The following is a 72,089-nucleotide window of genomic DNA, read 5'->3' as shown; positions in this document are numbered from 1 at the left end:
GATCACGGGACTTGTTTAGGCTCATTCAATTGCATAAAATCCAATTATATATTATTTTATTAATTAAATAATTCTTTTTAAAATATATGATAGTCATGGTCTATGAATATGTATCCTCGTCTAGTGCATTTATTAATGAAGTAGTTCGTAGTTTATGCTAGACTATGCTTAGTTATTTACTCGGCCTGATATAATCTAAAATAGACTGAGAACTACTTCCACAATTAAATAACTAGACAAGGATATTATTTATAGACCATGACTAGCACATATTTTGGAAATGATTATTTAATTAATAAAATAATAAAAAATTGGATTTTATGCAATTAAATGAGCCTAAACAAGTCATGTGATCGAATGAGAGTCCACGTAAATTTAAGGTGGTTATCAAAGATGTGTGAGGTGATGACTTGTGGTTGAACTAATGGTGAGTTGTGGTTGAACAAATGAATTCACCACAACATACTTGTGCTTTGGGTAAACGTTACCGTGAGGATGTTGGTTGTACAACCACTGCCCATCCTTACACATCTTTGATCACCTTCTACAATTTACGTGGACACTCATACGATCACTTGTTTAAGCTCATTTGATTGCATAAAATTCAATTATTTATTATTTTATCAATTAATTATTTATTTTTTTCCTAATATGCTACTAAGGGCAATAAACTATACGGTATATTATTCACAAGACTTTGCATCTATGATTTACACTAGACACAATGGATGGACCTCTATAAATCATGATAGTTACTGAATTGGTGACACAATGCAACATATAACAGTAAACTTGTTTGTCGTTATTGTAAATATATGATTTATTCAATCGATCGTGCGTTCAGTCTAAAAATTATAGAAAACAACTTCTATAATATTTGTCATCTACCACTATAAATTAGGACAATAGCTGAACTGGTAACATAATGCAATCAACTATTTAATCAAACAAGACAATGAAATAGCTGAACATAATTTCATCAGTAAATGTCATCATTGACATACCAAATATATGTAATTCAATTATCCATAAAAAATCATTAAAAACAACAAATCATTAAGAAAGTTGTTTGTTCCAAACCATCGAACTACATGTTATCATCATTGAGTTCCTTAACAATGCCCATCACATCCACTTTTTTTCTTCATTTTTTTTCCTCTTCTTCTACTTCTTTCTTCTCATTTTCTTACTTTTCTTCTTCTTCTTCTTCTTCTTCTTCTTCTTCTTCTAATTTCTTCTCTTCTTAAATATTTTCGTCCTCCTATTCAGCCACACCTTCTTTATCAACTGCCTTCTCATTTTTCTCTTCTTCTTCTTCTTCTTCTTCTTCTTCTTCTTCTTCTTCTTCTTCCTCCTCCTCCTCCTCCTCCTCCTCTTCTTCTTCTTCTTCTTCTTCTTCTTCTTCTTCTTCTTCTTCTTCTTCTTTCGCATCTTGTTCATCTACTGCCTTCTCCTCTTTTGTTTCTTTTTCTTTCTTCTCTTCTTCAGCTTTTTCTCTTGCTGCAGCATTGTCAGTCACTACGACTGCAAGTTCTTCAAGGTTTACTTGATGCCAGCTACGAGGGGGACTGTCGAGGTGCACTGCATTGTTTTGAAAGAATTACAAAAATTATGCAAGAAAATTAAATTGGAAGAACAATAAATAAATTAGTTTACCTTCATCTTGTTGCTTCTTCTTATTCTTCTCGATTCTCCTCAACCTTTTATCTCTAACAAAAGAACCAATATCCAGAATATTTTTCTTGAGCACAACAACATGCTCACGCAGGTCATCATCATTAGAAGTGTCGGATGTAGTTTTGAGTCCACTTGAACGAGCATAATCATAAGCACGTGCTGGACTTGGAACATAATTGTGACCACCCAAATCTTCATCTTCGTCCGCGACCTTCGCTGATGAAGTCAGGACAGTCACGTCTTTTAGTTGCGCCTTCAAGGCATCGATGAATATATCCTTAACTTCGTTCGTGTATGGCTTAAATATTTTATGTATCTCTGCTCCATCTTACGGATAGTAGGGGTAAGGTACGGGTGCACAATCTATCAAAAATAAATATAAATTATATGACATTCACTAATATAATAATATTATTATCATATTATAATAAATATAATTTTACCTTTGTGTTGTTTCCTTTGTACTTAAACGGGTATCCTTCCATTATGTTATCACAATTCGATATGTGCCATCTAAGAAGACGGGAATGGGCAAAGGAGAATCCAACGACTTACCGGCGTACCTTTCTAGATGAGGAAAGGCCTCATATATCCAAACCTGCAATCAATGAAAGCATAAGTAAATCTATAGGGTCTATGTATTAATACATAAATAGGTAAGAGTCAATAATAAATCAATAAGATGGTAGATTATAAATACCAGATATACCCAGGGAAAGACATATAATGCGTACGATGCATTATTCCTCTTCACAAACGTTTCTTTCAGCTTGGTCAAATCAATCTTTTTTTCAAATAGCTCAATGTCAGCCTAAACGACTCTTTTCCCCATGGATACCCCCCGAAGAAACTAAATTAGATGTCATCTTGATATGTTCTGAATCCACATTCTTTGACGGATCCTTTGCCAGCAGCATCAAGTGCACGAACCAAAATTAAGAGCACTTTAACTTTTGTTTATTATTCAACCTATTACCTTTGATCAAGCTAACCAACATTAAGGCAGTAATGCTCTTGTTCTTCATCACCTTAAAATGAAATTTTTTGCCATTTTGGAGGACGTTGTTCATTTTTATTCACTTTCTCGTACACTGTTCAATGCAGCTTGTTCAACCAACCTTCAAAGGATAGACTAAAGAATAGCCTATCAAATCCTTTGAAGGTTGGTTGAATAAGTTGCATTGAACAGTCTCGAGAAAGTTAGACGTTCAATAATTGGGACCATTGCTTGAGAGTGCATCAAGACATTGACCTAAAACAAACATAGCAACCCTCCATGTATCATTTAACCCTTCAGAAGAAAGTGTTGTGGAAGCCTTATGAAGGTCTTTTACAATGCCATAGCTTCAAAGAAAGTATTTCTCTCTCATTGACGAGCTCACAAAAGACCAAGAACTCTATCCTAACCTCAAAGACGACAACGAAAAACTTGAATCCTGAATCAGTAAGTTGGAGGCAAGCTTGAAAATTATCGGGATTCACATACTATAACAAGCTTCTGATCTTCTCCAAGATATGTTGAAAGAATGCTAAGGCAATAAAACACAATCAATTATATCCATATTGCTATGGAAGTAATGATACTCAATGTGTCTTTCAATCTTGTTTGTAGTCCCTATAAAGTCAATAGCAGTGGACCTCATCGGAACCACAATCAAGAAGGCATGGGACACAATTTAAAATTCAAAAACTGTTGCATTTGCTTAGATTGCTTATTTTAAATGCAATTGTTCTTGGGATAAATATGTTGCTAATTCGTGGGTGCCTATTCTTCGATCCAAACTGGTGATTCATCGCATTCCCTTCTCTAGTCAGGAATGGAGTCAAGGATTCCCAACTCAAGATAAGTCCTAAGGTTCTGTTTTTTCTTTACTTACGGTACATCATTTCAACCCACTGTGCTCGCAAAGCTACTTTCTTGGTGTTCTGCTATTTTCTATGTAGGTGATCATTCCGACCACGCTACCTAGTCGCAGCTCCCCAGTAAAGTACCCAGCTGCACTAATTTTCTTTGAGAGAGACAACAGATGAATTTTCAGTATTGGATACACTTTCATATTTGCATTTGATTTAGATTTCTTGTGTTTTAATTCTTTTTCATCTACCAGATCGCTAGAAGTTCCTTGCTACCCTATGTTTTCCTCTTCAATTAGCTCTTAGATGATATACTCTTTCATCAACTCCCCTTTTTCCTCGCAACTATTCTCCTATGGCTCCTTCTGGCGTTTAATCATCTTCTCGAACAAACCTTTCATATAACTTTGGGAAAGGGGAATTTCTATTAGTATTCCATTCTTGTTTGATACAGTGCGATGCTTCGAAGGCTTGTCAGAGTCCAATGTACACTTAAAGTTAAGTCCAATCGCTATTGGATCTCTACAATGACACCAAATATTAATCCCTTTTCAAAACTTGACATGCATAAACATGAGCAACAATCGTCATTAATTTGTAACAGGGTATCAACACCATCTTTATGGGCCTCTTGGCCTCATCAATTAGAACCTATCAAACTAAACTGTACAATGCAGGATCTTGTTTGAATGATCAATGCCTAATCGGTTAAAAGTTGCATTCACAAAATCATTGTACTTTACGTGTGTTATCCCGATGACCTTATCAGTAATAATTACTCCCACACATGAAAGTGGATTCATCTATCTGCATGCACCTTATTCTTCCTAGCCCATCTATGGCTTAATTTGAATAAACAGATGACTAACCTGTTGCAACAGATAACACATCTATTAAAATTATCAAACAATTATAGATATCTGTTATGACAGATGATCAATATGTTGCAACATATGACTTATCTGTTGAAAAAATCAAAAAGATATATCCTTCTGTTGCAACAGATTGTCAATATGTTGTAAATTATCAAATAGATATAATATATTTTGCAACAGATTATCCATCTGTTAGATTTATTTTAAAGCAATTTTCTTTTCGAAATACAATAAAAGATAAAATGTTGTATTTAGATAAGTTTTTTTAATATACATATTCGAAAAGTCACCAATTTTATTTAATTAAGGGATGTATTTATACATAACTCTACTTATAGATATGACTGATCCGAATTTGGACTAGATGATTTTGCGCGACTCCTTGCGGAAACTTGAAAGGCAGATTCATGAACTCCGGTGGGAGTTGGGCGACATGAGAGCAAAGCTGAGGAGGGCCCTGTTGCTGCCGGTTGACAATAATGATAATAATAATAATAATAATAATAATAATAATAATAATAATAATAGTAATAATAATAATTAGGTTATGTTTTTTCTTTTAGCGTATGTATTTTCTTTTATTATATCGGATCTACCCAAGGTTATTTTTTTATTGTATATATTTGTATATAATGGATTCAAAAATCTATGTTTGGTCGAATTTAGATTTATAATTCTTATTTAATATTTAATTTTCATTCTGTTTATTTTTTATTCTCAACACGACGATGGTTGGAGGTAGAGATTGAGCATTTGTGGCAACAGATGAACTATATGTTGCAACAGATAGTTAATCTGTTGCGACAGATGGATCATATGTTGCAATAGGCGGTTATTAATAAAAAAAAGTTATTGTTATTGAGGGTGAAAAGTCATGACTTTTTGATTATTTAATATGAAAAACCATTCGTAAATAAATAATAAGGAAATAAATGATAAACACAATTTATAACTGTAAAAGAACGGCTATTTAATTTTAATAACTGATCGTGACTTTTCATCATTTTTTTAAATATATTTTTTTAAATTATTTATCATATAATTAAAAATTTACAACATTGGATTAACTAAGGTATATGATGATTGTTAAAAAAAAGGTGAACAATTGTGACTTTTTGTAAAAACTCACTAACTTGATTTAATTAAGTTATGTCTTTTTTCACAGAAAACAATAAGGAAATAAATAATAAACACAATTTAAAATCGTAAAAAAATTATTATTTAATTTAAATAATTGATGTTAATATAAAATAGGCGACAAGTAGTGACTTCTTTTCGCCTTTTTTGTTTTTAAATCTATTTTAAAAAATATATATAATAAAAAAGTCACCAAATTTGGATTAATGATATGATGATTATTAAGAAAGATAAATTATATGTTGCAATAGATAGATTATCTGATGCAACAGGTTGCCGATTTGTTGCAATAGATGGTATATCTATTATCGCAGATAGGTTATCTAATGCAACAAATGGTATATCTGTTGTCACAGATGGGTTATCGATGCAATAGATATAGAATTTGTTGCCACAACTCAATAAAACGGTAACTGAAAAGAACTAATTAATAATAATAAGTTGAAAAGTCATGACTTATCACAATAATCAAAAAGTCAATCAACAACTTCATTTAATTAAGTCATATTTTTTCAAAGTAATCAAAAAGTCACCAATTTGTATGTAATTAATAAATGGAGATGAGCAGTCGTGTATTTTTGCCTAGCTCATTCAAATTCAATCCTCTATAAATAGGTCTCTCCTTACTCGTTCATTCTACTAAATTTATTTCTTGCATCTTGTCTTTCATATTACACCTTTAACCACTTTCTCTTCCCTGACTAAATTAAGTTTTTTTCTTGCTTTTTATGTAAATATACCTAATTAGTAGTATACGTTGTATTACATTCCGATTCTTTTCTTTACTTTTATTTTAACTTTTTTTATCAATTCATTTACGTTCTAGATATGGCTGATCCAATGTGGGACGTTGCTATTTTACAAGACACCATGCGGGAACTTCAGACGCAGGTTCATGACCTGTAATGAGAGTTGTCTGCAATGAGAGTAAGGATGCTCCGGAAGATCCGGAGGCTGAGGAGGGCACTGCTGTTGCCGTTCGAAGATTGGCCGGCTGGCAATAATGATGATAATAATAATTATTTTTTTTCTTTTACCCTATGCATTTTTATTTGTTTTTGTTTAATAAAAAATTTATGTTTGATTGACTTTGACGTTTTAATTCTTATTTAATTTTCATTTTGTCTATTTCTTCTTCTCAATAAACATGTCGACGATTAAGGAATAATTTAAATCCAGTAGCAATAGCAAGAGTTTAAACTTAAAACTTGACCCAATGCATACATTAATACTCAAGTAGAGACCACTATTAGATCATATTAATGAAGCACTTAGTAAATTATTAAAGTTGATCAAATAAAAATATGAAAATAAAAACTACAACATACCCAGTATAATCCCACAAGTGAGATTTGAGGAGGGTGTGTATCCCTAGACCTTAACCCTCCACCTCGTGAAGGCAAATTATTTTTTTCTTTTAGTCTATGTATTTTTTTTTTTGTTTACTAAAAAAATTATGTTTGATCGACTTTGACGTTTTAATTCTTATTTAATTTTCATTCTGTCTATTTTTCCTTCTCAACAAACATGTCGACGGTTAAGAAATATTTGAATCCAATATCAATAGCAAAAGTTGAAACATATGGTTTATCTGTTGGGTTTGTGGCAGGAGTTGTATTGTGTTGTTCCAAACAAATTACTCATTTGTTGCAACAGATAAATAGTCTATTGCAACAGATAAATATTCTATTGCAATAGATTTCTCATCTATTGCAACAGATTAACCATCTATTTGATTCATGTTACGGGCACTATAGAACCATAACCATGAATCCAACATATGAGTCTTCTGTTGCAACAGAATATGTATCTGTTACAACAAACTGAGTAATTTGTTTAAATTACGGGTTCTTATGTTGTATTCATGATCGAATTCTATCCATTGTTGAAAAAACAACAGTAACAGTGTACCCAGATGACAAATTCAACTAAAAATCTTAATTTTACTTACCAAAATCACCTATGAAGTAATGCCAAAGTGGAAAATGATGTACGAAATAAAATTTCACCTAAAAAACTAATCAAGTAAAGCAGCAGCAATAGCAGTAAAAACAACAGCAATGGTCGACAAAAAGAAGATGAAGATGATAATGAAGTAGAAGATGGTGAATAAAGCAGCAGCAATAATGAACAACAAAAATTGCGAAGAGAGAGAAAACAATAATGGATGAGAGAAACACGCCTTTTTTCCCTCTGTTGTCCTATATTAACTAACATTTAGATCAAAGTGTAAATTTAAAAACTTGTGGGTTATTTTCAAATTTTCTCAACTTTCTTAATCCATACTAAAGTAATTGTCACCTCCACTCAATTATTAAGACTTGAGTCACCTACATCTCATTTTCAAACTTTTTTGTCACTTTTAGCTCGAAGCCCCTGTTTGTTTGCTATGTTGCTCTCTCAATAATACCTTAAAATGCAGAGAACATTATTTTAAGTTACTAAGGAAATGATTATGGCCTAAATTTGATGGGTTACTTATAAAATTTTGCCACTTTAAACAACAAAAAGTAAAAGATAAGTACAAAATTAAATTTAAGCAGGATATATCTTAATTATAATATGTTTAATTTAAAGATATCTTAATAGCAGTTTAGTATTCACTTTATATCACGAAAAGAAAATGTTTTTTTAAAAAAACAAAAGATTAATGTAAAAATATAGATAGATAAATTCAATTTTGAACTTGAGACGAGAAGATATAGCAAAACTCGACATGCTAATATTTTAAAGGAGAGTATTATATATAGACCTTTGTATACAACTAATTTCGATAATAAATAGTATATACATTGATTAATAATGTATTAAACATGTTTCTATTTTATGACAATTTATTTGATTTTTGTCAATGGTAACTTAATAAAAAATAAATATTTGCCTACAATTAATTTTTTTAAAAATAGAAAAGCGCTTAATGTTATAACGGGTGTGTTTGGTACGAAGGAAAATGCTTTTCACGGAAAATATTTTCCTGGAAAATAAGTTGATTTCTTACTTGTTTTCTTATGTTTGGTTGGTGGATGGAAAACATTTTCTAGTATTTGGTTGATGAATGAAAAAATATTTTTCAAAAAATACATTTTAGTGTTTAACTAAAGCGTAAAAATACATTTTAGAATCCTTTTTAAAAAATAAATTAAAAAGTTTTTATCCTTTTTTGGGAAGGGGGTTGGTTGGCGGGTGGGTGGGGGTGTCAAAATAGGTAGTAGGGTGGGTAAGAAAAAATTTTGAATTTCTTTTGTTAAGAAAGAAAACTAAAAAATTGGCGGGGGGGGGGGGGGGGGGGGGGGGGGGGGGGAAGGGTGAGTGGGGGCTGGGAGTCAAGGTAGGGGAGTGAGGGGGAAGTGGGAAGAAAAAAATTGAAATTTTTTTAAAAATATTTATTTTAGGTTTGGGGCCCTAGACCCCACTTTGTGGGAATACACTAGGTTTGTTGTTCTTGTTGTAAGGTTGGGGTGGGGTGGGAGGGGAAAGCGATGGGAGAGGAAGCTGGTAAGAGGGAAGAGGTGTAAGAGAAAAGTTTGAATTTTTCAATAAAATGTAAATGTTATTTTTTGAGGGGGACAGGGGGGGGGGGGGGGGGGGGGGGGGGGTAGGGGATGGGCTAAGAAAAAAATTTGAAATACTTTTTAAAACAATTGAATTTTGGGGGTGGGAGTGGGGATAGGGGTATGGGGTAGGGTAAGGGTAGGGATAGGGGTGGGGTGGGGTGAGATGGGGTAGGGGTGGTGTCGGGTGATAGGGTATTGGGGGCGGGGGGCGAGGTAGATGATTTTGAGAATTGTATGAACATATCAACTTTAAAGTGAGGTTGAAAGAGAGTTTTGGAAAATGTTTTCCTTACTTTTTGAAGGGAAGTCATTTTCCTTAGATTTAAGAAAAATAAGTTGGTTTGGAAAACATTTTCCAAAACATATAAGCCAACCAAACATAAGAAAACTGAAAAATATTTTCCTTCATACCAAACACACCCAACGTGATTATCTTTTTAATATTGCCCACGCAACGTGCGGGAAACGCATACTAGTATATTCTAATTTTTATTCTAACTAATTTAGGTGTACGCGCCTCGCACGTGTACTTCATTTTAATGAGTTCAAACATTACATTAAATGATGTATTTGTTTAAATAATAGAAATGAATACAATAATTAAATTCAAAATCTTTTAAACATATAAAGATAGAGAACTTATTTTATTTGTTATGTAGTATTTGTAAATATCTAAGATGCAAATAAAATAATTGAAATATATTGACAGTCCCTTAAATTATATTGGTGTCTTCAGTAAAGTAAGCAAATGATTAGTGCTTGATAATCTATAAAATTGAACAATTTTACTTGATTTATCTTGGAAGTGTGAAATTTGACCTGGAGAATACATGTCACTTTAATCCCTATTCTCCATCAAATAGTCGATATATCTTTTTTGCCGCTTTAAATATAGTCATTCTCTTTCTTCCATAATTTCAAATTGAAGTTTGTATCACGGATTAAGAGAAACAATAAAAATAGTGTCTCAAAGAAAAAATTATATTATTATTCAACTACACATATACAATAATAACATCATTATCAATAATATTAACACAACCAAGAATGAAAAGTAAAAACAAGAACAGAAATATGTCTTTGAATTCGCTATTAATCGACACGAAATTTTAAGCCCACACCGACAACAAACATATTCATAGTAATAACTCAAAGTAGAAAGAGAATTCATAACCATTCCAACAGCTAATTTTTTTACTACTTTCTCCATGTCTCAATATAATAGTCTGAAATCTAACAAAAGCGTCTTGAACATAAGAATATACGCTCTATTTATAGTAATGTTGACATACATTAATAGCAAGATTAATCTACAAAAGTGTTTTAAATATAAAAAAAATGCTTTATTTGCTGCAATAACACATGCTAATTGCTGGAATATTTCCATCAGTAATATAATAAGCAAAACAAAGATGAAATAGTATGACACTAAACAAAGATGATAACAAAATTTGTGTTGTTTTCTCTTTTTGGAGGACAAATATATTTTGCTTTGTCTGAATTTTTTTTTAATTGTTCACAAGTTAAATTCAAATGCTTATCCACTAAATTCAAATGCTTATCCACCTGTGAGCAATAAAAAAATAATACAATTGACTATTTTACCTTCAAGAAAATAATCCGAATAAAAATACTAAATAAAAAAACAAAGAAATAAAGAAGAAAGAAACTCAATTTATGTGTATCTTTACAGATTATATGTGTATATAACTTTCTCCATTGTCAGCGTTCCTATGATTTTCATATAGTTAAAATAGGTATTTAACTCCAAGAAGTTATGGACTCTTTACCAATATATATTTTAAAAAACTATATTGCCGGTTAAGAACTCCCACATCCAAAAGGTGAATGTGGAGGAGATGCGAATATTGCGATGGATGTGTGGACATACCAGAAAAGATAGGGTGAGGAATGAGATTATTCGGGAGAAGGTGGGAGTTGCCTCGATGGAGGATAAGTTGCGAGAAGTGAGGCTACATTGGTTCGGACATGTGATGAGGAGGGGCCTGATGCTCCAGTACGGAGGTGTGAGACTCTGGCTATGGATGGTTTTAGGTGGGCTAGAGGTATACCGAAGAAATATTGGAGGAAGGTGATTAGGCATGATATGGAGTAATTACAGCTTACAGAGGACATGACCCTTGATAGGAAGGTGTGGAGGACGCGAATTAGGGTAGAGGGTTAGGGAGTGGGAGCGCGGTGGTAGTAATAGGGGAGTGCTCCTTTGGGTCTGGAGTTTCTGGTTCGTAGTATTGGGGCTGTAGTTTTTGGGATTAGTGGTGTTGGCTTTTTTGCATCCCGTGTTAGTTTATTATGCACTTATCTTTTGTGTTTGTTATACTGTTAGCTTATTTTGTGTACCATACTAGTTTGTATCCGCTTACTTTTTGTATTTGTTATACTGTTACTGGTCCTAAGCTGGTGGTCTATCGGAAACAACCTCTCTACTTATCTTGAGGTAGTGGTATGGTCTTCGTACACTCTACCCTCCCCTGATCCCACTAGGTATGTTGTTGTTTTTGTTGATCATATCTTTTAGGACTCCTTAATTATTAGTTCTCCTAATAATTTTTATCATATTTTAGGATTTTTTAATTTTAAATATTATAAAAATAATTAATAAATAATTTTTAAAAAATAATAAAAAATAATTTTGTCTAAAGCAGGTACTTTTAATGAAGAACAAAAAGTTTAATTTACTTTTTTAAGCGTCTTTATAATTTTAATATATTATATAGATTATATAGATATATAAATATAGATATAGGAGAAAGAAAATCATGCACTTTTGAAAACTTGCCCAATTTTTAATTTTTAGACGACTCCATCAAAGGAGTCGGTTACTTTTAATAAATCAAACTGGGCCAATTGGCGGTCATTTTCCAACTTATTTTGACCCCCATTTTATATTTTCTTTTTTAATAATCGTTATGCCTGTCATAGTTTTTTCATACTTTAATTAAATTCACACGATATTTATAATTTTATCAATAATAAATATTAAGTAATTTTGTCATCAATGCTATAATAACTAAAAAACCCACATAATATTCTTTTATTTCAAATTTGAATTCGAGATGTTAGGTTCTTAATTAAATTCATTGACTCCATTTTAATGTTGAATTGTTTTTTAAATTGAAAATGTAATTAAAATTAATCGAAGTCAAGTATAAGTGCGGATACAAAATGAAAATATATATTAAAAATATAAAAAGGGCGGCCCCATCATATACAACAAATGAAGCTCAGCACACAGGATCATTCCTCCAATATGAATCGTGTTGCGCAATTTTCCCACCCATTTCGACCTCCATTTCGATGTTGAATATTTCCCTCTCAAATCTCCCCCCTCTGTGTGCGTGTGAAGGGAAAAATTAAAATGCCGATTGAGATGCTAAAAGGATTGCCATTTTCAGTAGATACATGGAATCCAAAATCAAACACAAAGAGACATCATTTCTTAACACATGCTCATAAGGATCATACACAAGGAATTTGTACTTATGCCTCCTATCCTATTTATTGTTCTCATCTCACCAAAACTCTTGTTCTACAGCATTTCCCTCAGGTAACCGTCTTTTTTGTTTCTGATTTTGATTTTCGATCAATTTCTGCAATCAAATGTCTGAAAAGTACTGCCTCCTCCGTTCCAATTTTTGTGAACTCGTTTGATTTGACACAAAATTTAAGAAAAAAAAGAAGAAAAGCTTTTGGATTTTGTGATGTAGAATAAATGTTATACGTTTGTGTGATTATAAATCATTTCATCGAAGATTAAAAGGGGAAAGAAAGAAAAATTGTAGAAATATGGCTTTTTTTTTTTGCGACGGACTAAAAAGAAGTGAAATTGCGACGTAAAGAGTACTATTTGTTACTCTCTTTGTTGAAATTTGTGTGTTACTTTAGCTTTTCGAGATTGAAACTATGTAAATTTTTGGTAGGATTTTAATATTTAATTTTTTATTATATTTGATGAGAAGTGATAAAATCTCTGGACTCTTTACTTGGTTTTGGGCAATCTTATTCTTTGAGCTAGCTTTTGGGGTTGACTTAGGTTCATTACAAGGGATAAAATACTTGTATTATATGATTTTGACAATCTTTCCCCCTTGAGTTAGCTTTTGAGATTGATTTAGCCTCAAGTTCCATTTAACCTGTTATCATAATCGGGCCTCCAATGTGCTTCCCAGATATATTGTCCATGCCCTGCAGGGACCGAACAGTGTGGGGGCGTACGCGCCCTGGGACCGGACTATGTCTCGGCGTGTGGGGCTGATGATAAGAGATAAAATCCCTAGCTTTTGGAGTTGAGTTGGGCTCAAGGTCCATTTGGCAACATTGACATGCGAAGAACTACAAATTAGTGAGCTCGAAAATTGCTTAGATTGTTTTGCTTGAGATTCCCTAAGTAACTAAACCAATCCCTGTCATTACACACTGAAAATGGTCTGTTCTTTGAGCTTTTGCAGTGGACGAACAATCACTTGCATTACCTTTCGTATAATTTTGTATATCTAAATTTTAATTTTAAAATATTTTCTCAATCCAATTTAGTTTTAGAGATTAATTAACTTGACTCTCGAGAAGTTAAAAGTGCCACGTAAATTTATGTGACGGAGGAAGTAGTAGTAATTGCACTATTTAGTGGTGTGACTTGGAATCAAGCCAAATTGGAGGAATAATGTGGAAGCCTTTACGAGCCACATGTGTTTTTCTATAAGATGTGCAACTTATAAAGCTAGTAGTTCAAAAACATATACTCGATTTTTGAAATACAAATGTTCCTTACCCGTTACATGCTTTTTGTGATTACTCAGTAGCTTGTAATCATGTATTAGAGGGAGTACAAGATTGTTAGAGTGGGTAAAAAGTCTTCACATTGGTTGGGGAATGGACTGGTGGTTTGCTTACATGGACTTAGGCAATCCTCCCCTCATGAGCTAGCTTTTGAGGTTGAGTTAGCCCCAAGGTCCATTCTTGACATGGTATCAGAGCCAGATCCATCCTCGTTTTGGGCTTCCGATCCACGCGCCAGTGCCAGTTGGGCCTTGAGTTAGGCCCAAGGTCCATTTTTGACATGGTATCAGAGCCAGGTCCATTCTTATTTTGGGCTCCGTCCACGCGCCATTGCCAGTTGGGCCTGGTTGTGAGAGGGGGTGTTAGAGTGGGTAAAAAGTCCCACATTGGTTGGGGAATGGACTGGTGGTTTGCTTATATGGACTTGAACAATCCCCCTCATGAGCTAGCTTTTGAGGTTGAGTTGCCCAAGGTCCATTCTTGACAAAGATAACCTTTATGTTGTTGTTGATGGGATTTGAGTTTGGATTGTCTTTGAATTGTTATTTTTTGTTTTTTCAATGTTGAAATGTTCTGTATTTTGGACAGCTTGATGGATCATTTTTTGTGGGTATTGAGGTTGGGCAGTGTATAGTGATCAAGGACCCTGATGGTGATTTCACGGTGACTGCCCTTGATGCCAATCATTGCCCAGGTTTGCATATGAATTTGCAGCGAGTTTTTTTCTTTCGTTTTTATTCTTTTTTTGTTTTCTCGTTTCTGTTTTCCTGTAGCTTTCTGTGCTCAGACAATTCTTCCTGATTATATTTTTTCCTTGAAAGTTTTGTTCATTAAAATAAATTGTGTTTGTTGCTCATTACTAGGAGTTTCTTATTAGGTGTGAATGCGTAATGTACTCCAGCTTAAAAAACATCTGTTGGTGTAGTGAACAAATTTCACCAATGTTAGTCCCCTGCCTTTTCAGAACGACTATGTTATTGCATGATAGAGTGTTTTGTTTGAAATGTTGTGACTCTTCATTCAAGGATACACTATTGAAAGGCAACTCTTTGGAAAGATAAGACCAGTCATGAGTGGGTGTCTCTGTTGGTCTACTAATTGATTTTTAAATAAGGCAATTGAGAATGAGAGTTTGCAGTAATTTTCAGATCTACAACAACAACATACGCGTATTCCCACAAAGTGGGGTCTGGAGAGGGTAAAGTGTATGTAGTCCAAACCACTACCTCAGATGAAGTAGAGAGGTTGTTTCCGATTGACCCCCCGGCTCAAGACAAAAAAAGGTGTAAAAAGACATAATAAAAACAAAAAAACAAGATGAAATAATACTACACCAATAGAATAACGAAAACTAGACACCCACATGGTAGTACTATAAACTATCTAATGAAAATCACAAATATTACCAAAACATCATGAACAAGAAACTATAAGACACGCATAGCACTATGACTACTGACACGGCTGCACACAAAGCACCCCTCCCTATTAGCAAGGATGCACTCCCACCTATTAACCCTCTACCCTAATCCTCGTCCTCAATATCTTCCTATCTGGGGCCATGTCCTCTGTAAGATATAAATTTTCATAAATTTTGAGATCTATGAAGTAAATTTCCCAAACTCATAGAATTATAGTATCAAGGATTCTTCAACATTGCTAGTTGCAAATTCACAAGGTTTTGCTATATCTTGGGAGAATATCTCAAGAGCAAAGAAGACTCATGAAACAAGATGTTACAACAGAAGGGGCTCTTGTCAGTAAGTACCAAGTTGACAAATCTCCGAAGAAGAAAAAGAATCAAGTGTTGAGTAAAGGAGAAACATCAACAAACAACAAAAGTAAAGGAGGAAGTGCGAAAAAAAACTTTCCCCTTTGCCATCATTGTGGAAGAAAACGCCATCCACCATTCAAGTGTTGGAGGAGACCTAATGCTAAATGCAAGAAATGCAATCAACTTGGACATGAGGCAGTGATTTGCAAAGGTAAAGCCCCGCAACAGGAAACAAATGCTCAAGTTGTTGATCAAGAAGAGGAGGATCTTCTTTTTGCTGCAACATGCTTCTCAAGTAAGATTTCAACAAATTCTTGGTTAATTGATAGTGGGTGCACTACATGACTCATGAAAAGAGCCTATTCAAGGAGTTAAAACCTACTAAAATTCCAAGTTTAGGATAGGAAATGGGGACCATTTCCTATCAAAGGAATTGGAACCATAGCTATCAAGACTGTTGGAAATGAAATTTTCAGCATGAAGATGGGAGGTAGGAGTTTTTCCTTTAATCCAACAGAGACGGAGCAACTTGCTTATTCCATGAAGGCAGATGTAACGGAAATCTGGTACAAGAGACTTGGTCACGAGATTGGGCAGGAGAGAATTTCTAGTATGGAGAAATATCTGATGCCTTCTCTTATGTTACAATTCGTCTTATATAGACAAGAGAAATAAAGATTGTACATCTGGAGTATACACTTGTAGGGCTATGATTTAGCCAGGGTTATGATTTAGTCTTTTCTTTTGAAAAGTAGATTCCCTTAGCTTTTCTTGAAAGCTGTCCTGAGTGGAATGCTTTTTCTTTTGAAAAGCAGATGAAAGCTGTCCTGAGTGGAATGCTTTTTCTTTTGAAAAGCAGATGAAAGCTGTCCTGAGTGGAATGCTTTTTCTTTTGAAAAGTAGATTCTTTTGGCTTTTTGTAAAGCTGATTGATTGTCTTTTAGAAAAGCATCTAGTCCTACGGATTCCTACTAGGAATAGTAGAATGCCTCTTCAAAAAATAATTCCGGTTCTTTGAACCTCTATCTTTTGAAGGGGTCGTTTCTTTATTCTTAATAGGGGTCCATATAGGCCTTAGCTATCCCTTTGGGATTTAACATATCCCCATTGTTGTCGCTGCTTCCTGTGGAGGAAGCTTCTTCCAAAAGCTGTAGTACTTCTTCTTCGTTGGTTTCTTGGCTTTCCATATCTTGCAAAGCCTTTTTAAATTTTTCTTTGAGTGCCTTCTTACTCTGTGAGACATTGGTTGAAAATGCTGTTGTTTTTCCTTTATCAGGAGTTCTTGGAGACGGATGCATTAATAAAACCAACACAAGTTACTGGTAAATTTGTTGGTAGTTCATAAAAATTGGTGTTGTCAAAAGAATCTTGAGATATCTCATGGGAATCAATGGCTTGAGACTATGATATCCAAAGGAAAGCAATTTCACTCTTGAGGGCTATAAAAATGTTGACTATGTGGGTTACTTAATTGACTGAAGAAGCACCAAAGGCACTAAGTAGAGAGCATTTTGAAAGAAATAGGTTAGACTTGGGGATGATTAAAATTGCATGAACTCCCCTCAATGATTGACTAGAATAATCATTTTTCTTTTTAATCTTATTAGCTAAAAAGTTATTCTATTCAGTCTTGCACATTTAGTTGTGTGTCTCAATTCCAGATTTTTGACTTTTCTAACCTAATTTGTATTAGATTGTGCAGAAAAATAGGTACAAACAAGCAATTGTGACCACAAAGTTCTTATCAGTTATGTTCTACACTGACATAAGTATAGACTGTCTAAGTTGAAACAGTTGAGCACACCTGTTCAATTCCACAGACTTCATCCTCTCATTGTCTAATAAAGCTAATGAATTGTTGATCAAACTTTCTTTGATTCTCTCCAAATGGGTGTGCACAAATGTGTTAATCCTATACCAGAAATTCCTTCTTCTTTCTCAACTAAAATATCAGTTGTGTACCATGGATTTGCCAAGCTTGATCATCAATCACATGCAATATATGTTTCTGAAGAATGAAAAGGGACATGCTTTGCCTTTTATTTTTCCCTTTTGAAACAGGTAGAGCAACATGAGGGCTAACACTCATTTGAAAAAAAAGAAAACTGAACTAGAAGCTGCACAAGACAGTCATGAAGTGGAATAAGAGGTCCTTAAGGCTAGACTCATGACTTTGAAGCTTGACCTTGATTGATAGAGGGATGAAAATGTTGAAGTCATTCATCAATTGACACAGTTGATATCACCTGTTCCACCTTCCTCATCAGCTCCTCACTATTTGTATCCTTAGCCATGTCCCACTTTATACCGTATTTTTTTAATGCTCAATTGTTTTGCTTTGTTCAGTACTAGCTTAGGTTTAATGTGGAACATGCTCTGTCAGTTAAATGGAATGGTTATCTTTGCTAAATTGACTCATATTTTTGCTCTCTTTAATACATTCCTAGGTTGGCTAAAGTCTTTGTTTGATTGTTTCGGTGATAGTCCAGTGGCCATGAATAGCATAACAAATCACTTTGGCTAGTATATTATTGCATTGAAATGGTTTTTCGATGATGCCAAAAGGGGGAAGATAAGAGGGTTGTGTAATGTTTATAACCCATTAACTAACTTGTTTCATTTTAGTGTTTTATACTTTAGTGCCTACAGGTGAAGATATTTGAATGCACAAAGACAAGAGGTTTGTCATCATAAAAAAAGGGGAATTTGTTGGAACCTTGAAGTTTTGATGAATGACAATATGAATGAAACAAGTTGATATGAGTTAATTCAGTGCAACTGGAAACTTCAACTTACTGATCACTTGGGGAATAGAACAAGTTGAATTTGATTCAAACACTTGATGATAAGGAAAAACAAGTTGAGTTAAAAAAGGAGTCCTACGTAAAGAAGGAGTTTCACTTCTGAGCATATCCTGAAGAGTCCTATATGTAGAAGGAGAAAGATTCTGCAGATTGAAGATGTCTACGCAAGATAGGAAACATATAAATTGAAGGACTCTTTGTTAGATCAATGAAATTTTGATGACTGACACATGAATGAAACATGTTACTTGGCCTGGTCCAAGCATAGGAAGGCAGGTTTCAGGTTTTACTGATAAATGCAGACAAAGATTGCTGAAAGTCAGGAACGAATGAGCAAGCCTAATTCTGATATACTCAAGTTACTGATCACGTGAGAAATTGAAGAAGTTGTGGTTGAGTAAAATACTTGACGATAAGTTGATTTAAAGAGTTGAAGTTTTACTACAACACTAAAGAGACAAGAGTAGGAGTTGAAGGAGTCTCACTTGAAGTAGAACTCTATGTAATGAGAGTTTTGATTAAAGGAGGAGTTTAAAATAAAGAATGACTCTTTGGAAAGATGTGCCTAAATAGATTATGCATCATTCAGAGTAATTCACGCACTTACAAAGCAGAAAATCACAATCGACAGATTGACTTCACGAAGTGCTATTCAATCATTGAAGAAACACATTGAAGAACCAGGTCCTAAGTATAGAATTCAGCTAAGAGTTTTAGCTTTAATTTTTAGAGTTGTTCATTGTGTTTGAGCTATTGATGTAATATTAGTTTCAGTGTGTTATAAACTGAATTAGGAGATAGTCTTCGAGTTGGGGAAAACTCAGAGACTTTGGGAACGCATACCTTGGGAGGTGTGTGTGGAGTTAAAGGAATTAGAGTTTAGAATTCCTAGTTGTTGAGATATAGGGATTAGAGTTTATGATTCCTATTTGTTGGTTACAAGAGTTTTATGATCAGTCGTTATTGAGGTTCAGAGTTATTTAGTGAAGTTGGGGTTAAATCCTGTAGAGGTGCAGGTCGTGGTTTTTTTACACCTTTTGAGCCGGGTGTTTTCCACGTAAAAATCATTGTGTTCTTTACTTTCTGTTTTATTGCTTCCTTGAAACACATCAGTGGAACACGTCAGGCAACCCGTTCCATCGGTAAGCAACAGTTAGGCGAAAATAAGATAATCAATAGGACACGAACTCTGACAAATCTGACCGGCTTTTGTTGGCTTTTGTTGGCACCTAAAGTGATGCTGTTTACTTGCAAAAATCTCGTATGTTTTTTGGATGGGCATTAAATTGATGTATGCATTTTCTGAGAAAGAGCATCAATCCTTAAAGTTTGTGAGTTTTCTTGAAAAATTGCAACCTCTTGCTAACTTTTGGCAATACCAATATACTCTCTCCGTTTAAAAAAGAATGACCTACTTTGACTTGGCACAAAGTTTAAGAAAATAAAGAAGACTTTGAATCTTGTGGCCTTAAATTAAAGTTGTGTCAAATGTACCAAAATTCCCGTTAATCTTGTGGTCCTAAACATGTCATGTGGAAAGTTGAAATTAAAGTATTGTCAAAAAAGGAAAAGGGTCATTCTTTTTGAAACGGACTAAAAAGGAAAGTAGGTCATTCTTTTTCAAACGGAGGGAGTGCAAGATTGATATATGACTCCAGGCTAATTAGAGTCTCTACCTAGTTAAGACTTAAGTACAATCTGCTGCTCTTTCCTTTACCTTTTTTTTTTGGTTCATCTTTTAAGAGGTTGTGTTGTATACCTAGGTGTTCTTATAATCAACATGCAAACTCTGGATGAATGGGGGAAAAGAATGCCTTAAAGTTGTATCTTAGACACACCTTAAAGTCACAATTTGATGGTTTAGTTTCTCATCTTGTTATTCTATTCTTCTACAGTACCTTTGTTGTTACAGGTTATGGTGATAAACATTTGTCATGGTGTTAACAACTTGCAGGAGCTCTAATGTTCTTGTATGAAGGCAAATTTGGAAATCTCCTGCATACAGGAGATTGCAGACTCACGATTGAGTGTTTGCAACAATTACCCCTAAAGTATGTGGGCACCCCTGGAAAAGCACCAAAATGCCAGATTGATTGTATTTTCCTTGATTGCACATTTGGTCAGTCTCCATTGAAGATGCCCAGCAGGCAGTCAGCAATCCAACAGGTTCTAACACTCATTCTTGTAAAATCAAGAGCCATATTTTTATCCAAAAAAGAACACTTATTCTTGTTAGATACTGAGCCAAAATCGTGGCAGGAATTTTCTTCAACTGTTAATCTCTTAAAAGATTATTGAGTTAATAAGAAGCGAAGCAACTGGGCCTATTGCAGTCTTTGTTTAGAAAAACCTCTTTAGAATTCGGTTTCATTGAATAGCAGAGAAAAGCTTGTTTTACTGGTGGAAATTAGTTGTCAGGTGCTTCTTGTTTTGAGTTTTGTGTCCTTTGATTTGATCACCCTATACAAATCAAGTATATAGATGAAGTGCTGTCACTGGATCTAGATAATGCATGTCCTTGCTAGATCTTACAATTCAGAATCCAACTTCGCTGAAGCTTATAGGGCAGATAAGTGTGCGACCCTGGGTTTATCCCAATGAAGCAGAACAAAAGCAGCTAAATACTTAAAAATTACATGAGGAAGTTCAGGATTTTTATATACAGCACTCTTTTGTTTGTATTGAAGACGTGTGCTGTGCGATACTGTGTCCTCCGAAAGGCCAACATATTTGAAATGTCTACCTGCACAAGTTGTGGAGGTTGCTGCCTTGTTGGTGAATCAGGGGTGAGTGGTGATAAAACATTACAAGTTGCTATCTTATGGTTCTCAAGAATAGTTTACGATCTCCTTACTCTCATTTTACGTATGGCTCACAATTGGCGAAGAAATTTACTGTGCTGTCGTAAGCCTTCATGATGATTCTTTTTCCTTTTAATTTAAAGGTTTATAAAATTCCTAAATCCACAACTTGGACTGCTCTCAACAATAAATTATTCCTTGGAGACATCCAACACCATTCTTGGTTACAGGGACTAGAATTTTGCTTAGAAGAAAAAAATATATCTTGGTCTACAGTCTGCTTTGCAATTAAGGTTTGTTCAAATAATGGTACTCTTGCCATCTCAACATTGAAGATCCATGTTTGCCTTGAAAGACTATTGAGATGAGAAAGAACGTCTTTGGAATGGACACTATTTTGGAAGGAATTAAAAGGAAAGATGTACATTCAAACTGGAGATACAGAACAGTCGGGTTTATTAAAGTTCCACTAGGTTTATTAGTAGATGGCTCGCCTTTGCCATCTACTAATTCATACTTTACTCAAGTTTCTTGGTTTAGTAGCATGTTTATCAAATACAACGAAGCTTTAGCCCCTAAATGAATCATTCTTCTTTAGTCTACAGTCTTTTTTAATCCTTATTCTATGTGCCATAATACCTTTCTTTTTTCTTTCACTTGTTTGATAGAAAAATATATTTGACATCACAAAATTGTTTTAACAAACAGATCATCAATTGCATATGGAAGCACCCTCAAGCTCCTACAGTATATTTGACATGTGATCTTCTTGGCCATGAGGAGATTCTTGTGCATGTTTCACAAACATTTGGTTGCAAGATATACGTCGATAAAGCTAAAACCCCAGAATGCTTTCAGGCATTGGAACTAATGGTGCCTGAAATCCTGTCTGAAGACGCATCTTCCCGTTTTCAACTGTTTGATGGGTTTCCAAAACTGTACGAAAGAGCAGAAGCTAAGATTGCAGAAGCTAGGTCTGATTCTCAGAACGAGCCTCTAATTATTCGAGCATCAGCACAATGGTATGCATGGGATGATGGTATTTCGGATATTGAAAGGCGGAAAAAAGGAAGATGTGACCAACCAGTGAGAGATATATTCGGTGTCTGGCACATTTGTTACTCCATACACTCATCAAAGGAAGAACTGGAGTGGGCTTTGCAACTTCTTGCGCCTAGGTGGGTCATCTCTACAACTCCTAGTTGTAAGGCTATGGAGCTGGATTATGTGAAGCGTCTTTTTAATCAACATCGGAATTTTGATGACCCTTTCTGGCAACTTTTGGGGTTCACTATGGCTGTGGGATCTGAAGTTGATGCAGAAACAGCTCCAGATGTGGTTGAGGTTTCAGCCTCACCTTTGGCCAAGAGCAATGCTCAAGATTATGCTGACACATTCCAGTCAACGACATCTTTTAGCATTTGTAGGCAGTCACATTTGTCTTCTCCAATCAAAACAGCCCCAGTAACATTATTTGGTAGGGCAAGGCTTGGGCCCAATGGTTCTTATTTCAAACATAAAAAGGAGCCTATAATTCCAGATAAAATTGCTGTATTGAGATGTTCCGACGAGTCAGAGGTTATTTCATTTAAGAAGGAAGAAGTTGTGGCAGCTGGTAATACCTTGGCAGTAGGTGAAGTTTTAGACATCAAGAGTAAAGAGAGCTTGATGCACACAGAAACAGAGTATTGTATTTCTGAATCAGCGGTTGGATTGTCAAAGAATTACAATCCAAGTTTGAGAAAAATTTACCGGTCTATGCATGTGCCAGTGCCTCGACCCCTTCCTTCGTTGAAAGAGCTCATGAATGCTACTAAGCGTGCTAGGAGAGGGCTGTAAGTTCTGCTTTTGCCTGGCATCCTCTCTTTATTAGTTTATTCATTTCAGTCTCGCATTGCTTTCAGATATTGATACCAAGTACAGCATTGTTTACTGAAAAATAAGATACCGATAGCTTATACTCCATATACACCTGCTTACTGTATATTGTTTGTACCTGCCTACTGTATATTGTTTGTACACCATAATTTTTTATGAAACATTTAATGTTACACTGAGATATACATTTGGATATTCATTTGTAAAACGACTGTTCTATTCGATGTCGAAGGTAGTTTGAGGGAACTGATATCTTCTTTCAGTTCTACCCTCTCCAGACCTAACATGTTGGATTACATTGGGTATTTTGCTGTTTGTTTATATTTCAGTTCATCTAGAACGTCTCTTAATTGTTGCTGGAATCTCTTTTGTGCCCTATTACCTACTGATAGTCCATTTGAATCAGTTACCTTTTGGATAGTCATATTAAGCTTGTTAAGAGTCAACTTGATGATTATTTAGTGTCAACCAAGGAGATGGTTGAGTGATCTTTAAGGATAAAACAATATATTTAGCAATCAGTAAAAGTAAATTCTGGAGATGTGTCCGTCTCATCTCTCTTCATCTTCAATGAGCATGGTCAATGTGATGCTCCACTTTGATGTACTCTTGTCTGGCATATATTGGTCTGAAACTGTGAACTCGCTTCTATATTCTCTCGTAATCCAGCTTATCAGACTGCAAAATTTGGATTTGGTTAGGAAATGTGTGGTTAAGCAACAACCACGGCTCTTTAGCAAGGTAGAAACTGTATCATCAAATTACACAGTTAATTGTTATGAAAAAAGGGCAGCCTATGCGTGGGGGGTCCAGGAAAAGGACGACCACATTTCTGCAAGAGCTTGCTTCCACGGCTTGAATCCATGACCCTCTGGTCACATGACAATAACTTTACCAACTACATCAAGTCTCCCTTTAATTGTTATGAGCCGTCCAAAATAATTTCATCAGGGACTGATATAACAGAGATTCTCAGTTAAAGTGCTGTGTCATGGTTAAAAGTAGTTACCATTGTAAGTGCAAGGAGGTTTGTTATTAGTGTACCGTAAGGTTCGACATGATTATGTATGAATGAAATGATGCAAATTGCTATAGTATTTTGAATGATTTAAAAGGCCAATTACCTTAATTAGCATCTCTGTTGGAAGCCAAGCTGGTGCAGTTGGTATTCCAATCCATCCAATCTGCAGCATAGGTAAAGTATCAGATTTTACTTGTGAGTTCTGGATCAATGGGTTTAATATAATCTCGTGTCATTTAGTCACAGCTAGATCTTGATGTCTCAAGTTCGATTTCTATAAGGCTATTAAGTGGAATTTAGCACTCACACATGTGGCTTAATGGTCAGTGACGTGGATTGAGAACCATCAAGTCTTATGTTCAAATTCCAACAAGAGACTAAAATACAAGATGATTTATTCTTATTTGTCCTAGCCTCGGTTTGATACCTATTGTTGGTGGGAGGTGGTAGGAGGTCTAGTGAAATTTGTTGAGGTGTCCAAAAGCTGGCTCAAACACTGTGATTATCAAACAAAATTGAGTTGAATTTACCAATCAATATTGCAAGCCGAGAGGTTTTTCGTTTTAACGTTGACAACAAAGTTCAACATGAAGACTAAATTGCTGCAAAACAACGTACTCATTGTAATCTCACAAATTGAGTTTGGGAAATTGTGGCAAAAGCGAGATTAAAATAGTTTACATTTGTCACTCCTCTTTATAGTTTAAATTGATAAAAGAAAATTATCTCTTGTACAATATATTTTTACCACATATTATATATGAATAAAATAAAGAAGCAGATAATCAATTGAATTTGTAAAAGATAAACTTACAAGTGCATATTCTCCTGTCTCGAATATGCGAATATCCAATACCTAACAAGAAATAAGATTAGTGCAATACATTAAATAATATTTATTTTATAATTAAATAAATAAATAAAATAAATGTTGTTCCAAATTGTATTTTTTCCCTTAAAACATTCCCCATAAAAATCACAAAATGTACCTCGCCACGGTCTTCATATATGTAGTCCAGGCCTTTGTAATAAGGTGGATGATCAACAGACAAATACTGCAAATTTTATATAAGATCTCTGTTAGACAATAATTTCCAGTGCAAGGGTGTCCATTGCTTCCAATCCAGAGAATATATTAAAGAAATTATTTATATCGAGTCTGAATTCATTATTATAATATTAAGCGTGGTGTAACGTTGATTGGTAAAGATTTATGTACTTTGTGTCATGTAATAAATTAATGAACATACGATATGTGTGTTTGGTATACACTATACACATTTTCGCATACACGTTTATCACTTGACTATGATTAAATAATATGCATTCAGGGGCTGATGCAGAGGGGTGCAATTCGAACTCCATCAGCAAAAAATTTCATTATATATATAATGTATCTCTTAAATTTTTAATGTACATATATTTATTTTGAATTCCCTCAACATAAAGTTAGGGTTGCTTGATTAGCGGTTGAGGGAATTCAAAATTCACCTTAAAATTTCAAGTATTACGTTTTTATTTTTAGAATTTTTCTTAGTGAAAATCTTGATCATGCCACCATATGCATTCTCACGCTTTGAGTAGAAATAGAAAAAAAGAACTCACATTGATGCTATTGAGATACTTCTCCTTATCCACTCTGACTATTTGACCTTTCTTCACTGCCAACCAAAATCAAAATATATACAAGACAATTCTTTGTAAATAATAATTTTCAAAGAAAAAATAACTGAATTTGACACAATTTCGTAATAGTACTACTCACTAGAATAGACAGGTTTTTTAGGCTTAGTTGCAGTAGTTGTTGTAGAGGAAGTTTCAATTGCTGTTGCCACAGCAGCAGCTTGTTGAGATTTTGGCTTCTCATTATTTTCTTTTGGTTCAGAGGAATTATTTTCTGCTTTAATAATAAAAGGGCTATAATTGATTCTTCTTTTTCTTGTTCTTGTTTGTGAAAAAGATGATGAGTATGTGAAGGAGGTGTGTAATGCTGCAGAGAAAGACATCTCAATTGAACTTCTTTTTATTTTCTTGGAGATGGAATTAGTTTTAGTTGTGGACAATATAAGTGGATAAGGGTATGTCCTCTTTAGTTGTGGCCAGTAGTCTACTAATAGATGGGATTACTCTTTTCTAATCAATCATTTCAGGTTTGAATTTTAAAAATGAAATTATAATTTTTAAGTAAAAGTGCTTTACACCTTAATGGATTTATACACGAATTTCAATTAGTTAAGCTAATTAAATTCAGCTATGTATGTTTACAAAAAGAATTGCTACACACTATATATTAATATTCTAACTTTTCTACTATCAAAAAATATTGCATGAGTAAGAGATATTTATAAGGTACGGTTCATTAACATAAAAAGAGAAAGCAGATTACTTTTAATAATACGTAAAAATGTAGTAACAGTCCTGGGGTAGACTAAAAACTCCCCATACATTCGGCCGAATTCAATAACTTTTATCGAATAATATATTTATAAAAATAAATTTATTAATATAATTATGTACACATCAAGTTTAAAACGTAGTAATTAAGAGCTCTTAAAGTCATCATTCTATTCAGAGAGCCCTTGAAGTCATTATCTGAAGGAATAAAATTGATAGGAAAAGAGACAACTGAAATTTTTCTATGTGTATTCTCTGCACAGTAAATGTTTAAATAGAAAAAACAAGGAATCAATATTCTAAACAACTGTTGCAGCCGTCCTATTCTTATTTGTTAAGTCTATAACAAACTCATTATTTACCTATTATAAAAACAGAAATAAAAATAAATATTTACATGAAAGGGAAAAAAATCGAAGCTTCTAGATTGAGGCCAGCTGTTTGGCCACGTGTCTCGATCATATTAGAGGAATAAGAAGGTTCCAACTTTAATTTCACTTTAAACTTTCAGTTTTTCAGTGTTCATGTTCGAAAAAATTCATATTCTCCACATCAAAAGCTTCTACGCTTTATCTACTTTGATGAGCCATTAGCTATGTTTTCTATAACTCCAACACCCCCCTCAAATTGGAGGGGGAGGAACGAACACCCAATTTGCTCAATAGATGATTGTGAGAGGTACCCAAAAGTGGCTTAGTGAAGAGATCGGTCACCTGTGATGAAAAAGGAAGAAAGAACAGAGAAATCAAACTATCAAGATACTGTTGTCAGACGAAGTGACAATCTAAGTCAACATGCTTCATTCGCTCATGAAAGACGAAAGTTTTAGTGATATGAATGGCTGCTTGACCGTCTGAATGGAGAGAAATAGGCAAAGAAGGTGGAAAGGTAAGGTCTGAAAGAAGACAGACAAGCAATATCAATTCGGCAACAACACGACGCATAGATTTGTATTCCGCCTCATCGGAGGAAAGAGAAAGAGATGGCTATTTTTTCAATTTCCAAGAAATGGGAATCCTGCCATGATTGATGTAGAGACCACTCATTGAGCATCGAAAATTAGGAAAAGTAGCCCAATCAGAGTCGCAAAAACCAACAAAGTAAGTCAAGGAGAGGAATTGAGAAAATTCCCAAACCTGGATGTGAGAGAAGATTATGTACGATATGGTAAGAAGCTAAAAGATGTGGTTGTTGAGGTTGTTGCGTGTATTGAGTGAGGTGTTGCACAGAGAAAGCAATATCTGGTCGTGTATGGGTACTAAAATTCAATTGTCCAATCAAGTAACGATATAATATGGGATCAACAAGAGGACAACTCATATCAACCCAAAATTTTTGAGTGGGATCCAGAGATGAAGATGCAGGTTTGAGCTGAAGACATTGATATTCATTGAGTAGTTCTAAAATGAATTTTCTTTGAGTGAGCATTAGACCATGAGGCTTCGGATAGCTTCAATACCTAAAAAATAATGTAAGTCCCCTAAGTCTTTGATTTTAAACTCCGAATTCAAAAATAGTTTGAGGGCATCTAATTCTGGTTTGTTATTTCCTGTGAGTAAGATGTCGTTGACATAGACAGATAAAATGAAAATAAAACCACCACTATACTTATAAATAAAGAGTAATTATTTAATGAATGGATAAAACCTTTGAATCTGAGAGCTACTGTTAATCATACATACCACTGTCTCGAGGTTTGTTTTAATCCATAAAGAGACTTCTTTAAATGACAAACTTAAGTAGGATCAGTGACTAAGAAAATTGCATATAGACCTCCTTTTCTAATTTGCCATGAAAAAATACGTTGTTGACGTGTAATTGAAATAAACCCCAGCCTTGTTTAATAGCAATGGCAAGCACACAACGTATGTTAGTGATCTTTGCAACATGACAAAGTCTCTGTAAAATCAACTCCTTCTTTTTTTGTATCTCCTCGAACAACCAGCCTTGCCTTGAGTATCTTTACATTTCTAAAAGAATTAAGCTTAACTTTGTAGACCCATTTGGTAGGCAAGGCCTTTTTACCAGGTGACAAAGTAACTAATCTCAATATCATTTAGTGATCAAAGCCTCAAGTTTCTTAGTCATAGCATCCTGCCAACCAGGGTATAAAATGGATTGGAAAAAAGAAGTAGGTTCTTGAATGTTGGATAGGGAAGTGATGTAATCTTTATTAGACTATGATAATACAGAAAAATCAAAAGGATAAACTGATGTAGGACAAGAGAAACAAGTATCAGGCATATTGAAAAGAACAACACTATTACAAATACAATCTTCTAAGTATGCAGGGGTTTTAACAGACCTTGTAGATCTTCTCAAAACAGTGGTACTGGGAATAGAATCAGGAGGATTGATGAATCCTCCTCATGAATTTGAGGATCAAGAATGGAAATGTGCGGAGGAAAAGGAGTAGATGTACTAAATGATAGATCATCCTCCAATGAGGTAGGGGAATCAAAATGAAAAATAGGTATAGTGGACTGAATAGTGGCAAAAAGGATACACACTTTCATAAAACTTAACATTCCTGGTAACAAAACACTTTTGCGATTGTAGACTTAACAATTTATAACCTTTCTTCTCAAAAGGATGTCCAAGAAAAACACATGGCTCAGCTCTAGGTGCTAATTCAGATCTTTCTTGGGAGAGAGTAGAAGCATAAATAAAACAACCAAAACTTCTTAAATGAGAATAGGTAGGAGGGTGATTGAATAATCTTTCATAAAATTTTTTGAAAGAGAAAAGTTTAGTAGTGCATCTATTAATCAAATAAGTTGCAGTCATGATTGCATCCCCACAAAACTTATGTGAAAGCTGAGATTGAAAAAGTAAAGCCCTGCAAACCTCAAATAAGTATTTATATTTTCTTTCAACTACGCCATTTTATTGTGGTGTGGCGACACAAGAAGTTTGATGAATGATGCCTTGGAAAGACAAAACTTAGAAATTTTAGAACTAGAATTCAATTTCCAAGCATTATCTGATTTAATAATTTTAACTTTCTTGTTGAATTACCTTTCTATCATAGAAAGAAAAGACTTACGAATAGTGAAACCATTGCTTTTGGTAGATAACATAAAAGTCCAAGTGCTCCTACTAAAATCATTCACTATGGTTAAGAAATACTTATCACTATCATAAGTAGGGGTTTGATAAGGACCCCAAGTGTCAATATGAATCAAATCAATAATTTGTTTACTATTACTCTCACTAGTAGGAAAGAAAGTTTGTGCTGTCTTGCTAAAGTACAAATAGAACATGGAATAGAAAATTTAGAATAATATGTTGAATATTTGAAAGGGGCATATGACCCAATCTTACATGCCATAATTTGCTCTAAACATCATTAATCGAAATACAAGATAGACTAAATGCAACATCTTTGAAGGAATTGAAACTAGAACTAGACTTTCTAAAAGAAGCGACTGCTGGGACTGTTGAAAATTTGTTCTTCAGAAAATAGAGATCATTTTGCTTTCACCAAGGAGCATTGGGTTCTTCATTAAAGGGCCCTGCATGAAACAATGAGAAGAAGTAAAAAAAATTATCTTAGAAAGTTGTGTGCACAACTTGTGAACAGATAAAAGATTGAAGTGAAAACTAGGTGCAAATAGGACATTGTGAATGATTAAATTGGGAAAAAGCTTGACTGACCCTGAATATGAGACCCTATCCTTTTGAGAATTAGGTAGATTGACACAAATAGACTTAGAAAGAGGTGTAACACTAAAGAAAAAATTCCTATTATAGCTCATATGATTACTTGCACCGGAATCAATTATCCAAGTGTTTTTACTATAAGCTCTGGAAATACATGAAAATTTAAGAAAAATGGACTAGGATAAAGTAATATACTAACACAATTGACAAAGGCTATGATTTTAGAATTATTGCTGCTTTGTTTACTGTTCTTCACTTGTTGAAGCATTTGCACCACCTGTGCTAATTGCTTTGTTGTAAGAAGCTTTCCATGGTATGTAGAATTTGCATCATGCATAGAAAAATCTCCAGAAAACTCATTAGATGTCATTGCATGTCCTTGAGCATTATTTTAAAAAATTTTCTGCCTGGTGAGCTTAAAATTTGGTGGAAATTCATATATTTTATAGCACTTCTCAATGGTGTGCCCTGATTTCTTACAATATTTTCACAAGATAGCAAACTTTTTATTATCATAAGAATTCTTTTGTGCCCTGAAATCAGTAGAAAAAGTTTTTTGACAAAAATTAGCTTGATTAGATACTACAAAAGAAGAAGATTCTCCAAAACACTTAAAGATGTTAACCACTTCTCTCTGTGTTTCTTCTTGACTTAAAAGTGCATAACACTTGAAATAAAGGGTAATGGAGAAATCATCAAAATATTATCTCTGTGAGCACAATAAGAGCCACTAAGTCCTATTAAAAATTGAACCTGGTGTTCATCTTGTTTGGACTTAATATTTTTCTTTTTTGCTCCACAAGAACAATCACAAGTGCAAACAGTGAAGGTATTCAAAGTGTCCAGCTTATTCCACAGGCGTTTGATGTTAGTATAGTAAGTTACAATATCCGATGAATCCTGAATAAGGTCACTAAGCCATTTTTGGATCTGGGATAGTCGTGGACCAAAACTTTGGCCAAACCTATCCTCCAACTCTAACCCAAATATCTTTACCAGTAGCATGATACAAAAAACTTTCAGAAATTTCACGAGAAAAGGAATTGAGTATCCAAGAAATTACCATATTGTTAGATCTAGACCAAGCTCTATGAAAATCCGTTCCAGATGCAGGCTCTTTGGTTGATCCATCAACAAAAACCAAATTTGTTCTTTACTGTAACACCCCGTATTCAAGTACGTGTATTGGCGTATTCAAGTACGTGTATTGGTCTTATTTATATAGAATTAATTTTTTATTTTATTTATACCGAAATTTATCCGTCGATGGTTCCATGCGAAGGTTATTGAATAAGCTTTTCAATGATACAAAGATTTTCAAAAACGGATAGGTTTTGGATATAATCGAGCACGTTTGAAACTATAAAACGGTGGCCAAGATATTTGGGAATAGTAAATGTGCAGGAAAATTTCCTGCACACAAACTACTGAGGCCAGTTGAATTTTTGGGTCAACTTCGAACGATCATAACTCCCTTAATATAATGAACTGGGAGAGCTGCGACCTATTAAAAGAAAGATCTCTGAGTCTTCTTTCCAATGCAATTGGTTTCATCCAAATCCAACGTCTGAATAAGGATTTATACTCGTTTTACTTCATCCTATCAAAACGGATTTTTAGGTTCAACTTCAAACAACCATAACTCCTTGTACAGGACGAACTGGGTGACCTACTTTATATGAAATGAAATCTCTTTGAATTATCCTTCCAACGATACCAATTTCACCCAAATTCGATATCATAGCAAAGAGTTATGGTCGATCTTCTTTATCTTATCAAAACAGTCCACCAAAGGACAGATTTGACATTATTTAAATTTTAAAGAAAGTTTGGTCATTTCCTATTATATTATGGATGGGAATATGTGTATATATACATGTACATGAGTTCAAAAACTCATTTTCATCATCAATCATTGAGAAAGAACTAACCCTAGCCAAATTTGACCTTTAAATTACTTTTGATTCAACCATAGAAATTCCAAAGTAATCCGATAATTGCGGTTGTCATCTAGATAGCTTCGAACGACACCTATTATTTGTGCAAACAGGATTGCATATCAAGAGGTGAATTCTAAGGTATGAATATTGTTTGCCTTTGTTCTTTTCCATATGTATATGTGTGATAGAGGATTATATATATTGGATATTATTGAAAGGTGATGGAAATAGGGTTATGGACTATTTTGCATGGTTTGGTTGTATCGAATTGTGGAAGGTGGATATGGTAATTGAGTTATGGAAGTTGGATATGATGATATACTATTGAATTGATGATTATTTATGTCTATGACTCAATTTGGTTTAATGGATTGGTTGGAAGGATAAATGAATCCAAACTTGATATTGGAGGATGTTGTATGAATATGCATGGCATGTGAATGTAATTGGAGTATAAGAGGGTTAAGGTGACACCCTTTATGGTGTAATTAAGGCTTAATACTTAACCACTAGTTTGGTGAATTCAAATAATTAAATTGTGACGTTTGGTTGCTAATACTAGATTACTATATATGTTCATTGTAGATAAGTAATCCGAAAAGACGGGAAGTCCATTTGGGACTAGTATTGAAGGTTGACAGTCAGGTATGTAAAGCATACTCTATACCATATCTTTGGCATGAAAGTGAACAATTGTTCTATTAAGAAAGTTTCCAAAGTTATTCAATAACATGTGATCCATAATGGTTTTGTATGATGTCTTACGTTACCAATGAACTTGTTTCCACCCTACAAGATGTCAAGACATTCCAATACTTACTTGTTTTCCAATTCTTACATGTTTGTTGCACTAATGAATGTCAAAAGGTATCCGGTTACTCAAACAAGATCCATGTGCTATTAATGACTCCAAAACGTTTCATTGATATACCAATAAGTTCCTAGTTCATTGTTATGGCATTGATGACTCCAAAACACTTCATTGATGTGCCAATGAGTTCTTACTTCATTGTTATTGCATTGATGGTCTATTTATATGTCTCTTATTGATGTATCATTATTTCAAAGTATCAAAAATGCGGTGGCAACCAAAATAACAATCTCAAAGATTAATTGAACTAAGTGATGGAAGTTCTCTCTTTTCGGGTGGTATCCTAGGGGCATAAGCCTATCATGGGTCGATCCCTATTTATGTTTTTATGGGTGGTATCCCAGGGGCATAAGCCTATCATGGGTTGATCCCAGTTGATATGTACTGGAGGCAGCCTAATGGTCACAGTACAGTACAGTACAGTAATAATTACAAAGATGATAAGAACGAAGGTAAAGTGATTGAATAAATACAATGTACAGGTTGTCACAAGTTTTAGTAAGTGTGGTCCACTCCTATTACGATTTATTCACTTGTTTCTGATTTCTATTGAGCTCCTATATCATATGTGATTATCTACAGCTTTACATACTCAGTACATATTTCGTACTGACGTCCCCCACGGGGGACCTGCATTTCATGCTGCAGGCACAGGTACCTCAGCTCAAACACCACACAAGTAGGAGCCATGATATCCAGCTTCTTTTGGTGAGCTCCAGTTTGCTTCGGGGCTTTCCGTGTCATATCCAGTCACTTTTGGTATTGTATAGAAGTTATTTATATGGCGGGGTGTGTCCCGACCTTAGTTAAACTCTGTGTATTGTCTAGAGGCTTTGTAGACCTAATGTACAGTCAAGGTGGTGTTTTGTTAATAGACGTGATGACTCCAACGGCCAAGTATTGTATATACATATATATGTGTGCTTGAGCTTATAGAGGTGATTATTTCCTTTTGTATACAACATGATGCTGTCCGAATTTCGGGTTGTCATAGAGGTATGCATGGGAAGTATAAGGTTATGAGCTGGTTCTCCCGGGCCTCCTTGGTTACGGGTGCCAGTCCGCCCCAATAGGATTTGAGGCGTGACATTTACAGTCAAGGCTATCCACACAACTCGTTTCTAACCACCAAAGTTCTTACCATCAAAGACTGAATTTACCAATAAAGTACCTGGGGAATCAGTAGGAGATAAAAAAAAAGGGTGAGCTGGATTCCTATTCATGTCCAAGAGTCTAACATAATAAGACTAAGAAAGTATCAAGGTGAACTATCCTATTCCAGTTACATTCAATATATGCCAATTCTATACCGTATATCCCAGGTCAATATACAAATAAAGAGCAAAAGAAAGATATATTGTAATATACAAGGTGAAGGAACGACAATACAATATGACAACGAAGAAAGGGATATCCGATATTACCATGGCTTCATATAGCTAGATATATATATATATATATATATATATATATATATATATATATATATATATAATACATATAAAGAGAAGGTTATCTCAAACATAACCTAGATCATCATGTTCTCATTTTAAGACCTCATTATAATACTATCATGATTTAAATACTATCATACTCGAGGATTCTAATCCACATAGCTAGACATGAAATACTCATGCATAATAATGAAATCATAAGATAGGAGAGGCCAAAGACATACCTCAAATCCCGATACCGGATCAATGACCAACCTATCATAGCTAGCCATAATAATGATCATAACGATGATAATAACAATATCAATAACAACATTAATAACCAACTATTCCGGATAAACAAATACCTAGATGAGCCTATGTGTACCCCCACCGCCTTAGGCTCGGAAGGTTGAATCAACATACAACAACACAAGACATATCCTTTACCAGTATCAATGTAATCATCACATACCCACTGATAAATATAGGTGCATACTGGTGATAAGTGATACGCATACAGGAATGAATGTAAAGTATACCATTAATAGCACAACTTATAATAACTGTCCTCATCAGGACCATCATCATTGTAATCAACCTCCGACCTTGCGGGGAATTAATATCATCTCAATAGTATCCTACGAACTCGAATCGGGTATCAATATCATCACAATATTCTCTGGCCTTATCGATTATCAATATTATCTTAATAGTATTCTCCGAACTCGAACCAAGTATCAGTATCATCATAATATCCTTCGACTTTCGGGTATCAATATGTCATCACAATATCCTCTGGCCTTGTCGGGTATTAATATGTCATCGTAACTATCAACACATAAATATAGGCATATAATAGGTGCACAGATGCAAGCCGATATACTCATAACCGTAATCATAGTATCGCAAAGATAACTATCTTATCACTATATTTTATCTGCTCATTATTAACTAGCCAAGATTCATTAATATACCGCTATTTTACTAGTCATCACATGATCTCTAGTTATCAATCTAATCGATTTTTCACATAATCATTAATCATGGAATAGCAACTAACCATTAATCAATAATTAGCCAAACCTAACGTCTAGTCAAGGTTCACCATTAAACCATAATCATCATCTATTCACTATTCATCATTTATCAACTAAACATGTTTTATTAACTAACACCAATCAATATCTAATACTGTTTACCAACTAATCCTCATTATTAACTAGTTCTCGTTATTAGGTAGCCAGCATCAGTAACTAAGCATCATTATTAACTATGTATCATTATCACTAGCATCTCTTAACACCTAACAATGTTGACCACATTATCCTCACTTAACAACTAATCAGCATTATATAACTTGTTATCAATAGCCACATATCACTACTATCGATAAACCCAACTTCATAGCCACGTATCAACCCTAGTCGTTAGCTACCATATTACTAAGCAAGGCTCATTAGCTAATGTATTTAGAATTCTAAGCATCAAATACTATAGTCACCTAATAGACACCTAGTTACCATGTAACTTATACCATAATTAGGAAGAACAGTCATAAGATCGTATTCAGCTAGAATCACATCAATAACCGATATAATAATCACGAATGTATCGAATCTATGCATGCAATCACCAGTATTCAATCAGTGAAATCATAAGCGTCATACCACACCTTCATCCGTCTCATACCAGAGAGATGTGTATACGCATATATCTATATATATATCTATATCTATATCTATATCTATATATATATATATATATATATATATATATATATATATATATATATATAAACTGTAGTCGCATCCTCAATGAGGATAAACACTTCCCGAATGTCCAATCGGTATCATCTATCGACACTCGACCCAATAATATGTCCAAAATCATCACCATATCATCATCACAGCCTTTGGACCATATACATATCCGGAACTCATCTCTATAATCATATTTATAAGTCATAGCATATCTCTAATCATCTCACATCTAGGAGATATGTCGCATATATGAGGTATAATATCAATAAGCATATAATCATCTCTCACATAGAGGCATAATATCAACACGCATAACGCGACTATAAGTCATTTCATATATAAAGGTTATTCATCATGATGGTGAGGAATATCACCTCTCTAGGCCAATTATCATATCTAAACAAAGGTAGCATCTCTATAGGCCCAACATCACATCTAAGAGGAAAATCATCTCTAAGGACCCAACATCATGTCTAAGAGGAAACAACATCTCTATGGGCCAAATATCAAGTCTAAGAGGAAATGGTATCTCTATAGGCCAAGTATCAAGTCTTAGAAGAAATAATATCTCTATGGGCCAAGATTAAGTCTAAGAGGAAATAACATCTCTATGGGCTAAGTATCAAGTCTAAGAGGAAATAATATCTCTATGGGCCCATTTTATCACATCATTTCTATAAGAAACAACATAACTATAAATCACAATCCGAGGAACATCATTACAATACACCGAGTCACAAAGTAACATTATACTAAGGCTTACTAGTCTCAACTATGTCTAACATCTGCAGTTAATTCCACAATGACTAACACAAGTCTAGGCCTAAGTGGGCCAGACAATTCCACTTCTAAACTTCAATTTCCCTAATTAGGTACACTATGCCCCAAACTAGGCTAAGATATCTATTTTAACTACTAGGTGTCAGGTAAGCCACATACAAGCCTAAGATAGGAACTTCAACTAGAAATAAAGGCACTTAAATCAATTCTACCAAAATTACGATTCCAAGAATACCATACTAGGACAATAAGATCAAATATACTAATCATGCTTCCAACACAAAAACCACATCCATAATCTAGGAATGTATCAAATCCATGCTATAATTCAATCTAAATTAGGGAGAAGGCAATAGAAGTCCACAAGGTTATAAACATACTATCTTATGGGTTCAAGACCATCATCTAATTTCTCAAAACATCAATAATCAAAACTAAGCTATCTTACTCATAATCAATCCTAACATTCATATCTACACGCAATACATATCATACATCATCTATGAAGGAAAGTGGATCGGAGCGTACCTCAAGGCTAAACTACAAAATCACATTTCAAGCACCACATGCTCGTTTTTACTTCACAATCACCAAACTGCTATCACTCTATCAAAAATATAATCTACTCATCAATACGAGTCTAACGATACCCATATTGCACTATTCTGCTTCGGGTCCAAAAACGACACCAAAAACTCCAAGTGGGCCCCACGTATGAAAATCGCATTTCTGAGGTCAACCCAATGCTCATACATCACCAAGGAATCATAACCCTCAATTAATGGGGGAAAACAAACCAAATTTAGGGCTAAATCAAGCCCTAAGCTAAATTGGGATTTTGGGTCAAGAACTAAGAAATTCATCAATAAAGTGATGATGAAATCTTACCTTAATCCGGATGATAATCATGATAAAAGATGTTTACCAAGGTCCCTAGACGCCCACAAGACTCAATTTTGAGTTATCATACCCATTTAAGATTTTAGGCTCTCAATAATGAGTCAAAAATGATGAAAAACGCGGCCTATGCTTAAATACCCCTACCAACTTTGGAGATGCCGCAGTCGCTGTGTGGGCCACCAGCAAAGTCAAATTTTTTTTTTGACTCTCGAAACTCATTCGAAATCCAAAATATATGATCCAATAGTGAAATTTGAGTGTAAACCACATTTCAAATTCATTGGGATCATCAAAACTTTCATCTGAGATCATTTTGGCAAAAAGTGGGGCCCACACCTATAGTTTCGTTTTTCATAAAATTCGCTCAATAGCCCAAAATAAGTTTGGAAGCTTTGGGACCTAAACCAAGGGTCTCCCTAAACAAAAATTGACATTTCGGACGCGATGGAGAAGTTGGATTTTCAATCCGAGATCGTTTCGACCAAATGTGGGTCCCACACCCATTCTTTCAAATTTTCAACTTTTCGACCAATAGGTCAAAATGAGCTCGGGTGCATTGGACCCAAACCAAAGGTCTACCTAGACTAAAATCGATATTTTGGATCTGTCGGTGTAGTCAGAATTTGCATCCGAGATTGTTTCGATGAAGTTTTCACTCGATGGCCATTTGGAATCAGTCAAGATTTCTAAACAGAGAATTGACTTTAAAAATCAAACGAACTGCCCGATAACCGAACCATCGGTCCCAACAAGTCATAAATAACTTGGGACAGCTATAATTAGATCCTTAAATCTCTTATACTTGTTCCAAACATCTATTGGATGCAGTGAAGAAACTTTTCCGCTTTAACCAAGAGAATTTCCCTAGTGAAAACTCCAAACAATGCAACAAGATGAGCTTCCCGGTCAGATCCTTTTGTGAGCTTACATGTTACTTGGAAATACTCCTCAGTTTTTCTCTTTTAGTTCTTACCGGAACAATGAACTAGAGAGCAAGTCTCCACAAGTTGGAAGCTATTGTTGTAAAGCTCATCAAGTAATTAGGCTAGTTATGTTTCACATTGTTTATAAGAGCCCTCCTATATAGAAACACTTGTTTTGCTTACACATCAAAGTCTTGTCTCCGACGCTTTTGTCAGTGCTCTAAACTTCTATATCTTCTCTTTACTTGAGGATTAAACCTGTTCTATTTCTACCTTTTTTCTAAGGAGTTTTACAAGGTGGTTTAAATTTTAAGGGAAAATATGATTTTTTTTCCTTACACATGATCAGAAATGCCTTTCTATCTCACATCTGAGGCATCTGAGGCAGTGGTATGAATTGCGTACGCTTACCCTCCCCAGACCCCACTTTGTGGGAATATATACTATATACTGGGTATGTTGTTGTTGTTGTTACTTTGGACCAGAAATATGTTGATATATATCGTCTTCTTCCTCCACTAATAGTTTTTTGATATTCCATTTCAGAAAACAGAAAGAGTTGTTTGATATTTGATAACATGAAGTAAAGAATATGAAGATCTAAAGGAAACTTACTGTTGGTGTGGAATTGTTCCATTCAATGACCAATGTCTCAAGATCTGATGAACTTTGTAGAAAGCTGTAAATTCCAGGGAAGTCTAACTGTTCTACGTGTGTGTTACGTTTTAAGAATTTCCAGCTTGATGGTGGAGACTGCCAACCTTCCAACGCCAGTGTGGACATGCACTTATAAACCAAATACATAAACCAGAATATGTCAAAACAAGGAAATGATCCCTACTTAATATTCAACATGCAAATTGTTGAATAATTTGTAAAAGCATTTTGGATTATATGACTATGTTTGTCACATCAAAGTGTTCAAGGTTGGTTTCGAAGTCAAAAGATGGACTTTTAAACACTTTGAACATCCTATTCACATGGCTTATAAGAGTATGATCCATGTAAATCAATCCACATTTCTCATGTTTGATCTTTCTCCACATTTCTCATGTTTGATCTTTCCATAACAATCTCTTCATCCCCACAGTTCATTTTTCAGACACCTGCCGCTGTCCAACCAAATTGATGAGCCATGACAACGTAACTCCTTAGTACTTATCGACTTAGTTATGAAATTATCTTTAGTGGCGGCACTGTTAATGTTATTAAACAGACAATTCAATAGAAAATAAAAAGTCCCAAAACCAAAATAGATTCTGAATATTAGAGAATGAAGAGTATGAATAAACCTGGATGCACCAAGGACTCAATTCAAGGTTCTTGACATGGGCAACACTGTGAAGAAGTCCCTTCAAATAGATAAATTCCTTATCCAAGTTGTGTTCCCCATGCCGGAATAAAAATTTAAACGAAGGACTGCAGTAACAAGTGAAGGCACATTTCTCTGCTGCAAGCATAACTCACCCCAGAAATTCAAAACTTCCTAACAGTGAACATAGGGGGCTAATATTTCGAACCAAAAGTCAGGATTCTGAACATAGTCATCTTGTATGATCAATTTTCGTAGCTTCACAGAGCTGATTTCCAAACGCCAACTGCTCTGCCACCTGCCCCTAATAGTATCCAGTTCCAAGCACTCCAAGTTGGGGCAACCAGATAATACCTTTTCCAGGACTTCTTCCGTCAAATTCTTCTGTCAGACAATGCTAAGAGAAACGAGACTACTCCAGTTCAAACTACCAGAAGGGTTTAGTTGGCAGCCCCATAAAACCAAATTTCTCAAGTATGTATTCATATACGCGAACTTTGGCATCTCATATATTTGGCCACTCATGATGAGTTCAAAATCTTTAACGTTAGCAACTTTAGTAGCAAAATGTACCCACAAATCAACATCTTTAGCATAACGCTCATCGTACCTATAGAGCAATACCCTGAATTTCCGGATTTTCTCGCAAGACCTCAAATAATAAAGTTCTCTGTGGATGGAAGTTACGTAATCAAGAGTTGACTCGATGCTTCCTCTATTAGGAAACTCGAAATTGAGTGATAGTGGAACGGAATTCCAAAGAAACCTCCACCGTCTGGATAATACGCTGGTTCTCACAACTTGTTTTCCATTGGGCAACATTGAGAGGATGTAAAGTAGGATCGACCTGGGCAAATCACTGAGTGGGTCTCCTCCCGCCATGATATAGTTGATTGAGCTCCGGTGTAGTGTGAAATTTGAGTTATGAATCCTAAGGTCATAAGGGCTTGGATCAGCTTATGTTAACCAAGATTAGCAAAACATAAAATAGCACCCTCTCAATTTGAGTGCCCTTGGATGCTCATTCTAATATGCGAAAATCAGATGAACAAAATATGCAGCAGAGTCAAATGAGTCCACAAGTGACCCAGAAGAAAGCCATTAGCAGGAAACAAAGGATTAACAACAAACAAAAATAAATCAAGGTGGAGAAAGCAAAAAGACAACGGAATCGAAGCACCAACAAAGGCACAATACATACATGTTCCCTTTAACGTTTGATTCAGCTGACAAGCGACTTCTATGCTATCTAGCTTTGTGTGTGCACAAGTAGACAATTAAACTTGTATAAAGTTGAACAAGTAGACACACACGTCCTACATGGCATAATATGTGTCCTAAATGACATAATACAAATTAATTTTACTAAATTAGATTGACTTCCCTCGTCTGGGTCCTAGCTTCTAAGCTGCTGATGAATCTAGCTATGAGAGATTCTTTATCTCATACATCAGGGTCAGCCTCTTACCAGAATGTCATCTTTGTTTCATGGAAGTCTTATTTTAACTCTATAACGCATCAGGAATCAGGTGCAACAAATGATTGTCATTGTTTACCACTTTAAGACCTAAAAACTCTTCACATCAAATTAACAAGAAGAATTTTGCGACCTCAGCTGGTATAAGGAAGACCGACTTCTACAATTTGGATCCTACATATAAAACTGATTTGTCTTATGTCACATAGAGTTCATGCGTCTACTTGTTCAACTTATACAAGTTTAAGTGCCATTGAACGGCATATGTCAGTTGAAACCAAGTCAAACGACACGTTGATGTATTATGTCTGTTAGAGTTGTGACCCGAATTTTGTTGATCCGACCCTGAAAGTTTTGCGGTGAGACTCATGTTTGTGATTTTCAATGAGGTAGGTGGTGGTAGCGTATTGGCCCGACCTTTATGTTTTTGAGCCTAGGAGTTATTTGCATGCACGTATTATATAAGTGCATTTAGTGGGTTGTTTTGAGTGTTCAAAAAATACGCACATTCTCCACATTGTACTCCTCTCCTTTCATAGTGAAATTTCTCCACATTGTACTCCTCTCTTTTCATAGTGAAATTTCTCTGTCTCTGCCCGTGGTTTTCCCACAAGGGTTTCTACGTAAATCTGTTGTGTTGTTCTTGTTTTTCTTTTACTTGTGGTTTGCTTTATTCTGTCCGAATCTATTAGATTTCTATAGTATTGAGCTAAGAGCTTGAAGAAGAGGAGTAGAAGATTCTAGAAGAAGAGTAGTTTTCATTGATTGATTTTCTATTAGCTTGTTATGGCACTACAAGTCACATTTATAGAGTTAGTTTGCTCCTCGTGACAGCTGTCACACTTAACCAACTAACTCACTCACACATACATCACACACACTAACTTCCTCTAGCTAATCATCAACTTGCTGATTACACTTCTCACTATCTCAACACTCCCCCTCAAGTTGATGGCTTAAAGATGTTCTTCATTCCCGGTTTACTTAGTAGATATTCATGCTGACTCTTCCCTAAGGCTTTTGTGAGAATATTTGCTAGCTGCTCCTCTGTAGGCACATGATTGGTCTTGATCATCTTCTGACTGATTCTTTCTCTCACAAAATGACAATCTATGTCAATGTGTTTTGTCCTTTCATGGAAAATAGGATTAGCAGCAATCTATATTGTTGCTTTATTGTCACACATCAAGTCTACAGTTTGTTTAATCTGGATTCCTAGCTCTTGAAGTAGTCCAAGTAACCAGGTGATCTCTGCACTACAAGTAGCCATGCTTCTAAACTCTGCTTCTGCAGAGCTCCTGGACAGAGTCTCTCGTTTCTTTGATTTCTAAGAGACTAAAGCACCTCCAAACTTTATTACATACCCAGCCACTGATCTTTTAGTTTGTAAGCAAGAACCCCAGTCAGAGTCACAGTAGGCTGTCAACTTGTTAGAAGCTTCTGCAAGCATAAACAATCCCAAGCCAGGATTACTTTTTATGTACCTCACTACTCTCAATGCAACTTCCATGTGAGATGTCTTTGGAGAGTGCATGTATTGACTTAGTACCTATACTGCAAAGGACAAGTTAGGTCTAGTCATGGTGAGATACAATAGCCTTCCTATTAGTCTTTGATATGTTGTTGGATCCTTCAGAGTTGCGTCATCATCTCCTGTTCCATTGGACACATGATTGTCATATTCCACAAATGTTAGTTTCTGATTCATTTCCAGTGGAGTACTAGCAGGTTTTGATCTACCTAGTCCAGCCTCAGATAGAAGTTCAAGAGCATACTTTTTTTTGATTCAGCACTATCCCTTCCTCTGACCTGGCTACCTCTATGCCCAAGAAGAAGTTCAGATCACCAAGATCCTTCATTTTAAACTTTTGTTACAAATCTGATCTAGCTTGATTAATCAAGGTGAGGTTGTTTCCTATTATTAATAGATCATCCATATAGACAAGAATAATCACTATTTCATTTTCTGATTTTTTGGTAAACAAGGAGTAGTCATAATAACTTTGACTGAACCCCATTTGTGAGAGAGCATTAGTCAGCTTCTTATTCCACTGTCTAGGGGCTTGCTTTAGACCTAGAGATGCTATGCTGAAAAGGAAGTTTAGTCAGCTTAGCAAGGGGACACACAATGCATATGTGATCTTCAAACTTCAAATGACTTAGTTCAGCATGCCTTTTAAGCACCTCAACAGGTGCATGACCCAGTCTTTTGTGCCACAGAACACTGGAATCAGACAGCAACGTCACGTTATTGGCACACTTGTTTACACTTGTAGGTTTAGAGGAAGCATTTGGGAGAATGTAAAGCCCTTGATCTTCTTTACCAATCCCCAGCACCATGCCAGTATAGAGATCCTGGAAGATGCAGAAGTCAGGAAAAAAGTTCACTGAACATTGCAACTCCTTGGTAAGTTTTGATATAGATAGAAGATTATATTTAAACTCAGGCAGATGTAAGACATCAGTAATGAGGGAATTGTTGAGTACACCAGAGGTGCCTTTGTGAGAGACTGGAACCTCATCACCTGTTGAAAGATAGACCTGACTTTGTGAAGACTGAGGCATTTTATGATAACTATGCAGCATATCAGGGTTCGAGACCATGTGATTAGTAGCACCAGAGTGAATAATCCACCTATCACTTACAGTAGGACTAGTTGGAGCTATCATGATACCTGTATTTGCTGGACTAGTTGGACCTATCATGATACCTGTATTTGCTGCAGGGGAAATGGAATCCTTGTCCTCCTTCCCTTTGTTGAGGAACATGACAAGTTGTTGATACTGTTCTGGTGTAAAATGAGGAGTAGGACTCGAAGTAGTCTGGGATGAACTGGCTTGAGATAGCTTATCACTAGTAGAGTATGTGTCCACAGGGAATGCAGAGTCTACCATATGTGCATACTGTCCTGATCCTTTCTTTTTGGACTTGGGCCAATCTGATGGGTAACCAATAATCTTGAAATATTGATCCTTAGTATGGCCATTATAACCACAGAACTCACAAACCACTGGTGTTTTTTTTCTGTGGAGCACCTCTATAGGTGGAAGCTAGTGGTCTTCCCTCATAGATACTTGTAGTCTTAACTGAACTTGTACCTCCTGAATCACCAGGACTTAGATATCCACCTTTGCCTTTGTAACCTGGTTTATAGGTAAAGAGAGCTGCTGCATCAAGTGTATCACTAAGACAACCCACATCCCACAGAAGAAATAGAAGCTATGGATCTCTGACTTTCATGATCCACAATCATGGAGTACACTTTGCTAATAGATGGTACAGGGGTCATTAATACGATTTGGCTTGAAACATTGATCCTTAGTATGACCATTATAACCACAGAACTCACAAACCACTGGTGTTTTTTTCTGTGGAGCACCTTTATAGGTGGAAGCTGGTGGTCTTCCCTCATAGATACTTGTAGTCTTAACTAAACTTGTACCTCCTGAATCACCAGGACCTAGATATCCACCTTTGCCTTTGTAACCTAGTTTATAGTTAAAGAGAGCTGCTGCATCAAGTGTATCACTAAGACGACCCACAGAGGAACTAGAAGCTATGGATCTCTGACTTTCATGATCCACAATCATGGAGTACACTTTGCTAATGGATGGTACAGGGGTCATTAATACGATTTGGCTTGAAACATTGATCCTTAGTATGACCATTATAACCACAGAACTCACAAACCACTGGTGTTTTTTTCTGTGGAGCACCTTTATAGGTGGAAGCTGGTGGTCTTCCCTCATAGATACTTGTAGTCTTAACTAAACTTGTACCTCCTGAATCACCAGGACCTAGATATCCACCTTTGCCTTTGTAACCTAGTTTATAGTTAAAGAGAGCTGCTGCATCAAGTGTATCACTAAGACGACCCACAGAGGAACTAGAAGCTATGGATCTCTGACTTTCATGATCCACAATCATGGAGTACACTTTGCTAATGGATGGTACAGGGGTCATTAATAGGATTTGGCTTCTACACTGGGAGTATGTTTCATTTAGACCCATTAGGAACTGTAATACTCTTTGGGCATAACTTCTAGATTCAGGGTAGCTACATCTAGGAGAAGGCATAAAAGCATCAAATTCATCCCAAAGAGTTCTCATTCGAGAAAAATAATCAGCAACTGACAGAGTTCCCTGAGAGAGGGTCACAATTTCTCTATGCAAGTAGAATACTCTAGAGCCATTCACCTTATCAAACCTTTCCTTTAAATCTATCCACACATTATGAGCATCAGAGGCATGGATAATACTACTCAACAGATCCTTTCGTATTGAATTCATAATCCATGACAAAACAACAGCATTAACTCTCTCCCACTGATCATGTACTGATTCATCAAAGTGATTTTTAGGATATCTCCCATCAACAAAGCCTATTTTGTTTTTGCCTATGAGACTCAACGCCATAGATCTACTCCATAGGGCATAATTGGATAGAAATAAGAGAGATACCTGGAGTGTCGTTTGGATGCAAATTCAGCGGATGATTGTGGTCAATTTCAATTGTACCAGCTGAAGTAGGTGTATTTCCAGGTGCTGCAGTTGTAGTTGAAGGATCTGCAGCTGAGTTTCGAGTAACCGCCATTAAAGCTCACTGTAAGCAATAGAACAGTAGCTGCTATTCTCACTGATCAGGTGAAATCGATAGTCTCTAGTACCGATTACAGCTAGCGATCAGTAGTGGCTTTGATACCATGTTAGATTTCTATAGTATTGAGCTAAGAGCTTGAAGAAGAAGAGTAGTTTTCATTGATTGATTTTCCATTGGCTTGTTATGGCACTATAAGTCACATTTATAGAGTTAGTTTGCTCCTTGTGACAGCTGTCACACTTAACCAACTAACTCACTCACACATACATCACACACACTAACTTCCTCTAGCTAATCATCAACTTGCTGATTACACTTCTCACTATCTTAACAGAAATAACAATGCCCACTATCAAACAACACAAGAATAAGGAAACAACATCAAATACATGCACAACATACCCTTCTTAATAGTCAGATATGTTACACGGATTCATAAATTCAACAACGGAAATGAACAAGAAGAATCAAAATACAGCACCAAGTCTTGGTAGATCAAGCTCCTTTCTTCACTCTCAGCTGCATGAAGCTCAATTCTCAGATGCATAGGAAAAGAAAAGAGAAGAAAGAAGATAGTTTACTGGACACTGCAAAGGTCAGAGTCAAAGTTAGCAAAGCTCAAAGGGACGATCTGGACTCTCTACATTCCTATTTACCATTTATGATCAACTACTTTCTCTTTTGCTTTGATATACACCGCGTGACTCACTTTTACTTGTCATATTTATTAATTACTGTTTAATATGAAATAAATAATTTAAAGTATAAATAACTACTTTCTCCATTTATTAATTTAATTTTTCATTTTACTTATCTTTTTTATTAATAAAAAAAAATAATTTTTTTCATATTTTATCCCTTACATTAATTATTTTTTCTTTAAATTAAAATATAAATATTATTTAATAAAGGTACTATAATAAATTAGTTATAATATTAATTATTTTTCTTAATTAATATATTATCTCAATTTAAAAAAAAATAATTTTTTTCATATTTTATCCCTTACATTAATTATCTTTTCTTTAAATTAAAATATAAATATTATTTAATAAAGGTACTATAATAAATTAGTTATAATATTAATTATTTTTCTTAATTAATATATTATCTCAATTTAAAATGAATAATTTAAGACGGAAATGGCATATTAAAAGTACAACATCAAAAAGAAAAAAAAAGTGAAGAGAGAGTATTTGATGCTTGAATATTTTATTCGGGCTAGCTTGGGAAACCCAGCAAGTCGGCGTTGGAAAAAAAAAAGTATAATAATGATATAGAATTGAAATTAATTAAATAACAGAATAGTCATAAATATTATTTCGTGGCAACTCACCGTCTTAAAAGTAATTTTGGTCCAATTTCAATGTTGATTCTTTTAATCGATCGCTCCCCAAAATTTTACAGTTACTTTCAAACATGTACATTCGTGATTAAAAGTTTGAAGGTTTTCCAGATCAATTATCCAAAATAAGTTCAAAAAAAAAAAAACAGAAAGGAAAAATAAGATGTTTTCTTTTTTTCTTTTATGTGTTCTAAGTTCACCAAATCCTCTTCTTTTATAGGAATTGAAAAAATTGTTGCAAGAATGGAGTTAATGTGAGACTTCAATTCAAGAAATTAACACATATTAAGGAGAGTTGAAACTTTCAACAAATAAATTCATCCTTTGACGGAGACGTGAATTTTAGAAATATTAATGTTTTTAACAAGCCATTATACCACTTGTAACAAAACTCATAACTTCCTTTATAACATATTTATTTATTTATTTATTTTCTTATTCTTTGCATTATAAATACTTACGGATGGTGTAGTTGTAAAAATCCCCCACCAATACAACGATAAAAAATATAAATAAATTCTGGGCAAAAGAAAGGAACATGTACTTAAGTGTCAATATCTTTCGATTTGAATTGACACATAGTGATATGAGGCAACAACAAATATTCAAAAAGTGAAGTACTCTTAAACTAGGTGGACATAAGTTGAGACCCCCACAACATATACCATATCCTTGATTTTAAGCAATCTCCGTGATACTATAAAGTGCTTTTACGATCATGCACACAAATCTTAGATCTCATAAGTTCTCTATAAAGACAATCCAAGTCTTTCATAAATGGTGACTGATACAAGTCAAATGGGCGTCAACGCTTTTGATCATACAACTCGAGGCCAACATAAGAAGGTCTAAGCCTTGATCGCCCTAAGGATCCAAGAATGTGCTTGGAGGCCCTTCTTCGATCTCCTAATCAAGCAATGTCGTATTTGGAAGATAGCTTGGAGCCGAGGAAAACCATGATGCAAGGAATAAAGAGAGCCCTTGTGGGCTATTTTCGAAATAGCCACTTTTGGATTATTTTTGTAATAGGCTACTTGTGCAAAGGCAACTACTATAAATAGATACCTTAGACATTTCATTAGTTAGTTTTTGTTGATTGATAATGCTGAATTCATGAACCTCCATTGGAAGTGTTTTGAGATCTTGGAAAAGCAAATGTTGATCTTTGATTAGAAACGTCGGTTGTAAGGGAGATTCAATCCCCCTTTGCAGTCATGTAAGAGTTAGGTGCTATTTGGTAACCTTTAAGGGAGGTTTTTGGGTTTGATACACCCTTTGATTGCCCTTTTGTTATCATATTTGTGTCTATCTTTCTATTTTTAATATCCTATCCCTCTCTCGTTTCTGTATTTAAATTCGAGTCTTCGTGGTGAGAATCGTATCATTTAGTATTAGAGTCGAGCTTAGGATCGTTTCCACGATTCTAGTCTTGGGGTAGTTATCTTGAAAATCCACAAAAAGAACGTCAAAATCAACCCCCCCCCCCAAAATTACTATTCACGTTTTTGGTTTTAGGTCAAAATTTGAGTCTTAGATTTTTTGTTTTCTTGTGTTTCGTGTGTTAATACTTTCATTCCCTAGCACTATTAGAGTCCATACATCAAATTCGAGCTAAATCAGAGTGGAATTAAGCCTTATACAATCATTGGAAGCTTGGATTTGAAAAGAAAAAATTTAAGGTGTGTTGCAAGATTTGAAATATCGGATGAGGATTTTGAGAAAAATAATGTATGGAATGAGTTTAGAATGATGAAAGGAGCATAGGTTTGAATTTTCAACTCATTCCGAGCTAAGGTATTTATGGTATTCTTGGTGTGTTCTTGAGAAGATTGTTATCTTCATATTCAAGTTCATCAAAAGTTAGTATTTGATCCCAAAAGGAGGAAGTGAAAAGGTGAAAAAGTCTTGTACCAAGGCATCTACAAGGGAGGTATTTTCATCTATTTAAGAGGCTAGTTTGGCTGACCTGTGCCTGACCTGCTAAAGCAGGTCCAAGGCATCTCAAAACAGTGACATATCAACCAGCTGCGTCCAGTCTACCCTCCATCTGTGTTTGACATGCTCCAGCACCCCCAACGCAGCTCAAAATAGTGATCCATTAACCAGCTGCGTCCAGCCTGCCCTCCATCTGCGGCTAACATACTGCAGCATCCTCAGCGCACCCCAAAACAATAAGCAACTCCACCACCTGCTGGAGCAAGTCCCAACGCAGCCCAAGTGCAAGTCAGTTTTTCTCAATGCAAATTTACCCCTCCAACACATATCAAATTCCAAAACATAAAATTCAAGTTTCTAAAGTGCATTTTAACACTTTAATTACTCCATTGATCAAGATTTGATTCTTTAGTTTCATTTTCTTGATTCCTAATCTCTTATTTTGATTCTTAAACCAGTCATCAACTAGTAATTTTTCTACTAAGTTGATCAATTAGTTATTGAGTTCGAATTCTTTCAGCATTCTATTTTTTGAGCTTTTCTAGTTTTTTTATTTCATTGTAACATTTTGATTTAAGTTCGTAAATAGTTTTTTACTTTGAGTCGCTCAAACAAGAATTCACTTTGGCCGGAAAATAGATATTGACATCTTATTGTCCACGCAGTATAAGCAACTTTTAATATTCATCGCTCCAATTATGAGGATCACAAAGGTGAGATTATTACAAGTGTTAGTGAGGAGCTTTACTACTAATCTTGTTTGTTCATTTTGTAGGTACAAGGTGATAGAAGAAAGTATGTCTTTGATAGCATCGGACAATTGTAACTACGACATTGGAGACTATGATTATGGTGAAGATAGTTATGGCTACGAAGAAGATGGAGATTATGGGGACTATGAATGTAGACATGATCAAGAGATGGATGAAAATGAGGGCTACTATTCTGAAGGGAATATGAGATGAATAATGATCCTAGTTCTGATAGTGAGTATGGAGATGATGAAGAGCTTTGTGATGATTTTTATGAGGAATATGGGGCATGTGAGGTGTATTACACTTCACACTCCGAGCCTAGAGATAATGTAAGTTATAACTCGTTCATTTACAAATCTTATGACGATCATGGTGAGAATATACGTGAGGATTGTGAAGTTTTGTATTCCTCGTCTTGTAGTACTTCTTATCAAGGTCGAATTGATGTGAATGGTTATGCTAACTATAGTAAAGATTGATCCATGGGAATAAAAGAGGATACATCTCCAAAGCCTTGGGGTACTACATCTTACTCTTCTTATCCTAGTGCCCAAAACCAAGGTAGATATGAAGGGCATAGTAGGAGTCAAGATCTTCCTACTCTCCCAATTTTTTTAAAAGAGTTGGGTCCCGAAGAATATCTTGATTGGGAATGGGAGTATAAAAGGACCTTCATGAATTATGATATGAATGAATTCGAAAAAGCTATATGTGCCACTGAATTATTTGAGGTCCGACATCGATTTGGTGGGATACCAAAAGAAAGTCCGACCAAACATGGAGTGCCTTGAAGGGAGTCATGAGGGGTACCCATGTACCATTGGGATATACAAAGATTTACAATGTTGATCCAAGAAGAAATGTTCACTCCAGAAAGGTAAGAATTTGTGGGGTTCCGGGATGCCTCCTTGTGCTAGATGATTAGTGCTATAGGAACTACATCTTTCTACCCATGGTTGACTATCTAGGGATACTTCGAGAACCTCTATTTGTTCCATACTTTTTAGATGGGTATAAGGTTTCTGAGAGAGTGAAGGTTTTCTTCACCTGATATGAGTACTATAAGGAGGTGTGGTGTGACATCTTCCTCTTAGAACAGGGTTATTTATGCTTGGGTACCGATTGGTTTGCACAACATAGAGTTCCAAACATGCAAAATTGGCCTAAGATTGTAAAGGACCAATGGGGAAATCATCTCTTTCCTTTCATTCTTCCCAAATCTCAAAGAGATGTAACAACTTACTCCAAGCCTAAAGAAATTGAGAGACAAAAGATTGAGCGGAGTAATGGGGTGCAAGGTGGCAACCTAATAGAGAAAAAAAGAGAGGAAGTGAGGGGATTACCACCAACCGAAGCTAACATCGTTTGTCCTTATTTTAATAAGGACATTTGTGTAGGTACCAACATAGAAAACAGAAGAGAACAAGTTTCAAGAGAAAATATTCCCTTTGAAGATTTGATGAGGGTAATCTTAGATACTTCTAAAGATTATGGAGGACCTTCACACCAAGGTTAAGAAGAATATACTCAAGAACTTCAAGGTAAAATAACTAACTCTTACACTTTTATGCATGAGAATGATAATTGTGTGGCTAGTAGCCCATTGAGTATGAGTAGTAGCTTACCTACATGTGAGTCTAATGATTCTTTACCTCTTGATGATGATGTACATGTTGTGAGTGTGGATACACTAGTTGATCCTATTAATGACCGAATTGACTTTTCTTGTAAGATCAATTTGTGTCCACCTAGTGTTGAAGCTATTGTGTTTAATGATAGTACATCATCTTGTGAAAATAATATTGATCAACTTGTGTGCGGAACTTTCCCACCACTTGAGGATGTGCGTGATGTGATTAATGAACCTCAAGTAAGAGATGATATTGAAAATATTAATCAAGTGAATAGGAGTAACCCTTTGAGCGTGTCTTCTAATGAAGATCTTAATGTTAGTTTGGCTCATGGGGATAATCATGTGTTTGAAACATCTTTGATGCTTGATAATTGTCTTTTAGAGAGTGAACTTGCATATTCTACATCATCTTTATGGATAAACCCTTCTCTCTTTAAGAACAATATCTTGTTTGAAGATGGCGAAATAACTCCTAATAAATTACCTAGTGGTATCTCTAACATTGATGATGTAGCTCATCTTGAGGGTTATATCTTATATAAAAACCCACTATAGTGTGACAACATTCATCCTAAAGATGGAAATATCTTCTTAAAAGATGAGAGTACTTTTAAGAAAAATGAATGTGAAGTCTTGAAAAGGAATAATCAATTGGGCGATGATAACTTTGATTTGCTTGAATATTTGAGAAACCCAATTAATGATTGTTCCTATGAAAATGCTCGTGGTTGTGATCCTTTTTACGACACTCCACCTTTGTTTGATAATTATGAGGATGAATTGCTTGCTTTTTGTGAATACTTAAGTAATAATTCCTTTAAAGTAAGTGGTGGTATATGTCTACTTGAGAATTCTTCCATTGAAGGATAAAGTATTAATTGTTTAGAAATCACTTCTTCTTCTACTTTGTGTGCTTCTATTATTGAGAATACTTATGATGATGATCTTGAATCTAATAGTGAGTACATACATGAGGACACCTTAGTTGAAGTTGACTTGAATGATACCTTTCTATACTCTCCTCTGTTTTTTATAATGCTTATGCTAATGTGGAAAGTATATCTTTTAGTTTAGGTGAAGCCTATGGGAAAAAAGTGTTGTCTAGACCCGTGTCTATGGACACTCTAGTGCCAAATTTGGATATGGTGATTTTGGCACACCCAACTTTTTGCTTGGTTTCTGTGACAAACAAAATTTGAGTGAGGATGTTGGTACCCTCTCCTATGATGGAAAGTCTTTCTTGGGGATTTATATCCACTTGATGGACCAATATTGTGTAAGGGAAAAATCTCCAACAAAGATGAGATATTTTTAAAGAAGGGGAGTAGTGAAAAGCTCCAAGAGAGTTCACCATTGTGTGTTTCCACTCTTGACCAAGGTTTGACTACTTTTAGGTCAAGAAGAGAGTCTTCTCTTGAAACTACTTTGGATGAATTCCATTCATGTGATACCTTTCTTCATTACTTGAGTGGAATTGATGACCTCCTTCTCAAAGGTGGTATCATTCGTGAGAACTCGAGGGCAAATGTGTCATTGTCACCTTTAGGTATTGCTTATAAAGTTTTATCCTTGCTTGACACACTTGTGCTTAAATTGTATAACTCCCAACTTGTGGATGCCAAGTTGATTGTTTGCTTGAAAGAAAGAAGTCCTATAGGCTTAAGTGTCTTGAATCTATCCTTTAGCGCATCATGTGCCAAGTATTTTGAGCTAAATGGCATTCTCATAGATAATAGCACCTTGGATGATGTTTCTACACTTGATTCCTTTTTATAGTACCTCTTTGTCTATTATAATATCCTTGCTTGTCTTGGATGTGTTTTATATAGAGGTAGGAAAATTGTTGGTTTGTCCATTTACTAGAGTGACAATGCTATATGGATCTTGTGTACTTTAGAACCAATTGAGGCACCACCCTTGATATGGTCTCTTCAAGAGATAATGAAGCAATTGTGTCTTATGGATCATACGGTGAAGGTAGTTATACCTTTTAGATTATTTGATGCCATTAGGACCTTTGTAGTTTCGTTATCTCTTGAAGATTTCCCTAACCAAATACTTTGTGCATTTTTCAATGAGTTTCTAATGTTTAACATGAAGGATCCTTGGTTATATCTTAAGTGCGTGCAACCTTGGTAAGATGTTATAACTGATTGTGCTAACTCTAACCATCATGCCATGAGGATATTGCATTTTTTGTCCTTCTTTTTGTTTTGCAAGGTTTGAATTCGAGGTCGAATCCTTTTTAAGAAGGGGAGGATGATATAAGTCAAATGGGAGTCAACGTTTATGATCACACGACTCGAGGCCAACATAAAGAGGCCTTGATCTCCCTAAGGATCCATGAATATGCTTGGAGGCCCTTCTTTGAGCTCCTAATCAATCAATGTCATGTTTAGAAGATAGCTTGGAGCCGAGGAAAGCCATGGCATAAGGAATAAAGTGAGCCCTTGTGGGTTATTTTCGAAATAGCCACTTTTGAACTATTTTTGTAATAGGCTAGTTGCGCAAGGGCAACTACTATAAATAGGTGCCTTAGACATCTCATTAGTTAGTTTTTGTTGATTGATAATGATGAATTCATGAACCTCCATTGGGAGTATTTTGAGATCTTGGAAAAGTGAATGTTTATCTTTGATTAGAAACGTCGGTTGTAAGTGAGATTCAATCCCCCTTTGCGGTTACTTAAGAGTTAGGTGCTATTTGGTAATCTTTAAGGGAGGTTTTTGGGTTTGATACACCCTTTGATTGCCCTTTTGTTATCATATTTGTGTCTATCTTTCTATCTTTGATATCCTATCCCTCTATCTTTACTTTTCTGCATTTAGATTTGAGTCTTTGTGGTGAGAATTGTATCAGTGACCAACCTTTTACACTCATGTAAGTGATCCATCAAGTCATCTCATAGACCACTTTAACACTATGGATCATTAAGAGAAAATATAAGCTCAATCTTATCTTACACTACCTCACGCCATATGAATAGAATATGTAGTGTACATTGAGGGCTTATATGGCTTCATTTTACCACCAATAGGTATACACCATACTACCTCAATTCATAGGATTTAGCCCTATACCCCTCAATGATTCAAAGACCATTTTTCTTGTAAAATTCTTGGTTATAGGATATGTCAAATTTCTTTTAGACCTTACATATTTCAAGGAAATAACACCATAATTCAACAATTGTTTAACTGCACTATTTTTGATGCGAATATGTCTTTTTTTGCATTATTCACACTATTTAGTAATCCCAATTGACACCTGTGAGTCACAATGTAATGTAAACGGTGAAGCTTGTCTTTCCCAGAATGACATATTTGCCAAAATGTCTCTCAGCCACTCAGCTTCTTGCCCTTCCAACTTGAGAGCAATAAATTCAGATTTCATGGTAGAACATACTATACAAGTTTGTTTTGGAGACTTTCATGAAATAGCGCTATTGGTGTAGCTAACTTCATCATTGTCAGTTATCTAGTTTGAGTCACAAAACTTCTGAAATAGCAAGAAATTTATTAAAATGCAAATACCAATTCATAGTACCTCTCAAATTCCTTAATAAGCGATAAAAAACATTTCAATATTGACTATTGAGATTATGCGTATATCTACTTAATCTGCTAACAACATAAGTTATATCAGACTGAGTATAGTTCATGAAAAACATTACACTCCCATTTATGTTAGCATATTTATTTTGAGAAATACTAAAATCTTTATTCTTTTTCAAGTGTATGCTAGGATCATAAAGATTTCTCATAATTCACTCCCAAAAGATTTTTGTGTTTCTCATAATCTTTTAGGACTACATTAAAACAGTCAAACCTTGCCAACATCTTTTCAATATAATGAGACTTACACAAAGAGAAATCATTAGCAGCTTTTTTTAATTTTAATACCTAAAATCACATCAGTTTCTCTAAGATCTTTTATTTCAAATTTAGGAAACAAAATTGCTTAGTCTCATTTACAATATTCACATTAGACCAAAAGATTACTATGTCATTCATCTACAAACATATAATCTCATAATTTGATCCTATCATTTTGGAGTAAATATAGATATCAAATGAATTAACAACAAAGTCATTATCCATTAATGTGAAATTAAACTTCTCATACCATAGCTTAGGTGTCTGCTTTAGTCCATATAAGAACTTTCTCAATTTGCATACTTTATTGTTTTGTCTTTGGACCACAAAACCCTCAGGTTAAGTCATATAGATCTTTTCCTCTAAATCACTATTTAAAAATGTTGTTTAGACATTTATTTGGTGTACCACTAAACTATGAATAACATCTAGAGCAATAAGAGTCCTAATGATCGCTATTGGGTCCTTTAATTTTGCTTGAGAATTATATGATCTGGGTAAATCTGATGTCGTTAGTTAAGTACAAGCAATTAGGGTTAGGAGCACCCAGTCCAACATCTATGAGATTATTGATGGCCGATCGTACTGTGAAGAAGTTGGTTGGTATTTTGTATGATGTGTTGGTGAAAGTGTCTTCTTTCATATTCTAGTTGACTTTGTAATTCCTTGACTACGAGGTTGATTTTGATGTCTCTATTATCTTGGGAAGGACCTTCCTACCATGGGTAGGGCATTGCTTGGCATGACAATAGGGCAAATGAAATTCAGACTGAATGATGAGTAGGTTAAATTTAATGTGTGTCAGTGTATATGGCAATAGAAAAATATATGGGTAGTGTCTGTTATAGACAATATTGATAAAGATTCATTGATAGCACCTATTGAGGAGAGACCTAGAGTTGAGGCGTTAGCGACAGTAATCATGAATTTTGATAATAACGACATCAAGGAGTATGATGAGAAAGTGAGCACTCTTATTGGCAGAGGTTCTTATTCTTATGCTCCAAAACAGTTGGATCTTGATTTGAAGAATACAGAGACCCCACCTGCTCGGCCATCTATTGAGGAGCCACCGATCTAAGAATTGAAGGGTCTCCCCTCTCATTTAGGTGATGCATTTTTGAGGGACAATAATACCTCGCTAGTTATATTACTGTAGATTTAGTGAATATATAGGTTGAGGCTTTGATCTCTATATTTCACAAGTTTAAATGGGCTATTGCTTGGATTGCAAAATTATCGAGACCCTACTCGAAATTTGTACTCATAAGATTCTACTTGCATCGAAGTGTATTCTTGGAATTGAACATCAACGTTATCTAAATCCGCCTATGCAAGAGGTGGTAAAGAAGGAGATTATTAAGTAGTTAGAAGCGGATATGGTTAACCTATTACTGATAACAAATGAGTAAGGTTGGGTCATTTTGTGCGGAAGAAGGGTGGTATCACTGTGGTCCCTAATGAAAAAGAATAAGTTAGTCCCCATGAGACCATTCATGGGATAGAGAGTTGCATAGATTATCAAAAGATGAATACTTGTAAACAGAAGGATCACTTTCATATACCAGACCATGCAAATTTTTATTGACGGTTATTTGAGGTATAATAAGATTTTTATTGCCCCCGAGGTCTAAAGAAACCCACTTTCACATGTCCATATGGCATGTTCGCATACAATAGGATGCCTTTTGGTCTTCTTACTGCTCCCCCCACCTTTCAGCATTGCATAATGTCTATATTTTTTGATATGGTGGAGGATATTATCGAGGTCTTCATGGATGATTTCTATGTTGTGGGTGACTCGTTTGATGACTGTTTGGGTCACTTGGATTATGCACTTCAGAGATATGAGGAGTGCAACCTATTTTTTGAATTATGAAAAGTGTCACTTCATGGTTAAAATGGGATTATTCTTGGACACAAAATTTCAAAGAATAGGATAGAGATCGACAAAGAAAAGATAAAGGTGATTGAAAAATTATCTCCTCTGATTTCTATGAGATGTATTAGGAGTTTCTTGAGGCATGCAGGTTTTTATAGATGATTCATCAATGTCATGACCCAACCCGTAGTCCGAAATGGCTAGTAATGGACTACCCAATCTTATATATAAAGAAATGTGGAATAGATGAGATAAGAGAATCAAATACATAATAAAATCCCAAAACCTAGTGGTATCAGTACAAGAGCTTCTACAATAATAAGATTTCAAAGTGAAGTACAAATGAATACACTGATACAACTTATCTCTGCATTTAATTTAAAGACTAGTCTAAAACAAAGAGAGAGATGAATAATACTCTGAATGTCAGGAGTTCACTCTAAGTTTCTCAACTATGGATGCTCTGCACGATGGACAATCAATAACGATAATCCGTATTATGATCTGCAGGATGCAGAAGTGTAGTATGAGTACCAAATGAATGGCACTCAGTAGGCAAGTGCCAACTGAGCTCCAAATATAAAGCAGTTATATACAACATATAAAAAGAATAGAAACTACACCTAAGAGTCCAGAGCTTATATAACAAGTCAATGAGAATAATAAGGGACAACTATCATGTTCATGTCCAAGAGTCTAACATAGTAAGACTAAGAAAGTATTAAGGAGAACTATCCTATTCCAGCCACATTTGTCAGACGTTAATTTTTTACCGTATATCCTAGGCTAATAGAAGAATGAAGAGTGAAAGAAAGATATATAGCAATATACAAGTTCAAGAAATGAATATATAATATGAATAATCGAAGGAAGGGATATATGATAGTTCTATAGCTTCATATAGCTAGATACATATATATACATACACGTAAATATGAGGTCATCTCAAAAAGTAGTCTAGATCATCATATCCTTATTCTAAGATCTAATTATGATACTATCAGGGTTCAATACTATCATACGTTTCAAATTCATATGGAACATGATATAATCGTGTACAATAATACCATCATAGGATAGAAGAGGCTAAAGACAAACCTTAGTTCTTGATACCTGATCAATGACCAATCTGTCATAAGCTAGCAATAGTAATGATCATAACAATGATAATAACAATATCAATAACAACGCGAATAACGGGCTACTTTGGATAACCAAATACTTAGTCGAGCCTATGCGTGCCCCCACCACCCCAGACTCGGAAGGTTCAATCAACACATAAAAACACAAGGCATATTCTTCACTATCTATGCAACCGTCCAATACCGGTTGATAGAAATAGGTGCATACTAGTGATAGGCGATACGCATGCAGGAATGAATGCAAGGTACATAATTAATATCACAAGTTATCATAGCTGTCATCATCAGGACCATCATCATCGTAATCAACCTCCGGCCTTGCCAGGTATCAATGTATCATCATAATATCATTCGGCCCTACCGGGTATCAATATCACCATAATAGAATCCTCTGGCCTTGCCAGGTATCAATATCATCACAATAGCATCCTCCGTCCTTGCCGGGGATCAATATCATCATAATAGTATTCTCCGGCCTTGTCGGGTATCAATATCATCATAAAATTATCCTCTGGCCTTGTCGGGTATCAATATCATCATAATGACCATTACAGAATAACATATACTAATATACTCATGAACATAATTGTATCACCATAAAGTATCTATCTAGACATTACTTCCCAGCTACTCGTTATTAGATAATCAACGCTATTTGTAATGAAACCACTAGTTCGCTCGTCATCACACGACCTCTAGTTATTTGTCTAAAATTATCCTTATTCAGGGGATAGAAACTAACCATTATTTATTAAATAGCCAACATCTAACATCTAGCCAAGGTTCATCACTAAACCATAATCGCCATTTATCCATTATTCCAAATTATGAACTAATCATCATATATCTGTTAACCATTATTAGACAACATATAATCATTTATCACCTAACCATTTTTTATTAACTGACATCATTCATTAACTAACTATCGTTAACCAACAAATCCTCATTTAACTATTCATTAATCAACCATTTAGCAACTATTCTATGTTATTAACTAGACATCTCTTTATTACCAACATCACTTATTATCTAGCCTCATTAATACCAACCCCTCATTTGACAACTAATCGATGTTTTAAACTTAGTCATCAATATCACTAATCTTCACCTATGCTAAACTTGACATCATCATTAGCCAAGCATCAACCATCGATAGCTACCATATTTCAGCTAAGCAAGATTCATTGACTAATACATTTAATTCCTAGCCACCAAGTGCAATAGTCTCCTAAAAGACAAGTAACTACCACATAGCTTAACTCCTTAATTAAGAAGAACAATCATAAGATCATATTTTATCTAGAATCACATAAGTTGCCTATATAATAATCATGAATGTATCAAATCTATGCATGCCATCACCAGTAATCAATCAATAAAGTTGTAAGCAACATATCATATCTTCCTCCATCCCATACTGAAGAGATATGTATACAAATAACTATATACATACTTATAAATTATAATTGCATCCTTTATAATGATAAACACTTATCGGATATCCAATAATCATCATAATAATGCCCTTGACCTAATAATACATCCAAAATAATCATAAGATCATAATTATAGCCTTAGGCCTAAATACATATATGGAAAAACTCATATCAATAATCATACTTATAAGTCGTAGCATATCTATAATCATCTCACTATAGGAGGCATCTCACATCTAGGAGGCATAATACCAATAAGCATATCACCTCTATTAGAAATCTTATATCTATAGGTCATACATCATGACCAAGAGAAAAATCATCTCTATAAGTCCAATAATCATAAATAAGAGGAAAAATATCTCTATTGACCAAATATCATAACTAAGATGAAAATGCATCTCTATGGACCAAATATCATAACTAAAAAGAAAATACATCTTTATGGGCCAAATATCATAACTAAGAGGAAAATGCATCTCTTTGGGCCAAATATCATAACTAAGAGGAAAATGTATCTCTTTAGGCCAAATCAGAACTAAGAGGAAAATGCATCTTTATGGGTGAAATATCATAATTAAGAGGAAAATGCATCTCTATGGGCCAAATATCATAACTAAGAGAAAAATGCATCTATATGGGTCAAATATCATAGCTAAGAGGAAACTAACATGTCTATAGTCCATTAATCATAATCTGGTGACAGTAATCATAATTCATAAATTCACCAAGTAAATCTCATAAATAAGGCTAATTAGTCTCAACTAGGCCTACTATCCTCAACTAAGCCCACAGGGCTAACACAAGTCTTGGCCTAAGTGGGCCGGATGATTCCACTTATAATCCTCAATCTCTATATTTAAGTAAATTATGCCTAAAACTAGGCTAAGGTATCTAGTTCAACTTCTAGATGTCAAGTAAGCCATAACCAATCCTAAAATAGAAAATTCATATAGAAACATGGTCAATTATGTCAATTCAACTCCAAGTACGATTTCAAGATCACTAGACTAGCTCAAATAAGGTCAGTCACACTAACCATGATTCCAACACTTGGACCACATCCCAAACCTAGCATTATAACATTTCTATACTACAAACTAATTTAATCTAGGAAGAAGGCAATAGGATTCTAAAAGGGTCATAAACATATTACCTTACAGGTCCAAAACCTTCATCCAATTCCCCAAACATAAATAATAAATACTAGGTTATTTATTCATAATCAAGCCTAAGATTCATATTCACATACCATACATAACACACATCATCTTTGAAGAAGAGTAGGTAGAAGCCTACCTCAAGGCCGAACCTCAAAACTTCACACATGAACCATATGCTTGTCTTCACTTAACAATCTCCAAAATACCATCATGCTATCAAAAATATAATTTACTCATCAATACGAGTCTAACAATACCCATATTGCACTTTTGTGCTTTGGGTCCAAAAACAACACTAAAACCCCAAGTGGGTCCCAAGTACGGAAATCAGGTTTTCAAGGTTAACCCAATGCTCATACATCACCAAGGAATCATAACCCCCAATTAATGGGTACAAACAAACCAAATTTGGGGCAAAATTAAGCCCTAAGATAAATTGGGGTTTTGGGTTAAGAACTAAAAAATTCACCAATAAAGTGATGAAATCTTATCTTAATCCGAATAATAATCATGATAAAAGATGTTTACCAAGCTCCCTAGACACCCACAAGAATTTATTTTGAGTTATCATACCCATTTAGGGTTTTAGGCTCTTAAGGATGAATGAAAAATCTCAAAATTCACGACATTGGGATCTATTTATAGACCCCCTCATTGAAGAGATGCGGTACCCCGTGATAGTAATGTCAAAATCTTATTTTTAACCCTCGAAACTCATTAGGAGCCCAAATAACATGATACAATAGTGAAATTTGAGTGTAAACCACATTTCAAGTCCATCGGAATCATGAAAATATCAATCCAAGATTGTTTCAGCAAAAAGTAGGGCCCACACCTATGATTTCATTTTTAATAAAATCTGCTAAATAACCCAAAATAAGTTCAGAAGCCTTGGGATTTGAACCAAGGGTTTCACTAGAATAAATTTGACATTCCAGACACGATGGAGAAGTCAAATTTTCAATTCGAGTTGTTTCACTAAAGTTTTTGCCCGGTGGCCATTTGGAGCCAACGAAGACTTCTAATCAGAGGATTGGTTCTAAAAACCAAATGAACTGCTTGGTGACCAAATCGTTGGTTCCAGTGAGTCATAAATGACTTGGGAAAGCTATAGGGAAGCTCAAATGATGAAGATAAGCATAAATATGAAAAATGATCTGAAGGGTCATTACAATTAAGAACTTCTCAAAACTTGCAAATCAGATTACAAGTCCATTATACAAGCTTTTAGAGAAGAAGGTGGATTTTGTTTTTGATGATGCTTGGCTTAAGGATTTAGACTATCTTAAGGAGTAGTTGATCTCAACTCCTATCATTGTGTCTCTTTATTGGACCCTTCCATTTGAGGTGATGTGTGATGCTAGTAGTGTGACCCTAGGAGCTGTCCTAGGCCAAAGATGCAAGAAAATTCTTTATACCATTTATTGTGCTAGCAAAGCACTCAACCCCGCATAGAAAAATTACATGATTACTGAACAAGAGTTGCTTACGGTGGTGTTTGCTTTTGAGAAATTTTGGTCTTATTTGACTGGGACCAAAGTCATTATGCATACTGAGCATGCAACTCTTAGGAACCTTATAGCGAAGAAAGATGCTAAGCCAAGATTGATTCGATGGGTACTACTGCTGTAAGAGTTTGACTTTAAGGCTAAAAACCAAAAGGGCACATAAAACTAGGTTGCAGACCACCTATCCCACCTAAAAAAGGAGGCGATGTGTAAACCAGGGATGAACTTGAGATTGATGATACTTTTCCAAATAAGAGTGACTTGGTAGCATCACAAGATTTAATCCCCTAGTTTGCCGACTTTTCCAATTATTTAGCAAGTGATCTTATCCCGATAGATGTGTTATTTCAGTAGCGAAAACAATTTATGCATAAGGTATGAAAGTTTTTTAGGATGATCTTTACTTATTTTGGGTGTGTGCAGATGGTGTGATTCAGAGGTGTATTCTCAAAGTTGAGATGATGAGCATTCTTGTGGCCTGTTATTTATCTCCAATTGGGGGTCACCATGGAGGTACTCGTACGATATCACAAAATGGTTATTATTGGACGATAACTTATAAAGATTCATATGATTATGCTCGGGCTTGTGACCAATGCCAGCAGTGAGAAAATATATCGCGGAAGCATGCGCTGCCCATGACACGTATTCTTGAGCTTTAGTTATTTGATGTGTGGGGTATTGACTTCATGGGTCCGTTTGTGAGTTCTCATGGCATGAAGTTCATTTTGGTGGTAGTTGACTGTGTATCTAAGTGGGTGGAAGAAGTTGTACTTTCCGATAATGAGGGTTGAAGTGTCATAAGCTTTTTAAATAAGAATATTTGCTTTCAGTTTGGTACTCCACGTGCTATCATCAGTGATGGCGGGTCATATTTCTGTAATCATCTATTCAAGGCCCTCCTTGGAAAAATTTAGTGTGAAACATAAGTTGGAAACACCTTACCATCCTCAGGCAAGTGGGGAGATTGAGGTCTTTAATCATGAGATCAAGTTTATTTTAGCGAAGTCTGTGAATGACAATCAAACTTATTGGTTAATAAAGCTAGTTGATGCATTTTAGGCCTATCGGATAACATACAAAAACCCCATAAGTGCCTCTCCTTATTAGCTTGTGTATGACAAGGCATGCCACTTGTCAGTTGAACTTGAGCATAAGGCAATATAGGCGTTAAAGAGGCTGAATTTTGAGTGGAGTAATGCTACTCACTTGAGAATAGATAAGATAAATTCCACCTCTGTGATTATGAGAGTTTTGCCTTGTATAAGGAGAAGATAAAATTGTACCGCGACAAGAAGATTGAGAAAAAAAACATTCCAGTCCAGTGATATGATTTTGTTGTATAATTTGAGAATTTTCTTATTTCATGGAAAGATGAAGTATAGGTGGTATGGACCATTCACCATGGTTAGAGTATTTCCACATGGTGTAATTGAGCTATAACGAGATGGTGATGCTTAATTCAAGGTGAACGGGTGTCATGTGAATCATTATATGAGAAGCATGGAAGAATTAAAAATATGTGAGGATGTTAGCCTGGCGAAGTCTGATTATCCAAGGTAACCGAGTCATGCCGTGACCTTAAGTCAGGCACTGCATGAAAGGCAATCCATTTTTTGTACTTAATTAAGTTATAGGGTAATCTGTGTGTTAAAAAATGCAGGGTTGGACGATATAGAGAAGACTCATAATAGTCTGGTGCCTAGGTCCTAATGGGGGACCCTACGATTTATAGGGACACCTTACAACTCGTCAGGGAGAGACAAAGCTATGACAACCAGGTAAGTGGTTTCTAGAGTCTTGACGACTCTCAAAATGAGTTGTCATCCGTGACAACAACCATCACCTTGAGTCATAGGGACTAGAGACCCAGGTAGTCGCAACCACTGACTATGAGTCGTTGCTAGGGTCGTGGTCAAAATAAAATATTGTGGACCTAGTGGGTTGACCCGATACAGTTTGTGAAAAATAAAAAAGGAAATAAAATCCAATGCGATTTCCTTTCTCTTTTTTGAACGCGTAATTCTATCCATCTCCGATAACCGTCCTCATTACCATTGAACTTCTCATCTCCTTAAAGAGACCCATTTAAAATTACACCTAATCCTAAAGAAATCAAAATTCTCACCTCTTAAAAAAAAGGCTCAGTGAAGTAACACATCTATGTTTTTTTCTCTAATTCGAAGAAAGTATCCCAAACTTATTTGCTAAATCTTGGTCATGTAATGTTACATAATTAATGTGTTGGATGTTTTTCTCAGCACTTGCCTAGGGTGTTGACTAATTTCTAGAATCATGAATGATAATAATGGTATTCATATGATATGAGAGTAGAAATCAAGTGAGGAATGATTTAGGGTGTGCATTGTGTGTAAAAATTAAGTGGGGAAGTCTTAGTACCCTTGGAAAACATAATTGAACACTGAGTATCCATAACCCTTTATGTTAATAGTCGCAACAAGACATGTTACGACTTGTAGGCTGACCTAACGGGTCGTTGGGTGACTTTTAGCAACTGTTAACATAGGTTGGTTAAGGATAAAAATCTTCTGGACACCCTACGAGTCGTTATCTCACCCAACGACATGTAGTCAGACTCGTAGTAACTGGACAAACATGGAACTTGAAAAATTATTCTTTGGTCACCCAAAGATTCAACCTATGAGTCATCAAGTGACACAACATCTCTTTGGGTGAAATCATAGGGTCACTAGTACCCCATCCTATAGGTCATCACACCCTACAGTTGTCAAAACAACTCGTAGCCTCTAGCAACAAGTTGTAGCCTAACTCGTAGGGTGCCTAGCCAGTGTTAGAATTTTAAATTTTTCATTGTTTGCTTTAATTTTTTCTAGAATTAACTAATAACGCTCTTCCCTCAGGTACAATGGCACTAAATAATGACACCACAAAGGGGGCCAAGCAAACCACAAAGAATCAAGCTCGTCCTACTCATTAACTTCAGAACGAGCCAACTGATGACAAATCTATTATTTCCATGGAAGAATATCCCATATCAAACTAATGGATCCAAGAAGTATCTTACCGTGGGGCTAGAAGTCTAAGCTTTGGATGAAGAATCCAAGCCAATCACCGCCAGACTCTCCTTCCAGTTTGAAAAGGGAGGGAGTTAGAGTCAAACCCCAAAGGGGTAAATAAGGAGAGGAAGATGCCTCCAAAATCACAAATAATGTCGTATCAAGTAGCTCATCAGACAGTGAAGGTTTTGAGTTAGAGTCTGAGGATGTTAAGGGGAGTGGGGAAGGAAAGTCGAGTGACAGTGCACCTGTAGAGATTCCTCCTTCGTCGTAGGTCTAGCCCATATTATAGCTTGAGCCAACCCCTGTGCCTATTGTGTCATGACCCTCACGGTTAGTTTCCTTGTTTTCATATATTTTTTGTGTCTAGACCTTTTCTATTTTTCTTTTATTAATTAATAAACATTCACTTGAACCCCAGGTGACCTCATTTTTTTTTTTTAAAGTGCTCTCTCAATTCTTATTCTTTATTTTAAAGTAAATTTATACCACTAGATAGAGTATAGCAATTTTTTATTAAAATAAAAATAAAATCTTCAATAAGAATAAGTATAAGTAGTAAGGAGAGGGGGCAAGTTAGACATTAACTTACCAATTCAAATGAGGTAATGAACTTCTACTAATTAACAAGTATGAAGAAATAGGAGTTAAAGAGAATTAGGTATTTTATGATCATCACAGAGTTTATTATATACTCTATGATAATACTACAAATAAGCATGGTTAAATATTGTAAGAAAATAAAAGTCAAGAACTATTTTCTGGAAAATAACAAAACCAAATTTTAAGAACTTCAACACAAGGTCAACCAACTTATGAACTATCAAAATGAAGTTTCAAGATCTTCAAACACAAGTTCAAAAAGTTAAAGAACTATCAATATGAAGTTCAACTATTTACTGAAAAAACAGTAAACAAAACAACAATACAGATTAGTAAAATTATTTTCTTAAGATTGTTGTTTTTTAATGTTTTCAGGTACACACATAGAATCTGTATTTTGGTAAAACAACTTCAACACAAGTTCAAGAATAAATCAAGAACACTTATGAAATTTTCCAACACCTTCAACACAAGATCAAAATGACCTTTCAAAGAAGTGTGTTTTCAGTACTTTAAAGAAAAATAGATGAAGTAGAAAAAGCCAAGTCCTCCGAATTCACGGAGTGTCCTTAAGAAAATAATTCCCCTCAAGTATCCGAGGTTGTGAAATTTTCCTCCCAAGATAAAATGGCTTCACAACCAGAATGTAGTGGTACCTCAAACTTTTTGGTATTCTTCGAACTCACTCAACGGGAGCTGATTACACAGAGTTTTTAGAACCAAGAGAATATTTTTCTTATGCAAAAAATTTTCATACTAAACCTGTGAAAAAAATGCAGGTTTATATAGCCATAAAGTGCCCCTTCCGAAAGGGGGCAATGGTTCATCCGAAAAGGTGTATCCTTCGAAAGAGTCATGTCTTTTCATTCAAAATATTGTACCTTTTTCTGAACAGACACAACTATTTGAACAGTCACTCCTTTTCCAAAACAATTTGTCTTTTCCTCAAAGGGTTGTGTCCCTCTATTTTCCATTCACACTAATTGAACCCAACACATACTTTTTCTATTTTACCTTTAGTATTAAATAACTACATATAAAGTAATAATAGTCAAATTTAGAATTCTAAAACATTATTAATAAGATTAATTTAGTAATATATACCTCCAATTAAAGTTTCGGCAAAAAAATTTATCAAATTAACAAGAATCAATCAAAATAAAAGAGAGGTGTACATTTTTTTAGAAGAATTTCAGACTAAAGTATTCTGAAATTAATAAGCAATACATATGATAAAGCAACACAAATGACAAGAAAAAGTGTACAGTAATTATTATTACCAGTACTTCCTCTATCTTATACTAAGTAAATTGTTGAAAAAAATATTACCGTTTAAAATAAGTGATTTTTTTAAAGTCCAAGAGAATTATTGATTTTTTTTTGTCATATTTACCTTTTCATTTTATGATATTCTTAAGTACTTCACATTTTCTAGGAAAATAGTTTAAGAACCCGTTTGGCCATGAGAAGTTTTCAATTTATTTTTTTTAAAATTATTTAGCCTTGCGAAAATTATAGTGTTTGGCCATAAGAATTTCAAATTACATTTGAAAAAGTGAAAACAAGTTTCACTTGGAGTATTTATGGTACGACGGATAAACTTTTTTAGAAAATATTTTCCAATTTTCTCATGTTTGTTTGGCTTAAATATTTTAAAAAATATTTTTCAAATATTTGCTCAAATGTAAGGAAAATGACTTCCCATCAATAAGTAAAAAAAATATTTTCTAAAACTTTCTTTTAGCCTCACACCTCAACTTTCCACCTTTACCGGTATCAATTTTTGGCACTAACACGGGATCCAACTCCCACCCTTGACTCTCGATTCTCGACTTAAGAATCGAGGTTAGGATTTGGGGTTGGGCGCCAAGGTTGGGAGTCAGGGTTGGGAGTTAAGGTCGCGTCTCGATTTGGAAGTTAGGGTCGAATCTCAAATTAAGAGTCATGGTTAGTTCTCAGATCAAAAGATGGGGTCGGGTCTCGAGTATCAGGTTGAAAATTGGGGTTAGGTCTCGAGTTGAGAATCAGGGTAAGATTTAAAGTCGAGAGTCGAGGTGGGGTCTCGAGTTGGGTGCTGGGGTTGAGTCTCGGGTTGGGAGTCAAGTCGAGTCTTGGGTCGAGAGTCGTAGTCAGGTCTCGAGTCGAGGATTCAAGAACGGTTTTTGAGCTGAGTGTATGGGTTGAGTCTCAGGGTGGATTCTCAAGGTCAATTTTTGGGTGTTGAGGTTAGGTTTTGGTTCAATTGTCAGGTTCAATTATCGAATTTGGAGTCTGGGTTGGGTCTCAAATTGGTGTTGGAATTTGATCTTGATCTGGGTATTAGAGTCTGGTCCTGATTGGTCAACGGGGTTGATTCTCGGGTCAGAAACTATTTTCCTAAAAATTAATTTTTTCCTCCCTAGACAAATGCTAAAGATATATTCTGAAAAATATTTTTCATTCACCAAACAACATTAGAAAATATTTTTCACTCACCAACCAAACATGAGATAATAAGTAAGAAATCAATTTGTTTTCCATAAAAACATTTTCTAGGAAAATATATTTCTTCATACCAAACACATCCTTTTTTTCACTTCAACTTCTCTAAAAAAAAGTCAAAAAGAACTTCAATTTTTTTTATGGTCAAACACAACTCCAACTTCAACTACAAAAATTTTTAGTTTTCATGGAAAAACGCCTACTAAGAATAATTAAAAGGATAATAGTGGAAAGTAGCCTACAATTTATGTGCTTAAAATTCTTTTAAGGGGTGTGTCATATCACCAATAATTCAATTAAGGGTCATTTGGTAGAGAGCATTAGAAAAAATATGCATGTATTAGTTTTATGTATTACTAATACCTTATTTGGTACACTTTTTCATCTTATGTATAACAAATGCTTGTATTAGTTATACACTTTCAGGTCGTTTGGTAGAGTGTATAAGAATAATGCAAAATATGATGTATTAATAATTCTTGTATTAGCAATGTTTGTGTTAGTTATGCTTGTATTTGTCCTATGCAGTGTTTGGTTTGGTGTATTAAAAATAACATAAATTACATAATTTCTAAAAAAAATAAAAAATTACATAATACCCTCAATATATATGTTGGAAAGGATGCGAAATTTTTTTTGAGGGATAATAGTATCTTTAAGCATGTTAATGCATGCATTAGATCCATTGCACTATTAATGTCGTGGATTTTGATGTATTAGTAACACACATCTAAATACACAATAGAGTGTAGAACTAATGCAAGCATTATTCATACATAAGGTAAAAAGATATAACAAACAAAGTACTACTAATACACATTAAACTAATGCATGTATTAACTTTCCAGTACACTCTACCAAACGACCCCTTTATTTTTTATTGAGGTGTATATTACTAATACTATCCATTTTTCATGTATTAGAAAGAACTACAAGAAGTGACAAACTTAAGACCATAATTATAAATAGCGACACTTTTACAAAATTAAGTTTTATAGCAAAAAAAGCATTATTTTAGTGGGATCATGCCACACATGCGTGTTTACAGTTACCGAGGATAACTTGTCCTATTTTCACTCAACCACTTTATCTCTTTCCTTTCTTACTTTACCTCACTTTATCTCTTTCCTTTCTTACTTTACCTACTTTTTTTCAATAACTCCTATTTTTTGTATTTTTTATTCGGCTCTAATGACAGAACACACACCATATAAAAGATCAAATAGAGGTACCACCTATCAATTCAGTTTCTGATGATCCTCCATCCTTTAGTATTGGACTATCTCAAGATAAAATTGTTAAAGTGGGTTCTACATCCAGACAGTCAAAGAAATTAGTGAGCGTTGAAGAGGTGAGGTCAAAGCATCGCAATAATCCAGAAAAGATAGCTGAAATTATGAAAGAAAAAGGATTGAAAAATTTTCATCTCCAAAATCCCCAAAATTAAAAAAATCAGAGAAAAAAAAAGCAAAAGAAATCAATAAAACAAGCAAAATTTCAAGTCCTGGTATTGAAAATCATCTGAAGATGATTCAGGTGAAAATAAAGAAGAAGAGGTTTTTGTATATGTATTTATCACGTGTGTTTATTTTACAAATGTATTTAGCTAATAGGTGCTCATTTGTATAAAGTTTCATCTCCAAACTTTAAAAAATGAAAAAATCAGACAGAAAAAAGAAAAGCAAAAGAAATCGGTGAATGATTCGGATGAAGAGAAAGAAGAAGAGCTTTTTGCATATGTATTTATCACGTGTGTGTATTTTACAAATGTATTTATCTAATAGGTACTCAATTATATATATATATATATACAAATCTTCTTGTATATATATACATGTTGGATCATGTACATGTATTTGTAGTTGTCATACCCATTTTTTTTTAGCCAAAAAGATTCATTTTAAGTTTGAAAAGGGTTTATTATTAAGTGACAAAATAAAACAATTTATTCCGAAAAGGACTTTTAACAATCAAAATTCAGAGTCGCCACTTGAAATAATCTGGTGTGCCAAGTCACCTTTGGAAATCCTTTTTCAAAATAATTTTTTTACTCTTTCAATCTGATCCGCGAACAAAGATTTCGGTTAAGGAATTCTGTTGACCGAGGAAAAGGTTTTAGGCACCCCTCGATCCCATGGTTCGACCACGGTCGCTCCATGAACTATATCAGCTAGTATTACACTATGGAATGTATAAACCAACAAAACACATAAAAAAGAAAAACAACAACTAAACAATTCAAAACTCAAAACACAGTGTACAATCTAATTTATTATAGACCTAAAATAAAAAGGAACTAAAATGTAAACCTATGCTAACTTACACTAATCCTAAACTATGCTCCACTAGGTACCTCGGTCCTTGTTCACGGGCCGTCTTCGAGTACAAATTCGTCGGGGCATTCCCCGGATGAAATAATACAAATAACCTCGAGGCATTCCCCGGTCAAATGAATACAATTGATCCAAACCTAAGATTTGCCTATCAATTCTTCACCTAGAACATGATACTATTGGGTGAAAATTAATTGCAAACAATCAATTAATGAAACCACTTGCATTATGAATCAAAATTTTCAATATTTACCTTTATCAATTTTCAATTCCCGTCCTACTTATTTCCAATTGAGTTTAAATCATTCAATTCAACCAATCAATATTAACAATAACTTATGATGATTCAAACATATCAAAATCAATGAAAAGAAAATCCACACACCAATAAATTTACCACACAAAGTGTCAAACAATTAAGATAAATCAAGAATGAGATGAAGAATGGACCTTAATGCTTCTTTCATTCAAGTATTACTCAATTAAATGAGACGACGTCCGCACCAGGAACCTCGAATCAGCCTCAACAAGTGAACAACCAACTCGAGTCAAGAAGTACAACCGGACAGATCTGACAACACGGCAAAACCTTTATATACCTTTTGCTCTATTTATTTGCTAACCTAAATAAAATATCACGACTCAACAAATAATCGTACCAGATTTTATGCAAATCGACCTTGTTTAATTTGTTTTAGATAGATTTTATCGGAATCAGATAGCGGTGT

General features: G+C 34.9%; 3 protein-coding genes and 1 pseudogene across 5 annotated transcripts; 1 reads left to right on the top strand and 3 right to left on the bottom strand.

The window, feature by feature from the left end:
- Positions 1 to 12,337: 12,337 nt before the first annotated feature.
- Positions 12,338 to 23,344, top strand: LOC107851450 (5' exonuclease Apollo). Of its 3 annotated transcripts, XM_016696473.2 has the most exons (4): positions 12,338 to 12,665; positions 14,483 to 14,588; positions 20,427 to 20,638; positions 21,982 to 23,344. In XM_016696473.2, the coding sequence occupies exons 1-4, from the start codon at positions 12,477 to 12,479 to the stop codon at positions 23,110 to 23,112; spliced, it is 1,638 nt and encodes a 545-aa protein (XP_016551959.1). In that variant the 5' UTR covers positions 12,338 to 12,476; the 3' UTR covers positions 23,113 to 23,344. The 3 variants fall into 3 exon arrangements, with proteins under 3 accessions (XP_016551959.1, XP_047256847.1, XP_016551960.1); XM_047400891.1 differs by lacking the exon at positions 14,483 to 14,588 and having other exon boundaries at positions 12,546 to 12,665; XM_016696474.2 differs by lacking the exons at positions 12,338 to 12,665; positions 14,483 to 14,588 and adding an exon at positions 19,982 to 20,330.
- A 233-nt stretch (positions 23,345 to 23,577) lies between these two features.
- LOC107851452 (NAD(P)H-quinone oxidoreductase subunit O, chloroplastic) lies at positions 23,578 to 26,265 on the bottom strand. The gene is made up of 6 exons (XM_016696476.2): positions 25,938 to 26,265; positions 25,778 to 25,833; positions 25,162 to 25,227; positions 24,987 to 25,028; positions 24,276 to 24,335; positions 23,578 to 23,829 (listed from the first exon to the last, which is right to left on the bottom strand). The coding sequence occupies exons 1-6, from the start codon at positions 26,176 to 26,178 to the stop codon at positions 23,800 to 23,802; spliced, it is 495 nt and encodes a 164-aa protein (XP_016551962.1). The 5' UTR covers positions 26,179 to 26,265; the 3' UTR covers positions 23,578 to 23,799.
- Positions 26,266 to 29,743: 3,478 nt separating this feature from the next.
- Positions 29,744 to 41,352, bottom strand: LOC107851143 (annotated as a pseudogene).
- Positions 41,353 to 45,232: 3,880 nt separating this feature from the next.
- On the bottom strand, positions 45,233 to 46,223 carry LOC124885309. The gene is made up of 2 exons (XM_047401537.1): positions 46,091 to 46,223; positions 45,233 to 45,966 (listed from the first exon to the last, which is right to left on the bottom strand). The coding sequence occupies exons 1-2, from the start codon at positions 46,221 to 46,223 to the stop codon at positions 45,233 to 45,235; spliced, it is 867 nt and encodes a 288-aa protein (XP_047257493.1).
- Positions 46,224 to 72,089: the final 25,866 nt, after the last annotated feature.

The sequence above is a fragment of the Capsicum annuum genome, chromosome 12, assembly GCF_002878395.1.
Source record: "Capsicum annuum cultivar UCD-10X-F1 chromosome 12, UCD10Xv1.1, whole genome shotgun sequence".
In the NCBI taxonomy this organism is placed as follows: Eukaryota; Viridiplantae; Streptophyta; class Magnoliopsida; order Solanales; family Solanaceae; genus Capsicum; species Capsicum annuum.
This window is presented reverse-complemented; position numbering and strand designations above follow the sequence as displayed.

Coding starts and splice junctions, on each gene's coding strand:
- LOC107851452 (XM_016696476.2), bottom strand. CDS start 26,178: ATGTCTTTCTCTGCAGCATTACACACCTCCTTCACATACTCATCATCT. Junction 25,834..25,937: donor TAAAAAACCTGTCTATTCTA/GTGAGTAGTACT, acceptor TTTGGTTGGCAG/TGAAGAAAGGTCAAATAGTC. Junction 23,830..24,275: donor CAACAGAGATGCTAATTAAG/GTAATTGGCCTT, acceptor CAAATTTTGCAG/TCTGATAAGCTGGATTACGA.
- LOC124885309 (XM_047401537.1), bottom strand. CDS start 46,223: ATGGCGGTTACTCGAAACTCAGCTGCAGATCCTTCAACTACAACTGCA. Junction 45,967..46,090: donor GCATCCAAACGACACTCCAG/GTATCTCTCTTA, acceptor TTGATGAATCAG/TACATGATCAGTGGGAGAGA.
- LOC107851450 (XM_016696473.2), top strand. CDS start 12,477: ATGCCGATTGAGATGCTAAAAGGATTGCCATTTTCAGTAGATACATGG. Junction 12,666..14,482: donor TTCTACAGCATTTCCCTCAG/GTAACCGTCTTT, acceptor TATTTTGGACAG/CTTGATGGATCATTTTTTGT. Junction 20,639..21,981: donor GGCAGTCAGCAATCCAACAG/GTTCTAACACTC, acceptor TTTAACAAACAG/ATCATCAATTGCATATGGAA.